This window comes from Vidua chalybeata, chromosome 13, assembly GCF_026979565.1.
Source record: "Vidua chalybeata isolate OUT-0048 chromosome 13, bVidCha1 merged haplotype, whole genome shotgun sequence".
NCBI lineage: Eukaryota > Metazoa > Chordata > Aves > Passeriformes > Viduidae > Vidua > Vidua chalybeata.
The window spans coordinates 7,148,752-7,206,054 of NC_071542.1; the positions used below are offsets into that span (position 1 = coordinate 7,148,752).

At 36.6% G+C, this 57,303-nt stretch overlaps 1 protein-coding gene across 3 annotated transcripts; it reads right to left on the reverse strand.

The window, feature by feature from the left end:
- Positions 1 to 8,366: 8,366 nt before the first annotated feature.
- CGNL1 (cingulin like 1) lies at positions 8,367 to 50,052 on the reverse strand. 3 transcript variants are annotated; one of them, XM_053955082.1, is made up of 19 exons: positions 49,978 to 50,052; positions 47,563 to 49,162; positions 46,954 to 47,048; positions 45,937 to 46,030; positions 44,925 to 45,026; positions 44,389 to 44,537; positions 43,759 to 43,894; positions 41,776 to 41,988; positions 26,602 to 26,808; positions 26,205 to 26,309; positions 22,811 to 22,963; positions 22,011 to 22,181; positions 20,734 to 20,895; positions 19,843 to 19,932; positions 14,120 to 14,203; positions 12,868 to 12,992; positions 12,200 to 12,308; positions 11,167 to 11,330; positions 8,367 to 10,597 (listed from the first exon to the last, which is right to left on the reverse strand). In XM_053955082.1, the coding sequence occupies exons 2-19, from the start codon at positions 49,141 to 49,143 to the stop codon at positions 10,456 to 10,458; spliced, it is 3,882 nt and encodes a 1,293-aa protein (XP_053811057.1). In that variant the 5' UTR covers positions 49,144 to 49,162; positions 49,978 to 50,052; the 3' UTR covers positions 8,367 to 10,455. The 3 variants fall into 3 exon arrangements, with proteins under 3 accessions (XP_053811057.1, XP_053811056.1, XP_053811058.1); XM_053955081.1 differs by having other exon boundaries at positions 8,367 to 10,600; XM_053955083.1 differs by lacking the exon at positions 8,367 to 10,597 and having other exon boundaries at positions 11,245 to 11,396.
- Between the last annotated feature and the right edge of the window lie 7,251 nt (positions 50,053 to 57,303).

The window sequence follows — 57,303 nt, forward strand, 5'->3', positions numbered from 1 at the left end:
TGAGGAATGTACATATTTCAGGGAGTGGGAGCATTAAGACAGGAAAGCACTATATGTGTAAAAGAAGTCACGAGTGACTTTGTTTAGTTTAAAAGGGGAAGATGAGGGATTTAATTTTGTTTCTCCACAGGAAAGGAAACATGGAAGTGTAAGAGGGCAAAACCAATATTCTGCTTCAGCACTATCTTCTGATAGAAGACCAGAATAGCAAGTGGTTGACTTCAGCCCTGTTTCAGGGCAGAGGATGATGGAAACCAGGCATTTGTCTAGAACATCTGTACAGATGCTACAGAAGTTCTCAGCTGTTTGGCTTCTCCCTTGTTTCAGGTCTGGTTTAAGACCTCCATGTTCCCTCATATCAGAATGATGTACATGGGAATTTAGTAGTCCTTAATGGACTCTCACAGCCCATTGCCTGTTCACACACATAGCTGGGACAGGGAGCGGGCCATAAAAGTAAAGTTGTTTAGTGTAAGTGAAAGATCTTCTGTTTGTTCTATTATTTATTTCCTTTCTACATACTAAAAAGAAGCTTATTAGAAGTCATAGAAAAAGAAAATAAGGTGGAAGAGGAGGAAGGGGAGGTATTTTAACCATAAAATATCAGGTCATACTGACTTGTGAAATCAGGAGACCTTCATCAGGAAACTTGGGTCCCTCCAGCTATAGAAGTATTCTAACAGACATCTCTGTATCTACAGTATGATGAAATTTTCTAATCCTGTCACCAAGAACTGTCTCACTTCCTCTGTGTATAAGTCATCATAATAATAGAAAAAATTAAGGTAATAATCAATACAGAAGATAATGTTGGGTCTAACTGGACTAAAGTTATTAGGAGGGAACGTAGGAAGGACTAAATAATTAAGGCACTTAATAATAGCTGAGCCAGCATGACTTCCCCTCTAACATTGGTTCTAGGAAGGAAATGGATTTACACACCTCACCACTTATATATTTGGTCACACACTGTATCTGTGAATCTGCATGGCCACTCCTCAGATTTCCCGTGTGTCATCCTTCAGGATGCTGCAGCCCAGAAAGAGATAAAAACTTCTGTCATTAGCATTAACTTGAAAATTGCATTTCCCTGAACAATTAGCTGCTATTCTTTTTCTCATAACCTCACTATGCTTAGGCATTTTGCTGCAGTTCTGGCCTACCCAGGTTACTACTTTGAGAAGTTTATTACAGGGTAATAGAGCACCATTCCCACCTCAGGAAATCTTTGAGAGGAGTTACTGAAGGACTGAACAGCTTCCTGTGTGGCTGGACTGACTAACACATGGAATTCTATTAAGCCTCCTTGAGTTGGCCTAATAGGGCACATTTTCCTATATTTCTTGCTGGGGCAGATTTGTATCACCTTGCAGGGGTAAACAGAAATGGCATATCAAGTGGTGTGTTTGAATTCTTCTCTGTTGCAACTTTGCATGGAAAGCAAATAGTATAGGGCTGCTGTATTTATTTCAAAATGCAGCTTCTGCAGGGGGTATTCTTTTCCCATTAGCTTTGTCTAAGAACCACTCACAAAACTTTTTAAAATTCACACATGCACAGTCACATGCATGAAAGTTGGGATGTAAGCAGAGAAAACAGATGTAAGAGGGGTATGGATAGCAATGAGTGCTTAGAACAGCCCTGTCTGAAACACCAATTCTCCCTGGTACAGAATGAGAACAGAAAGACACCAAAAATCATGACAAGAAAATTGCCCTACTTGTGCTCTCATTTTTTACTAGCATCTGCCTGATAATAACTGAGAAGTAAATGGAGATGCTCTGGATATTAATGTGGGTTAATAGAATTAAAGTAGCACAAAGGAAGCATCTTATTGCCCTTTATAATTAACCTGGAGATCCATTGCTGCCACAGGTCACAGAGTAAAGAAGCCCTGAAGGAAGAGGTTGACACACACATGGTTGTGGGTGGGTTTACAGGCTCAGGTTTAGGTCAGGCAGAATGGTGAGCTGGTTGCCATGAAATCAGCCTGAGTTATCAGCCAGATTTACCTGAGAGAGACTGACAGTAGTCTCTGACACAATTGACATGGGGGGAAGGAAAGGAGGGGAACTGCCTTCCCATGGGACCCTGGGAACTGGAGCTGTTGAAAACAGGATGTTAGACCATCAGTCTGCCCCTGGAAATTTCTATAATCCTACCTTTTAGAGAAACATTTACCCAATGATTAATATAATAACACAAGATCCAATCCTCCTCCTTCTACAATACATAGCCAAATTCCCAGTAATTTCTACTTCTGTAGAACAGAGGTTACAATATATTAATAGCATGCACTGGATACATTGAAAACACCTGATGGTTGTTCATTTTCTAGCTTGTTTTTAGTAAACCTTTTGGAGGAGTAACGAACACTGTCAAAATATTAATCCACTGTCCTTTGACAGTGAACTTTTGCTAAAGTATTAGAATGAAAAGTATACAAAAATATTCTGACAGCAGACAGGTTAGCAAGGTCTTATTGAGACATTTTGGTACATTTCCTACTTCTCTTATGACTGGAGTTACAGAGTCTCTATGAATTTTGAGGTTTTCCTCTGTTAATACACACATTTAGTATTTTGCTGGATTAACAAGAGAGGAGAACACAGACAAAAAGATCCTATATAATTTAACATTGGACAAAAAATGTTAAAGTGCCCTCCCTCCATAATTGTATTCCTGCTGAACATTTCTGTAGATTTCTCAATAGAATATTGTTTTCCTCTCCTTGGCTTATGCAAAGGACAGTGCCCAACGTGGGCGTAAATTGCAAAGGAAGATGAGTATAACTAGAACACTTTATGCATCCTACCCATACAAACAAATCTTCCTGTTTAATAAACTGCCTTTTCTGCATAAATCTGCTGTAACCATAAGCAGGATTTCATCATCATTTGGAATAATTTCAGATTGAAGATGATTTTCTGACAACAAAGGAAGCAATTACTTGAAACATATTTGGCTGAAGTTTTGACCCTGATAGGAGCCTCACATAAACTCATCTCTAGGCTGGATGTCTGCAGTGCAGGAAAGGCACACAAGCACATGTACAGATGGTAAGGTTAGATTGATCTTTGTCTGGCATAACTCCAGCCATCACATTTTCATGAATAATGGGTGTTCTTACCAGCTGTGAACTTCTGGTTTTTGATAAATTATCACCATCAATACCAGTGTGTCTAATCATGCTGTATATTTTCAAAAAAACACCAATTTTTATTATCCTTGCTCTATTCTGGAGATTGTCACCTTGTTACAGTGTCACTGAACAGTCAAGACAAGATATTCTGAGCTTTCTCTGTTCTTCATAAATTAATTTCTTCAGACTCAAAACTACTCAATTTTCTGTCTTCTTACAGAGTTATACAACAGTATCTGAGTACTTACAGCACCAACATTTTTATAGGAAAGCACCATCCTCCTTCTCACATCAGTCACTTCATGCACTTTAACACCTTGAATGCTACTTTGACTGTGGTTCTACACTGAAAAGGATTTTTGTGGAGCAGCATGTCAGTTTCGGAACAGATTACTTCCTGAAGGGAAACCTCGCTGTTCTGTCTTGTATTTCGATAGAGAACTGATTTCCATGGAGGAGGCACCGAAGATGCACCGAACCACTGACGGCCAAGGAGCCGGAGCCGCCTCGCTCTGCTGCCCCCTGCGGGCCGCGCTCCCCCGAGACCTGCTGGAGTTCATCCGAGACTCCAGTTCCCAAGTTCGAGATTTCCTAACGTTTTCCGTCGAAAAACAGTATTTTTTTTCTCAAAAAAAACCCAGAAATGCCAAGCTCTGCTAAGCACAGAATAGTTTCAGAGGAGCAGCAAAGTTAATTGGGTGTTAATGTCCCATTTTGCCTCTACATTACTTCTATTTCATAAAAAATAGTAAAGGTGCAAAGAAAATTTACACTGACAAGATAAAGTGCCAATCAAAGTTAAAACATGCTGCTTGTATCTGACTCTATCTCCACTCAGCTCATCCTCAAAGCGTCCTCCCAGGGCTCACAGCTGGCAGCTGGGCATACTCACAACTGCGGTAAGAGGCACAGTTCCTCTGTGCCTGGTTGATATTTTTATATACTTGAAAAGAAAAGCTAAAATGACAAGACTTTACAAAAGTTTGTGGAATCAAAGCTCAATTACCTGATATCTAGTGGTCTAGGCTTGGCAGGCATAGGAAGTGCAGGACTATTTAATCACTCACTGTGGAAACCTATTCAATACAAGAATTACCCTGGGCACTGGTGCTGACACCCCACAGAACAGAGCTGAGCCGACTGCACCACCAACTGAGTTTCCTGGTATCCAGTTTCCTCCCTCCACCTGCACTGCCCTTCAGCTGCAGCTGCTAATGTCATTTAATGGCACATTGGCATGGATGGATGCTGCAGTTAAGACACAGCCTCCTGAGCCTTGGGTAATCCAGCTTTGAGCTGTAAGCACCTGCATTCCCTGGGAAAGCATTGTGAGGCTTTACACTAAGAGCCACCAGGTGAATACAAACTCACCAAGAGGTGAGGTAAGCAGATATTGCACAAGTGAAAAAGCTCCTTATTGTGCTCAAATAAAGCTGAAAGACAGGTGTTTAATGTCATGGCCACAGTGCATCCTGACATTTCCTGTGCTACCACTCTGGCAATGTCACCACAGCAGACTGCAGATACTGCCTGCCTCTCACTGCACTTGTGGACACACGGTCAGCAAAAAGTGAAGTAAAATAAAATCCCAGGCATACAGCAGAGATTTCACCCACAAGAAAGAGAAGAACCAGCAGACACTTGGAGAGTACAACCAGGACAGGGGTGTTGTTTTCTTCTTTCCTATCCTCTGACCAAAATACCCCAAAACTCTAAACTTGCCAAAAAAACGCAGAATGTCCCAACAGCCACCTATCAAACAGCCACACCTTTCTGTCAGCACCTGGGAATCTGTAATTGCTGTGAATAAGCTAATGTTAACTCTGTTTCCCAGACATCTGGTGGTCAGGTCTCTTCACCTCCTTTCTGGCCGGATGCATCTAAGCCACGCATTGGGTCTTCCAAGAGAGTCTGCACTTGTCACTGATGAAGAAGAACCACAACTGGGAAGGGCAAGTGAGACCATCAGCCAGGTACCGTGTTAGAAAGCACAGCAGCACAGCCTGGTAGTCCTGACACACTTACCTGTACCTTTATAAGGCTGCTGTGTTGTAAGCAGCTGGCCCAGCAGGGTCTCTAAACAGAACCTGTTTCATTTAGAAAACTGAATTTCCACGTTTGTGAGCATTTTGAGTTGGTTTGTTATATCAACACAGACCATAGTTTTCCGTTGTGACTCAGTAATGCTTAAGAAGTTCACATTTGGGAGGGACATTCTGATCTAAATTACAAATTTGATCTTATCTCTAAAATAGCTGGACACCATACACAATATGTACTGAAACAGCAAGGCACAGTGGGCTGTGTATAAAGTACACATAGCCTAATTCAGGAAGCTTCCTTTCTTTGGTTGGCTGATTTTACTGCTTTTACATAGTTTTATTGGACTCACTTTAGTATTTTTTCCTTTCCACTTTTCATAGCCATTCTACCTGTTTCACAATAAACCATTTTCTTCTTTGAAGAAAACCAGATTTGAAACTCCCCATAAAGCAAGTAAATCTATACTTAAGGCTGTTGTTCAGCAGAAAAGAAACTCCATAGAGCCTGCTGGTTACTGGGGAGCCAGACCTTCAATTTCAGATGTGTGCCAGGATCCCTAAGAGTGAAGGGAAAGTCAAAATCAAATTAATCAGAACTGGATCCCGAACTGAATCTTTCCTGCTATCTGTATTTTTTCCTTACTTCCCATTATGCCTTTTGGTAGGGTCCATCCTAGCCAGCCTGCATACAACCAAGATGAAAGGAGTACTTGAAACTAGTGAAAATAGCTTTGTAACCTAACACATGAAACATTGTTCAGAAAGCCCATTCTGCTGAAAAGTAGAAGTACACAGAAGGCAAAGCAAAACTCAGGTTACCTGTAATGAGTTCTTCCTCTGCATTCACATAGAAGTGTTCCTACAGTTTTCCTACCGACAATTTGGAGAGCTTAAACTCTCATCCTCCACCTGTGCTCTGAATTTAAGTAAATTTTTTTATTGCCTGCTCTTCTGCTAATGGCATGAAGCTTCAGGATCTAAATAAAGCAGTAAATTGTTATTAAAAATGGAAAAAAGATCAAATGTTCCATCTTACATAAAACAGTCCCTGCTGACCTCATGTAAGGGTCACTGGTACCAACCATTAAAGGGCTGTCATGCTGCTCCTGAGGTAGGTGAGGCAAACTGACTACTGCGCTTGGCCTTGTCTGCTGAACTTCACTCCGCTTCTTCTTAAGTCTTTCCTTTCTTACATGTTAAAAGAAAAAGCTGTAATGCAAAAATATCTTTCTATTACTTCTATACCTTTTTCTCAATAGCCCAGTGCTCCTGAGTAAAGTTTTGAGATGCTAGTGAAATTTACCTCAGTATAACGTAGTAGGGTCAGGGGGTTAAACACGTGATCTAGTCAGAACCTTATGTAAAAAAAGAAATTAAATGCGTATGAAACCCTGGAAATTTCTAAAGAATGTTGCTCTTTCAGCAAAGTCTTTGAACATTTTGCAATGTTACTTGAGAAGTGCAGTTGGTAGAAATTAAGCAGCTGAAATGTGTAGCTCTACTCACAGGATACGAAGCTCCAGTAAGCTAAAAGAATCAACATTTAATTACTAAAATATGCTGTGTGATCCAGAAAAGGCTTAAAAGCTGAAGCTATTGCACTATGTAGCTCACTCAGCAAAGCACACAGCTGGTCTGTAAAACATTAGGAAAACACATGGCTTCTGGAACACTTTAGAAAATAATTTATGAATCAAAACAGATTATTTAATCAGGAAAAGGGAAGAACTAAGTTAACAAGAAAGAGGATAAATCAGAGGAATACACAGATTAATCAACAAGTTACAGTCTCATCACCAAGAGTTGTGGGGGGAAAACGTGCCTGGTGATTGAACAGTAAAAAGCACAGTGATGAATTGAAGTATTTACATAGTACAGGAGTTTCCTTAAATAAAGTGCAGTGCAGGGAAACAGGTACAGGAGACAGCAAGAAGATACCAACTTTTCCTTTTTATTTCTTCAGGCACTAACAAAAGATATGATGTCTGAAAGATCTTAATGCTCTTATGAAAAGGGATGTCTTCCAAACCCAAGGGCATTAAAATGCATTATTGTGATGAGTATCTTTAATTTCTTACTTAGTGAGTGAGGAGTCTATGGAGGACAGGAGGATTTTCTTCACTTGTTCAACATTTACATATTTTGCACCTTATAGAAGCTGCCATGTCAAGATCTTGGAGCACTTGCCAAATGTTGGTGATTTAAAACATAAAAAACCTCTTGTAGAAGAAATTTGTCTTCTCCTATCTACAATAACAGACTCAGAAAACCAAGGCCATTAATCCCAGAAAGGACAAAAAGTTAACCTTTCACTATAGATTACTTACACTGAGAGACAAGCATCCACTATAAAAGTCATCGGTTCAGGCTTATAGAAAACATGATTTAGCTCGAGTCTGTTTAAGAGATACTGTAGTACTGTGGAAGAAAACTGAAGTTCTCTACAGCTCAGAATTCAAGCCATGTCTTTGTAATACACTAGAAACTCTCATGTTTATACAAACTTCTAGGCACTAAATGTCTTGTAACTGTGTTTCTTTACATATACCCCCCTCTTGCTTCCTTTTATGGGTCAAGAACATCTTCTGAAATTCATTTAAAAATAGGTTACATGAAAAAAACAGGAAAATTTTTCTAAACTAAACATTGACTGAAGATGAGCTTTGGTGAGAGCAAACAGCAGGTGGAGTGAACAAATAAGATGACTGTAAACTATTATAAATTTTGTTTGTGGCAATGAAGATGATTTTACTATCGCCATAGTTAACAAGTATTGAGAAACAGAGCTACCAACTGCTTGGTGAATGAATTGAAATATCCTTTTCAGTGTCTTAACACTTTCAGTCATATTATTTGAGAACGCTAAAGAGGAAATGCCACTGGCAAGTCCAAGTGAACAAACTAAAGACAAGTTCTTTTTCTGAAAAAGAGGAGGTTTACTAAGAATTGCTGCCAGTAGGAGTCTGCAACAATATTGTCTTCCTCCTTCTAAGATCAAATGATGAGTTACATCTGCCACCTGCTTTACAAGTTACAAAGAAAGTAGCTATCCAAAGAGAAGAAAATGCAGAAATTGCTTACAGCATCAATATTTCCCAGGTAATTATTTTCTTGTTATGTTTTAAACATGTCTTCTATATGAAATTCAATTATCATATCAAGGTATATGCACAAAGTAGAACTGAGAGCACTGACTGTTTATTTTAAGTGAATTTTTCTCTTACAGTTTAGTGTAACTGGAGGTAGATGCAATATTAATTGATTTTTTTTTCCAGTGGTTTGAAATAAGTCATCTATATTACAGGATAGAGTACTGGGGATTGGAATCAGTTGCTTGACGTTAAGTCTACATAAACATGCACATGACACAACAAATAAATCACAGCAGTTTCTATGATGATTGTCAGTACAGTGTTGCACAGGTCTTCTTGGATGAAAGGCTGTTCCTGTGATGTCAAAATAGTAATGCAAATACTGCAAAATATTCCATGTGTATGGTACTGGAAAAGATACAAGATTCAAATACAAAGTATTACAACTTTGCCATTCCTATTATTTCCTGTATAACTCAAATGATCAAAAGCAAGTTGAAGGGAATTACATGGCAAAGAGTCTGTGATCTGCTATACAGGAATACATTTCTGACCTCGCAGGCAAGAGTTTCATTTCATGTAACTGTATGAAAATGGATACTGCCATTGTCAGGACTTTTGCCTTAACCACATCTGCCAGCCTCACTGTCAGAGCTGTTAAATTTGTTTTCTGCAGCAGATTCCTTTGTGGGAATAATGGAAGCTCCCAGCAACTTCAGTTCAAAGTATTTTTTACAGTTCCATGATTACTTGATCAAATCAATGAACAAGTGCTTGCTAACTTGTAACTGAGGACAAATACTGATAAATAGACAGGACCTAACTATGGTTTATTAACAAAATTTTGTAGTAATGCCCTTTCCTTAGAATTCTAGATTTGCAAAGGAGCAAAACCAGTCTAGTGAAATATACATGGCAAAAAATATTTTTAGCAACAAAATAGAAAATGTTTTTAAAATAAAATCTTCAATGCTCTTTCTTTTAAATTTCTCATTATGTTTGTTGAATAGATGGATAACCCAAAATACAGATACAGATACTTCTGTAAACTGAAATACCAATATGTATCTGCAGATATGACCATGTACTGCAATATATCACTAGGAGATGGTCAAGAAGAACTTAGAAAGAAAAATCAGATTACATGCTTTCTGTTTCCTTGGCGCAATTTCTTGCCAGCAGCATAAAATTTTTGTATCAATTAACAGATTTAAGCATGTACTTAATTCAAAGACCACAAGTAATTTTACTGGAACAAGTGGGACTCTTTAGAAACTTGCAAGGTAAGACTGTCCCAATGTCCTCAAATCAGCAGGCCTATAACATTCTGGCTGTGGCAGAACTGAATTCCTTTCAGGAAATGAAAGATACCAAGTAATGACTGACATCCTTCTCAACCTTCCCTACTAAGAACAGAAAGCTTCCCAAATGAAGTTTACAAGGAAGTTTAAGCCAAGCCTCTCTCATGCAGATGTGATGGTCCTTTTAAAGTCAACAGGCAGGATTAACACTTGACCTCTAATATACAGAACACATACAATAAAACTTACACTGGTTTTTAAATCTACTTCCTGGCCCAGGAACTATGAATCTGCTCTGTAATGCATGAAATGTATTCATTTTCATTTGTTTTTCTCTTAGTGAAAACCCAAACATAGTATTCAATATAAACTTAAAAGATTTTACATATCAAACTGATTTATATAGTATTTGAAACTTTACAAAATAGTACTAAAGTAGTCAATAAAAAGATCAAATTTAAAATATTTACATTCTATACATAATTTCCCCTTACTTACAATTATTAAATAATCTTCCATAGTTTCCTTAAATTGAGGGAAAAGCTTTTAATAACTAAAAACTAATTTTGAATTAATATCAGATGGCTTTTTACTTGAACAGAATTTTAGCAAAATCCCATTTCCAATGTGAAACATTATTCCCACGTTTTCAGTAGCAGTTTATAGATATATATATAGTTTTATAGGTGCTTTATAATGCAGTCCTGTTTTCTATAATAAACAGTGGCGATCTAAATAAGAAAATGGCACAATATGGATGGAAACATTATATTCCCAACTTTTAAATCCCTTTATGTCATTTGGCTTCTAGAATATCCAGTTTCTTGATAATTTATGTTATTCTTCCAGTACTTTCAAGGAATTGCATCCATACTTATTTAAATTTTTGTGTCATCGTCTTTTGAGAAATTATTTCCTGAAGGTACTTCACAGAGACTATCAGCATCCGTGCTGAAATCATCATCGTCGTCGTCGTCATCATCAGAATCAGCCAACATTTTACTTGGTGACTTCTTCAGTCTACTAAAACAAAAATAAACATATTTGCTATTAAAACAGCACATCTACACACAGCACACTTACAGAAAGCTTTAAGCATTGACAGGCAGGATTTACATTTTTGAAGGATGTCAAAGTGCTGCGGTAGAGGTTATCGTAGACTACATCTCATGTGAAGGAAACATGCACAAGATTGAGCAATCACATTTTCAAGCACCTCTAACTAAAGTGCCAGAGAGAGGAAACTGTAAACTTTGCACACTGGGATGTTCACAGATGGCCAAGGAAAACTAACACAGGATGACTGTACCTCTCAGCCATTAGGAAATTTTTACTGCTACAAATGGTAAGAGTGTCAAGTCCCACAACTTTTTTCCATTTTATATTCCCTGCCTCAATGACTTCATTCAGTAGGGAGATCTTGGAAAGAAGGCTGGGACACCTAGAGAGCTTCACAGGTCTGTGTCAAACTGTGTGTGTTGATGACAAACTTGTAGAGGAAGCCCTCAGTTTATGGACTACAGGAGCAAGTGGTCAAATGTGTGAGAAGCGGTGTAATACAGAACTGAAGGTCTGACAACCCATCCTACCTTAATTCTTTTTTTGCAGTGTTAAGTTGTCCTTGCAATTGTTCATTTATGTCTAGTTGCTCTTCAAGTTCTCTCTGAAGTTTCTTTTTAGCATTTTCCAGTCTGTCTATTTCTTCTTCAGCTTCTTCAACTTGACGTTTCATTGCTTTCAAACGCAAACTCAACTGCAATATTTACATGTCATCTGATTAGAGGACTATTTTAACAAAGGAATTTTATTCTTCCAGCATCTATGAGAGGGAGAATAAAGACAAAACTTTGCCAGTGTAGTGACACTGTAATCCTCTGCTTCAGAAATATCTGAATATTTTCTTTGACTTAAAGAAAAATAATGCGATACTGTTTTTTTTACAAAGAAAAACCAGCAGCAAGCAAAGAGAGCTTTGGTAGAATAAGACAGTATTACATGATAGCAAGAGCTGGTTATCAATTACGACAGAGTAGAGTTATAAGTTAAGCAACTTTAACAGACAGATACTATAAAATACATTTCAAAAACCCAGAGAATTGTTTAAGATCATTCCTGTAATGGATGTCTGCAATTTGAAATGCACTGTTCATTCTCCAGGCAGAATATTAACTGTTGGCTCACGTGCTGAAACAAACCATGTTTTAATCAACAAAGACCTCAGTAATGGTAGAGCACATTGCTATTGAAACATCAGTGTTTAGACTTACAGCCTATATTTAACAGTAAAGAGTTTTTTTCTTTAAACAAAATTTTATGGTGGCAAAACAGAATATATTACTTGTTGGTATATTTATAGGATCAATTACTGTCTGTTATTTGCTTTATTTCTTAAATTAGCATTGCTTCTGTAACTTTCTTTTCATAATTTTCAAAATTAATAACAATTTAGTACTAGACAAAAGCACATGATGCAATGGCAGCTGCAAATATCACTAAATGGGAGTTCATAAACAACAGAGTAATCAGTAATCAGTAACCCCTATTCGTCTTGTATCTTTTAAATATGATGGTTTATGCCAGTAGGATTAATATCAGATATCTGCATATTAGTCTTTCCCCTACCTGGTCCTTCTGATCAGTCAATGACAGATGTTCATCATCTACTTGCAACATTAACTCCTTCACTTTTCTCTCAAGTCTGCGGTTACTTAGTTGGAAATTGACTCTATCCCTGGTAAAAAAAAAACAAACCAAGAAAAGACAGGTTTGTAAAAAAGGAACTGAAATGCTCCCAATCCTGATAATTTAATTCCTTAACAATCTTGTAAGAATTAAATAAACACTTGGGCTCCCTGCTTGGATTTACTGATTCCATGCAACATATTGAGAAATTTGTTCCTAACCAGAAATGACTAAGGAGAATTTCTTCTGACACCATAGCAACATTTAGCAACAAAAGTATACTCCTCCAAGTTTAAACAAAAAAAGCAAACATGAAAGTGGATGTTACAGTACAGTTAATATTTCTAAGCCTGTTCCTGATATTAGACTTCTATAAAATAAGGAGCTATGGAACAATGTTAGCACTGTGCCCAGTTTTAAATTTTAAGACAAACTTCTACTGTGCTTGCAGTAAAAAAGAACATTTGCAATACTTTTATGAAACAGTAACCATTTTAATTTGGTAAAAAAAAAAAACAGGTTAATTGTAATAGAGATTTAATATCAGCAAGAGGCTATAATAACAAGCATAAATGTGCATGTTTTGATCTTAGCATTACTGGTTTTACCTCTCTTCATTTGCAAGTCGTTCTTCCAGCTCTGTGATCCTTGCCTCCATCTGAGCAACAAGTCCCTCCTTACTGGACCGGTAAGAACCCTCCAGGTGAAGGATTCGGCTCTTCAAGACCTTGTTCTGTGGTTGGAACACACTTGGTTAATACACACTTATTCAGATTAACAAATATCACCTTAACACCAAATTCATGTCTCCAGGAAAACATGTATCAGTATGTACAGTGATCAGTACAGTATTAAGTGAACATGGAAAGTCACTGAGATTTTACAGTTTACTACAAACAAATTTTCTACTACTGTGGCTTATTGAAAAGAATTTACTGTTCAGCTTCAGTTCAAGTTTTAGGATTAAATGGACACTTAAACCTCAGATAGTTGCAAGCCCCTTCCACCAGTACTTTTTAATGTGCCAATTTTTTTTTCAAATACTCTGTCAGATCTGTCTTATGCTCCACCCAATTATTTTGTAAAATTCTGTGTTCTTGCCCTGTAAATCACTGGCATATGGCTAGAACAAGCAGACAAAGAAATTATTAACATCCAGTAACGTTTTACTTTATCAAAGCTATTACTGGGGTGTCCCCCTGCCTTCCTTAACTCTCCAATGCTATTCCTACTACAAAAATAGCTTGAAAAGATTTGTAAAAGGAGACTTTTTTCTAAGATTTACACTTACATTTTTCTGAGGCTAGGTAATATAGGTTTTTAATGGGGACCTAGTCAAAAAGTTGACAGAAAAAAACCCCCAACAAATAGAGTTACATGATGAACAGAAAAATAAGCTCTTTGTTACAGAAATTCAAAGCATGATCTCAGGTCTCAAACACAGAAAAAAGGACTATGACAGGAAGATCAGAACTAAAGCATAAGAATGTGCATAGTATATACCAGTAGGTGGCATTCTTTTTTCTCAAACAATTAAGATGCGATCAATGTCACATAATTGAAGGCACCCAATTAGGTGTGTTGTTCTCTAAATTCCCATTACAATTTGTTTTATGTTCTTGAGTTTTTAAATAATACTATGACTTGTTGAGGTATCTTTCCCCTGGATCTCGCCTAAGGGCTATGATAAGTAATCTTGCTTTCAAAGACCACTGAACTGCAGAAGAATTGTTTACTACTACAGAAGAAAACACTCAACTAAAACCACAATTACTTTAAATTATGTCTTCAGCAGTGTTCCTGAAGGACTCTTCAGCCTTGGCTCCTCTGAAAATGTAATTTACAACCAGAAATAATTACCTGTCTTTCCAATGAAATTTTGTCACACTCCAAGTCTTGCTTTATAGCTCTTTCCTGAAGCAGCTCTGTCCTCATTTGTTCAATCTATTAGAGAAAGAAGACAGAAATTTTAACAAGATACTTAAATTTTATTTATCTATATTATACTATGTGTATGTATATATATAAACTACATACACCTATGCAATAAGCAATGTGTCTTTTCTCAGAACTCAAGACATATGCATGATTTCAGATGAGCTTTACAAATACAATCTTGGAAAAAATTTCTGCTTCAGGAAGCCCATGTTATTCCCAGTACTCATTCTAGGCATTTCACACCCACACTGGATATTGTTGATGTTTACCATATACATTCTGTAGCAAGGAAATCAACTCTAAGCTTTTGTATAAGAGGCACATCATGTGGCAGGACACTGAGTTCTGGAACATCACATCCATCTTCAAACATCTTTTCCAGTTGTTTTCCTCATATTTAAGTCTGAACCTCTGAAACAGTACCTAACTTCTAAGCTGCTGACTAGTCTATGTAAAGTCTCTCTTTATTAAACACAAACTGGTACCTGCAGACAAGAGCCCAGAACTCAGTGAAACACTCCACAGAGAATTGCAGTTTTCTGTATGTATGGGAGTAGTAAAAGCTCTTTTCAACAGACTCTGCTGCATGATGGATACAAACATTGCTCCCCTCCTTCAGTCAATTTTATGTCTGTTGTACTGGAAGGGCACCAACTTCTAGATTTGGAGAGGGAGTGGGCTTTGCTTGTTTTGTTGAAAGACAACTTTTTCTACAGTGTCTGTTAATATTTCTGTTCCATATTCAGCAACAACAAGGAAGATATATTCTGCATGTGTAAAGATGTTAAAAAGCTACCTAATCAATATAGACTCAAGATAAGAATGCAAAATTAGTTTGTTTTACCTCACGATTGGACTTGATTGGAAAAAAAATTGAGCTCAAAGAAAAACTCCAAACTGCCTAGCAGTTGCTACTGAAACTTTGGTGCTAAAGAACAAAATTTGTAGGGCTTTTGAAATACTTATCTTGCTTCCAATCTTTCTGAGACTCCCTGCAAATCTCTAAAAATGCTTTTACAGGCACAGTGAATGTTACCACAGCATTTGTGGTTTACACTACGCAGGGTTTTTTGTGATAGGTATCATCTGGGGAACACAGTGAATATCTGTATCAATTACTGTCCCTGCAAAAAAAAGACTGATAAAGTTCAGTGGCCACAGCATTCTTCCCTGCTTTGCATCAGTTAGATATGAACTTGCATGAATACACCATCCCAGTTAAGCAACTCTCAGTTACAGATTTATCTCAGTAAAGGACTTTCAAAAGTCATTGGGAATTCTTGCATATAAAAATCCAAAAGCAATGTTAAGAATGTGAAGATTAAACAAGTACAGCAGATGAAAACTTGCCCTAGGCCTTATTTTTTTAACCACATCATAATATTAAAAGATACATTTTTAGTTAATTGTGGTTAAAGGAAATAATTTGCACTGTTTCTGGAGCTTGGAAATTGACTTATGAATACAAATAATGGCAGCAACCCATGCAATTGCATATGTTATGTCACAGGATGGGGACAGAAGAGTAGAAGGCATTCCTGAAAACTAAGGTCATAACAGCTCCTAGAATACCAATGGCAGCACATGGCTGTGTTCTCAACAGCTGGGTAATTTCTTAAAAGCTCTCATTGTCACATGGGAGCCTACTAATAACAATGTTTTATACGTTATATAGTAAAATATTATATAGTAAAGTATTACTTTATAGACACAAATTAGAATCACATGTGTACAATAGCTGTATTTATTAATGAAATACATTTTAAAAGTCATAATGTGAGGGATTACATAGACTTTATTTTCCTGTAATTGCTTTAGCAAGACGGACACAGGAAAAAATACAGCTAAATTTGTGGTAAAATGAATGACTAATTAAAAATGTAGCTGTTAACTGAAGAAAGGGGTTTTGTTTTATGTAGGAGCTTGCTTAATGGACCACTCTGAGATTCCACTGTGCTCTTACTGTGCTCAGAGGCTGTAACAAATTTGTGCAGCCTTCCCAAGATTCAAACTAAGGAATTATTTAGAGGACAATTATTATATTTCCAAGATGACTGCTACTGTTGTTGGACACCTCTTGGTAAAAGCAAATTCACAGAAAGGTAGTGGGAGAGAGAAAAGTATCTGTATCTGACTGGGATTCAGTAAGCTACATGCAAATACATACAAGAGCTTGTTAAAAGAAAAGGGCAGCAGATAGAATTCTTGCTGGAGGAGACATAAACTGTTTTATCTTGTGGTTTTCAACAGTAAGCGCAAAATTAACATGCACAAAGGAGAAAAGCAGTTATCTGCCAAAATGTGCTTGAAGTTCCACTTATTTCACAGCAGTAAGATGCACCAGTTTCATGGCCATCCTCTGTGTATGTACCATGTGGGACTTCATGTTCCATATTCTACCCTTCCTATGTCCAATATATTGTAACTGTGTTAAAAGAATAAACTATTTATGCAGCTTAAGGCAACACTTATCACAGCTGGGTTTGAAGAATGCTAACAAGAAAGAATTGAGAAAAGCAACTGTATCAGATTTTACAAAGTTTTATCATTTTGTGCTAGCTTTAGGGTTAAAAGCAGCTGTTGAGTTCATTACAGTGAAAGCAATTTGATTTCTAATAATAATTTAGATGCCATCAGTATTGTTCATCATCTCACAGGTTTACAGCCTATGTTTCTTGTTAATGCCTAAGTAGTGTGTGTGTATACGTATATATATATATATATATATATGCATTAGACAATTTCCAAGTATGTGACCAAAAAACCCAATGATTAATCAAGAAGAAAGCTAAAGCTAAAAAATCCATTTGATGCTTCAAAATTGAAAAACAACCTTCATATCCAGATTTTCATTTCTTTGCTACCCACAGCCAGTGCCAGCTAAAGAGCAGGTACACAGCTCTCCACAGGGAACACTCTACCAAAAGGAAGCAGATTATGCAGGTCAGTGCAATTTTATCCTTAATCTATTTATTCTAAAATTGTCATGAAAACTAGTAAGTCCATTTTTCATACTTATTGGAAACAACTCTAAAGTCAATAGACTCTTGCTTGCATTTTCACAGAACACAAGAATTGATGATTTTTTTATGTTTGTGAAGTCAATATGGTAAGAGATACTCCATTTCACTTGTTCACAGGAAAAAAATCACTTATTAAAATATAATTTTGGTTGTCCCTGCCCAGGGGACTCTTTAGACTCAAAGAGCAGCTGAGTGCTCCAGCTTTCCATTTGTGTCTATGTTAGTGTGGTTTGAGCATTTTGGTCTTTCTAGAGTTACTAATACATTATCATTTAAAAACTAATAGGATTTGACCCACTTTTCCCTAACATTTTTTTCTGTTTCCACTCTGCTGTGGTATTTCTTAGAACAAGGCAAAAGGAGATGAGAACAGTGTGTCATGCAGCCATTCAGATTCAAAAGGGTGTTTAAATTAAAAAAGAATAACATTTCATGGCAAGTGAAATGTGAACTATTATTCTTGCCAATGTTTATTCAAACATTCAGCGTTATATAAAATAGAACCAGTTGTTTAAATTTGTTTTTACTAGAAATTTCAGTATTATAGTTCATAATCGGTATATTAAAATAACATATTTATAATAATAGTTTTAAAAACGTAGAGGAATATAGATATTACCAAAATAAATCCATTATAATTTCTCATGTCATTATAAATGCTTAGCAGACCCTGAAATACTCTTTAGTAATTTGACTACTTAGTCATTCTGGCATAAAATCAAAACAAAGCAACCTTTATAACTCATGTGTGAAATGAGAAATTCCAGACCTCAAAATAAACATTTTTTTTTACCCATTATGTAACATTTTAGTCACCAAACAGTATTTTAGGTTGCCATTCAGTTAGCAAATTAACTTCCATGGCAGTTATGACTAAAGTACTTTTATCCCAGGTTTACTACACAGGCACAGACTCCAGTATTAGAGGCTTCCTGATTTAACAACAGCATGACCCCATATTATTATAGGTCCTTTATATTCTATTTCACCCATTGACTCACAGTCTGAACAATAGCAATGGAACAATAGCAGAAAGTCTTTATTACAATCAAATAGAATCTCAGTAGCCTGAGTTCAAACAAAGAAGTAATGGTGCCTTGGTGCTTCAAGGATGCATGAGAGAAAGCTGAGCTCTACCTCACTTTAAACTTTCCAGCTGCTTCAGTGGAACACACAATTTCATTGAAAAGACACAGAAACTAAGATTTTACTTTCTGTTCTCCCTCTGAAGCTACAGCTATTCAAAAGAATGTCAGTAGGTTTTTTTTTTTGGGTTTTTTGGGGTTTTTTTTTTCCTGGAGAAAGAGAAATGAGAACAGAACAGATTATTGTGGGTACCCCAATGCTAATTGTCCCCTGAGCTTCTAGGAAATTACTATGAGCTGTAGTACTTCATGTAGAGTTACAGCAGCAGATGTGCTGTAAAGAGTTATGCAGTTTCACATCTTTCAGAAAGCAAAAATAAGGCTAAGAACATTATCTAGGCCATGATATTCCAAGACAGCCACATCACTGTATTTCTTTCCATGAACTATTACAACATTTGCATGATCCTGACTACTCAGCTATGGTTGTCTGGCCACTTTTACAGTAATTAGGCCCTACACTCTACTTTACTAGTTTATTTTAAATCTTTGTTATAGGACATATAATTTCTTATGTCAGTTCCTTCAGAAATCTTAAATAACATTATTAAGGCCTCTGTCTTCAAACCAATGAACTCCTAATTGTTCTAAGACTTGGTAATTTCCAACTCGATGGTCTCACTTCCGATACAGTCACTCCAATTCCCCCCACCTGCACATTCATGGGCTTTAGTGAAGACAGAGGTAAAATGTTCCTTAATTTGACAGGGCATACTTGGATTACTTTTTATCTTGACTGAGGCCTCATCCTACAGTCTCCACAACTTCTTCCCTCTTCTTATACAGACAAAAACCTTTTTGTTACTTGTTTGAGTTACTGTGATAGGTCTCACTTAGCTTGGCAAGTATTACTTTATCTTTACATTTTCTGCCCCATGAGACACAACCTCACTAATAAATACTTCTTCCCCTCTTTTTGGGCTACCAACTTATTTTACACTTCTGGAACAAAAGACTGATGTTTTTATGTGGAAAATACTTTCCAGTTGTCTTGCCTTTGATATATCTTAATCAGTTTTTATCCTTGTAATAAAAATAAAGCTTCCTCTCTGTTGAAACTGGCTAGCATTCTTGGTTCAGCCAATTTCACTAAATAATCCCACAATTTCCTAAAGCTCCTCCCCTTCCTTCTTTGAAATTAAGAGTCTATTGTGCTGAATTACTTTTCAGTATGATTGAAATTGTGATCTTTCAATATAAGAGACTCTTCACAACAGGCTTACTGGTCTTCAGTCTTTATATATCCTGTGTCTGTTTTCCAGTTAGAGTAACAGGAAAAAAATGGTTTGTGATGATGTGGAGGGAGCATATTTCATCATGTTTGTGAACCTTGGGTTTTTTGGATTTACATGCTCGCTCAAGTATAGCATATAAATCATATTGCTAATCATTATTTAGTTGATCAATATTGATTGTGATCCTAATAACACTTTTTCATAGAATCATTAAGCAAAAGCTGGAAAATTTGTTCAAGTACCTGTTCTCTGCACCTGCTGATCCTCTCAGACAACAAATCCGAATTATTCTTTTCTTCATCAAGCTCAAGTTCCAGGTGAGACAACTTGTCCTAAGTGAAACAAAGAAAAGCAACCTCAACATACTACATTCCATCCTCTTCAGATTGCTATCAGGGCATTCCTCATTAAACTTCAAGAACTCAAAGTGTCTGACAGACTAAGCTTGGAAACTGAAATGCCTCTTAAAACACACAGCAGAAGAGATGGCAGGTAGATAAGCCTTTAGAGTGAATTTGTTTGACAGAAGTAATATAAATATTTTGTTTCCTTTTTTTTAATCACTCTCAACAATTTTAAGAATATAAGATAAATTCTATAATGTTTCTAGAGACTTTTTTTTAGTATCTGCATTACATTATACATTTGGAAGACAAATTTCTTTTTATCTGAATACAATGACATAGAGACGTTTATGAAAGTCAAATGATAGCCTAGTTGAACTGAACAGTTATGAACCCTGTAACAAGTTAGAGTCACAATGTTACTCAGACTCCTGAAATAAGCTGATATCAAAGGCTAAACAAAACTTACACTTCTAAATACTTTTGAAGTTCTGAATGATGGGCCTAGAAATGAAAATCATGCAAATTTGTATGACAAGCTCTAGACAAAATTAATTAAAAAGAAGTTAATTTAAAGTATGAGAGAAAATTCTAATTTAGAACATATCATGTTACAACAGATATACTAACAAATTACCTTTAAAATAGATCACATTAATTCCTGCAGTAATACTACAAGGATTTTCAAAAACATGAAGCTATTTTGATTCCTTCCAAGCAGAACCCATGTGAAACAAAATTATTTTCATCTCTTCTAAAAAGTAACAAACCCTTAAGAATGTCTTTTACCTCCATTAGTTTGATTTGTCTTGCCCGATCATCTTTTAAGTGGTTTTTGGCTTCCAGTTCATACTCCAAGCTTTTCACAGTCTGTTCCAGTAACTGAGTTTTTGTTATTGCCTCATCCTGGGCTCTCTGGTGGTCCCTCAGGTTTTCTTCCATCAGACGCATCTGAAGCAATAAGATCATGGGAATACACTTGACACTGTACTTCCTATAAACAAGGGATGGCAGCAAAGGGGGCTCCCTGCAAACACGACAGATCTGGAAGCATGACAGAATTCCACCGAGTTACTGGCTTTTCACAGTAATTTTTGCTTTATCCACCAGATGGCACCAAGAAAATAAACTTGGATTATGACCTTTAATGAGATAACTGCAAACACAGTGTGCTTACACTGTGTAAACATACACTTGCATATTTGATGTATGTATTAGTGTAGGTATCTACATACAACTTCATTCAACTCAAGAGCTATGTTCTCAAAATCAGTGTTTTGTCTTTCATTTTTCATCATGAGTGATCATCCAAAGGCTCTCTGTCCCTGAATGGAATAAATATAGAAGGAAGACACAACAATATACAGGAAGTACTCTTTCTTCTATTGTTGTTCTTTTAAATTTAATTTAAAACAAGTTTTCTAAGGGGAGAGGGCAATATAAGAGTTCTAAACTGGAAAAATCCTACTACTAAAATATTCCATACAGAGAAAACATCTGTGACCAATGTGTTCTCATAGTTTTTCCAACTGGAGAGCAGGTATATGCAGATTTTTAAAAGACTTGATTGTCTTTATGGAAAAATTTACATACTATGAGGCAGACACTCAAGACTGGTTGGTTCTTGGTTGCACAGGAACCTTTGTCATTTAAAGCTGCACCTTGGCTCATATGAAAGAAGAAGAGAATGTATGTTTGTATGTCTCCTTGTTTTTCCTAAATAACTGGTGGTATCAAAAATATTTCGAAATTCTCAATTCCTTCAGTAGCAGGCATTAAAGAGCAGCAGATCATCAACAGAATCCTTGTCATTTCATTTAAGGTGCATTCATTTGACAAACACTGCATTTATGTGTCCTAAACAGGAACTACCATTTCCCCAGCAGAAATAACATGCTGATCACCACCATGGAAAATCAAACTCAAAAGCATGCTGAGACCAGCCTCTCATGATGCACCTTAGAGTACACAAAAGCATGATAGCAAACATGCATTATCTTGAAAACTACCTGCACTGAATTCTACATCAAAATTGAGACTTTCTCACTGAACTTATGAGTCATTACCTCATCTTGCATTCTTATGTTCATCAGGCGTGATTTTTCTACCTCAATGTTTTTCTCCTTTAATTGCCTCTGCAGATCTACAAATTCCCTGCGATTTTTCTCCTTGTATTCATCAAGCTGGCTCTGAAGCTCCAGAGTTGATGTTTTTGAGATCTCCACCATTTCAGACATCTGGGCAAAAAGTACATATATAAAAGGTTCTGTTGTGCTTAATAAAACAAATGGGTTTTTTTCCTCCTGCTTCAGTATTCAGCTCAGTATTTTCAAACAGAAAATTTATCAAACATTCCCAAATAAATTAATTTCTGTGCAGAAGTGGGAAAACACAAAACAGTAAAGTTAACTTCTAATAGCATGTGTGGCAAGACTATTCTCTTTTTGTCTGTCAGCAGTTCTTCCAGCTGAGTGACACAGTGAACTGCAGAGTTACACTTCAGTATGTCAGTATTAGCTGTAGAGTTTACACACAGATAGCACGATAAATCTGCTGCAGAAATTTTGAGAATCAGCTGTAAAACTCTGAAATATCGCTGTACTGTACATGAGAACTGAACTCAGATCTGGGATCTGGTTTGTACAGAACTGGTTTACAATACCATTTTGCAATAGTGGGGTTCCAATCATTGTTCCAGCCCTGAAAGCTTTTAATAAGAGCCTCTAGGTTAAAGAAACTAATACTAAACTTTTCATTTTACTTTTTTTTCACATTTAAAAAGATACAATTCTTTACAGTTTGCCCGTTCATTTACTTCTATCTGGTAAATATAGATCCCTGCAGCCTCTTGGGCGTGAACTCGTACCTCCTCCTGTAACTTCTCAACAGTCTTGTTCAGTTGCAATCGTTCATTCTCCATTTCATTCTTTATCTGCTTTAACTGCTCCTTCTGCTGAGTTTCATCTTTTAATTGCTGACTTAACTGCTGTCGTTCCTGCGAAATGCAACGGATGTTCTCCTGCAGTAGATGAAAAAGCATGTATCATGAAATGTAGACCGTATTTTCTAATGCCTTAAAGGTATGTTACTTATCACAGTAATACCAGCAGCTGGTGTAAAATTACGACAAATTTCAGGTTTGACAGTTTGCTAGCTAGTATAGGACAAACACTGATATATCATGCTAGAAATAACTGAATGTCCATTTATACCTCTTTTCTTAACTCAAGTATTAAAACCATGATGCAATGGGAATGTTGCTACCAACTATCCAAAGGCTGCAGTTTTCTCAGTGTCTGCCTGTTCAGTCACTACACTGAATGTCAGTATTTGAAATCTGGATGCCCTATATGACAGCTTCAGTGCTCAATTTAAGTATAATCTCTAATTTGAGTGCCCTCCATGTACAAAAATCCTTGAGCACTTCTCAGTGGAATTGGCTGGCCTGTCACAATGTAACTGCAAGTCAGGCAAACAGTCTGTCAGTTGCCAATTTAAAGTCAATCTTTAGTGGCAATTAATTACTTTGTGAAGAAGCTAAAGTGTCATATGAAAAGAGAACAAAATGGGGGAAATGAAAAGAAGTAATTTGTTTTCATACTAACCTAAAAGATTATTCTGATATTTCTCTATTTTTTCCAAACAATACTAGTTGAATGTTCTTTATAAAATCAGTAGCTCATCTCAGCTGATAACTGAAAATTAAGAATGTATTTCAATTTATAATGCTCTGCAATGCTAATTCTAGATGCCAGCCATTATCTACCACAATGAAAAGATAAACTTCCTGTTTTTCCGCCCATTGAAAGGACCCCATGTTCTGATTGCTTAATTTAAAAAGCACAGATTACTTGATGCTGCCATCCATAATGTTGGTATAATTATTAGTTTTTAAGATATCAAAGTACCATATATGCTATGGTTAAAGGGCATAATAATTAGGTCATTTCCCCTTCTCAATGGTACAAAAATCTTGAAATTTATTTCATTTCCTGAAACACTGCTCTACACAGAAGTGGCTACCCTAAAACAAAGGTTAGAACACAACACGAAATGCTACAAAAATACTCCTCACTTCTGCATCCATAAACAAAATTTCAATACAGAGGATTATTTTAGATGAAAGCACTAAGGCAAACTGTCTATTACAATTAAGTGCATACCAGCTTTATCTTTTCTGACTAGAAATCCAGAATGGAGGAGGAATAGACTTGGCTGTTTCCAGTAACTGTTAGAGTTCTATTGGTATTGTCATTGTCTTTCTTATACTAGATACCATTACAAGTAATTTGTGTTATGTAAAAAAGCAAGATGGGACAGTCAGGAATTGCATTTCCACTGAGATAGACATTATTATTAGATAGACATTATTACTGTGCCAGAGTTTGTCGTCTAAACTGTCAATGGTAACACAAGGCCAAATTAACCCACTGCACAACATTATTCATTAGAACAACTCTAAAGACAGAAAGGCTGAATTGTTCTAAACAAAGGGCCTGCTGATTACATCCTGAGGTCTGTTAGTGCTCATATCTGGTGGACAAGAGTGTAGAATCAGAAAGAGGATTAAATTTAGTGTGCCAGAACTTAGACATAAATTGTGAATAAAATGTCAAGACAAACTCTGCTGTCACCTTCCCTAGAATTCTTTCATTTGGAGACCCTGCTTGGAGGCAGCATTATTTGGCACGATGCCCTGAAGGATGCATAAACAGAAAAAAAAAGAACACATTTTTCAAGCATCTTGACCCAAAGCTAATCAAGATGCAGGAGATGTGTATGGTGCATTGATCCATGTTACACAGCAAGGTCAAGTCAGCCTGTGACAGAAGGGAGTTCTTAGGGGAGTGTGCTAAATGCAAGCCAGTGATGAGCAATGCGCCCCTACAGTGATTGTGCAGACTATCAGTGATACAGACAAGCAAACAAGGAGAATCAGTGAGGGAGATCAGGTAAACAGATTTAAAATGAAAAAAAAATTTAAAAAATAAGACAACCAAAAATCAAGCCTGACCAAAAGCCTCAGAGGAAACATTCATGAAGTTACGAGAAACATCAGCTTAAAAACATCATTTTGTGGAAACAAAACTCACCCATATTGTTCAAACCTTATATTTTTGAAGCACATTCAATTTTAAATATATAGAAGTATCTTCTTGCTATCGTTATTTTTTCTTTTTACCAAAATTAACTGAATCATGAGAACATGCTGGTTAACACAGTCTTTCCTTGGCTTTTAATTCACTTAGAGACAAGTTTCATTTTCAGATTTTCAGAACAGAAATGTAAAATTTATGTTGAAGACAACAGGGGAAAACATCCATTCAATTGAAAAAGTGGCACTAGCAATTTACATGTACCTCACTTTTGAGTCTGACTTGTTTGATAGAATCCCTTGAAACTTTAGCTTCTAGAGGCCAAACTGAGAGAATTCTAAACTGATACTGTTGAAATCAATCCTTCTTTGGTTCATGTAAAAGATGAATCACAGAGAAGAAAAACTAGGTTTGTAGCTTTTGCAGACACAAAATATGAGGTAAATAAGAATAGTTTCAAGATGTCTACACATTCCACTCATTAATAAATAGATCTGAATCACCCAGTCTTGACTCATACACAACACTGCCCACATCTCTCTCCACTGCTCTGAAGCCGATGCATTCTCTACATTTAATTTCTGGGCTAATCTGAAAGAAAGCAGAACCTTTTCCTGGACACTGGGCAGACTAAGGAGCAAGGTGGAAAGAGGACTTCATTCAGAATTGAAAAGGCTGCAAATCCTAGTGATACATGTTAAACGTCTCTGGTTTTGTGATTAAATATTCCAGTTCCATACAACATTTGCAAATAAGGCAAGCTCATAAAAACAGAGAAGCAAACGTCCTGATATTTGTCCATTAACAATATCTTTGTTTATATTCAAGTACAGCTTTTTATTCTTTTACATGTAAATACCTTCATGAGTTGCATGATCACTGAAAATAATAGATTTGTGCAACCTTAGGCAGTTTATTTGGCAATTCTCTTCCCCAAAATTTTGCTAGATCCATGGAACTAGGAAAAAAAAAACTTAAGCAAGAAAACAATTTTAATTTGTTGATGCTATGGTTTCATTACACATTTGAACACTGAAGTGAGTTCTAAACTTTACAACAAAGTGTAGTTCAAAAAGAATGAGATGTAACTCTACAGAAAGCAATAGTGATTCAGGTAAACAGAAAATTTAAAATTTAAATTACCCAAATTTTTCTTGTTCTTACCTGCATATCTTCCAGCTGGCTTTCCAAAGTTGCTTTGAATGCTAACAATTCTTTTCCCTCCATTTCAGCATGTTTCAAAGCTTCTTCTAATTGTTGCTTCTCTTTCTGCAATGATGCAATTTGATACATTCAGAAACAGTGGCCAGGCCTTTAATCTGACAAAGTAAACTGAGCTGTTAAGTCTTTTCACTCTGGCCTGTAACTGATTTCCCCAGTCCCAAGGTGTGACTTGGTTTTACTCTGGTTTTCAATGGGAAAATCTTTCCTACACGTATCAGCACCCTGATTCCTGACAATTTGGTTTGCCTTACCCTTTCCTATGGCATTGTCCGTCCTCCTCTTGGTCAGTACATTGCAAAGAGGAAGACTACTTAAGGGGCTTGTTTTCTTAACTTACCTCATATGTCTTTAATTTTTCCTTCACTGAATTTTCTTCTCCTTTCATATTATCAATTTGTTTGTGCAGCTCCTCAATCTTCCTCTCTAGCTCAGTAAGTGTTCTCTTCAATTGTTTATTTTCCTCAATCAGCTCTCTGACTTGATTTTCTACACTATTTCGCTCCTCTTGTGCAGCATTTTTTTCACTTGCAAGGACAGCAGCATTCTAGTGAAAACAAATTATGTCATGTTAAGAAAAAAAAAAAAAAAGAATTTATGCTGTTTTCCAACAGGAGTTCCGTAAGGCATCACAGAAAATACAGCTAGGATATAACATTAAAATATCAACAGACACTTTAATATTTAGCATTTTTTCTCCTTGGGCATATGAACACATAAAGTAATACATGACACCTAAATAGTCTCATGCTTGTCATCTCATATTTTCACCTTAACATCTTCCTCTTTATTATCCTAAAATATTTCATTACCAAATCCATTGTTAGGTAATTTCAAATAAACTATAACATTTAACAGATAGAAAAAGCCATATGGACCTTTAAGGAAGAACATATTTATGAAGAGTGTCTTCCACAGCAACACAAAATTTAGGCACATCACTGATGATTCCAAGCAACACACATGCAACACACTGGTGGGGCTGCAGAGTAAATGACAGATAATATAAAGAGATCTTTACACTAAATAAACAGTGGTGATTCAACTTGTATTGAATACTGAGTTCAATTTGTATTCAAAAATATACACTTCCTTTTTCAGAAACTCAAATCGATACATAGCACAAACACAAATTATAATAATGAACAAAGAATCACAACTTGTGGCACTGGATTTTTGATTTTTTTTTTTTTTGCAGGGCAGCTGGCTGCAGCGTGTTACTTTTCAGAGCTAAACATCACCTTACCCCTTACCCTCTAAAACACCCTACCATTTACTGTGGAAACCATGAGTGGAAGTATCTGTCCATATTGTTATACTATCTATACTCTTGTAACACAGACCAGGTATGCACTCATAAACACTGAATTCTGTGAAGAGCAAAAAGGATTTAATCTTTGCTCTTCACTGACTTCTCATTCAGCATCCCCTCCAAAGAACACAGAAGAACCCAGGATATAAAGGGTGGTTCTTGTTTCTGGGCATTCAGGGGCTGATACAAAACAATACTATACAAAGATCTGGTTCCCAAGTGCAGCCCCACTGTCTTCTACATCAAGACCTTAAACAACAGCAAGAACATCAGAGCAAACACAGGAATCAGTCTAGGCCAGGATTCTCTCTCATGGCCATGGCTGATGCTTAAACAACAGCAGGAATATCAGAACAAACATAGGAATCAATGTAGACCAGGATTCTCTCTCATGTCCATGGTTGATGCTTACAGGCAAAAAGAGGAAAAAAAACTATGAGGCAAGCCTTTCATCATTATACACTCCCAGCTCTCACTGGTTTTCTTCCATGAATGTATCATCCATTAATTTCTCTAATCCTTCTCAAATCCATTTATACCGTTGGCCTCTACATTATCTGATAACAATAAGTAATTACACATTCACTACTGAAGCATAACATTTTTTGCATGTGAAATTGTGTTTATCTGGGTGAAAACAAAAGAAATCCTATCAAACTACTCAGAAACTATTTTGTGAAATATTATATGAAAGCATAAAAATTACTTTTCATTTACACTATTTTTGATTGTCTCTCCTTATCTTCCCCTCTCCTTACCCAAAAGGAATAAGCAAAGTTATATAAAAGGGTGTTTACAAAGAGTGCCCTCACTAGACTGTTTTCTATCTAGCAAGCAGCTTTAAAATCATGCAAATTAGATAAAGCAGTAACTCAGAAAACACTCAGACTGTCTACAGGGTCAATGAACTTATTATACAAAAACTGGCAGCATAAGCAGGCTGACAAGTTCTGGTCTTTTGAAAATCCTGAAAAAACTTGTTCTTCTAAATACATGACTAGTTAAAAGCTCTGAAATAAATCTCTGTCGATGCTTTAAGACTTCACATACTGCAATTTCAATAGCATTTATATATTACTTTAATTTTTGCTTTCTGCATGCAGCAAAGTTTTACTAATTAGCAAGCACTCCACCACTGGCTCCTTTTAGTCTCATTTCTCCTTTCTGGAGCTGAGTGAAAGCAGCTGAGGCACGCTGGGGAGTTGAGGGAAAGGAATGTTGATTTGTCTGTTCTTTTTCATCCAACTGCCTACATGGGGCTGCACAGTAAGAGAGGAGTGCAGTAGACCCACTCAGACCTGGAGATTGCTCTACATCAACTATGGTTTGCTCTACTTTCCCAACACAGGCAGCAGTATCTACTTAAAAGTAAATGCACACATGCACAAAAGCAAACAACCCAACAACCACCCCCAGAATCCATATACATAAATAAACACAGAAGTAATATCTATCTATATATATTATTTAACCTAAGAGGTTCAAAATTTAGTTCAGATTACAATGAACTAGTGTTCAGTGCCATCATATCTAGAGATCTGCTCCAGCCTGTTTTTTGTAGTATGTACCTTAGGATACAGACCCTAACATTAAACTAAAATATTATTTGCTCTCCTTTTTCAATATATATTTCAGTAAATTAGCAAATTACATGTAAAATGTAGAGAAGTGTAAAGAAGCCAGTGTTGTCTTTATTAACCTAATTTAAAATCTTGGAAATAAATTGGATATATAAATAAACCTTGCTAAAGTTCCAGCTGACTGAGTGACCAGCACTTAGCCAGCAGATCTTCACAGGTCTCTAATGACCTTGGCATCATTACAAAGGTTATACCTGCCAAAGCAAATTCTCTAACATGTTAAGGACAAAATTCCTTTCTTTGACACACACATACTTTTATGGTAGAAAACTCTCTTGGTATATATGGAGAGCTGCACTGTATTGTAGTTGGAGAGTGAATGCTTTTCTTACTTAAAATCTGGGGAGACTACAAGGAATTTTCTTCACAACGTGGGGTTTCACTGTACACATTGTTTCAACATCTTTTCAACTTGTTTCAGACAAGACTGAAAAGAAACACAGGAGTATCTATCTTATCAATTTACTTTACACAACTGTACTGCACACATAAGGCATGGAAGATCATCCTGAGGATATTGTTCAGGAGGATACTAGACAAAACAATCCAAAAGTATCTTCAATTTGATAATGAAGTTTAAACAAAGTCAAGCCGTACAAATACAGTTTAGATGTTTCTTGTATAAGAAAAAGCACACATAGCATCATTTCTCCAAGAGTCAAATTACACAGCTGGGTTTAGACAGTAAAAAGCTTATATTCATTTTTCCCTAGAGTACTGAGGATTTCATGCAGAGCTTCTTCACTGGCACAAATGAAGTTTCTGGATTATAAGAGCTTTTGGCAACGTGTGCCATATCCTATAGCAGATTACCACAGAAAGTTAAGGTATCAAAAGTCTCCACATGTCTTGCCTTGTATTCTCCACTGTTAGTCCTCTCCAGCACCCCACATTACATTCTACCTCCCCTCTAGGCCTGCTGTTGGGAAGACACGTGAACATGACAGCAAAAAGCCTAGGGATCACTGGAGACCATACACAAAGCATACAAGCACTGAAATGCAGTTCTGACAGAGCTTGTAGCAACACCATTAGGGGAGAACCTGGTGGAGAGGGATCCTTGTCCATATATTGAACACTTACATAAGGTTCAGGCCAGCAGCTATCACACCATACACGGCCACTGCTGACGCACAAAAGGATTGCTGTGTCCTTTGCCAGTGGAGCCCCTGCACACAGGCAGCGTGCTCCTGCAGTCCCACAAGCCAGCAGGCAGAGCACTCATGTACACACCACAGGTACAATTTAACATTGTCATTAGGGATGGCTCTCTGCATAGAATTTCCCTAACAAAACATGGAAGCAAAAGATATGAAAACCACTGCATTGAAATGACAGTGAAATTACTATGTATGTTGCTAAAGTCTGGATATTGCTGTGCTTCATAGGCTAAAACTGACAGTGGCAACAATAAGGACAGTTTAAACTGTCCAACAGTATTTGCCCAAAAGATAGTGGGGTTCTCTGGGGTTCTGCCTACATGAGCAGGGACACATGTTTTCACTGAAAATTCAGGGACTGGTTTACATATTCAAGAAAGGAGTTGAAGGCTGTTTGCAAAAGCATTCAATTAATGGGTAGACAGATGAGGATGAAAGAAGAAGAAAAACTGAACACTGAAGGGGCAGTAAGTACAAATGAGGAAAAAGCCAGACAGGGAGAGATTGTGCTGTGGATCCATTTTCCCCAGTCCACATGTGACTTGTTTGTAATGGTGCTGCACATAAACAGTGTGAGTTAACTAATGGTCCTCAAGGCTTAATGACACAACATCAGTTAATGACTTCTGTTGGTGCCCATTCATAAATCCTTTACATTTATTTATTTGGGAATGTTGGAAAAGTTCTGGCAATTATTTTAACTAAGTTTATATAATTTAACCCATGGTAACAGAACTAGGTGAAGGTCACAAAGTAATGATTTAAGTTGAATATAAAACATTAACAGACATGGTTAATATAAGAACTTTAGTTCAAAGAATTGTGGATCAGTCTCTTCAGAAAGTTTAAAGGAGATTATGCACATAAACATACAGAGCACAGAACAGACAAAACTGGCTAAACAAGATTCTTGCCAACAAAATCTGGAATGAAATACTGTATATTCAGACATATTCGCCAAACAAAGAAAAAGAAAAAACCAAAACACCTCTGCAAAATCTCAAGCCCCTCAAAGAATGGGGGGGAGGGGGGGGGGGGAAGGTGGCAATTTTATCAAAAATTAAAGTGGGCTCTTTTGGATCTTAAAATTAACATATGTGAATTCCAATTTTGCATTTCTTCCCTATGATATAGAAAACGTTTATTTCTTTTCAGTCTCACTAGTTGTGGCAGCACGTTTTAAAGTGTAAGTAAGAAGTAAACCAACTTCTTGCTGTTACTATTTATTACATTGTATTACAGAATTATATTTATGTAAGTAAATACCCTAAGCATTTTGTTTATTATGCTTATTTACTTGCATTTGTTTTGTCTTTCCTTTCAATCTGCCTGTCCTTGCTGTGTCTTCCAGGGCATTCAGTGCCTTCTAGTCCCTACATCTGTACTGTTTTACATTCAGATATGCATCTCCTCAATCTCTGAAGGAACAGAGATTTTATAACCACATAATTTGAACACTTCTTAACCACACTCATATCACCTTCTTATTTATTACCTGTGAATCCATTGAATATTTTATTTTCTCACTTTCTTTATTTTATTTTCACTTTCTCAAATTTGATCATGTTTAAACTCCTGATTAAGACTATGTAAGCCTTATCAGCAACATTAAGCTACAGAGATTAGGGAAAAGGAGCTGGAAATGGGGTGCAAATTTCTGGAAGAAGCTGAGAATAAAGAAAAAGAAGCTTGTCTAGAAGAAAGAAAACACAGTTGTACAGAAGCTCCCACAATACAAAGTCCTCTGTGACTGACTGAAGATAAGCTTCTGCATTCTGATGTTGTCATTGTGCCACAGTACACATGCAGTGAATTTACTTGTTCGTCCAGCACTGGACTCAAACCAAATAAAACAAGTTATCAAATCCTAGAAGAAAGATTCACTGAAAAAAATCCATTTCTGACCACAAAAATAGATCATACATGGCAGAATATAATCCATGGTGTTCAATAACCATTGATTTTTAATAGTTCTCACATATTTCAATACTAAAGCTTAAAAGATTAATCATACTGCTTGAGAATTTTAGAGTTTACAGCAGAAATGCACTCATTTATAAATGAGTGGCAATAAAGAGAAAGGACAGTTTCACAGCTAAGGTACCCAAAAACCAGCCCTAGAGAATCTGGAGTCTGTTGCTGTCTCTGCGAAAGACCTCCCGAGGCAAGTCATTCAGCCAAATCTTTCCAGAGGATCACTAACTACATGCTCCTTAACTTCCCTGGTGTTTGAGACACTGGGGTTTGGCTTCCAGAGATCTGAGTGCACAGTTGCAACTAAAGTCAGCAAAAATTGTACCCTGAATATATCAAAGACTTTATAATGACTAACAATGTTAACTTAGGTACTTGTGTTTGGACATGCGCAACTGAAGGATCCTCTCAACACCAATCTCTCTACCTCTTACTTTCCTGTATTTAATACAGGGAATAGCATTACTTAGAAGATGACAGGGAAAAGGAATGTTCAGAAAAAAAAAGAATTAAAAGTCTGTGAAAAAAAATGTCTATAATTCTTTCTCCAGAAGATTTTTAATAGTATGTACAAGCTCCATTTAATTCCTAACAGATGAGAAGAAAATGAGCACACATGTATTTACATACATATATATGTGTGTGTATTGTTTGATTTGGCACATACACCTGATCTATAAAGTTTTACCTAACATAGGTCTGCTTATCTGAGCCACACAGTCACAGCTGCTGGAGTTTATATGCATGTGGCATTTGGTTTTCAGCTCTAGGCCTATGAAACACAGAAGGGAACAGCAGCAGTAAAATACATTTCCCTCACCTTTCATCCTGCTCCTTTCAGGCATTTTGCCTAACAAGAAATTAATCTAATAAAGCTTGGGTTTGTGCCTTGTGTATAGTTATATATGTGTCCAGAAGTATTTTTAAACATATTAAATTTAGTCAAGACCAAGTTAAAATAAAGCAATAAATATTGTTCCAACTCCTTTGTTGCAGAAATCTCAGTAAAGCAAGTATGTTTATACAGCATTCTACTCTGATCTTTGTTGCAAGCAGTGAACAGATAGTATAAAAGGCATCAAAATCTTTCCAAACACTCATTATTGTGTAAACCCCAAGAAACTGAACAGGACATCAAGGTCCTTTAGATGCAATGAAATGTTCAGTTTCAACCTGAATACAGAAAAATACAGAAAAAATACTTTTTGGATAGGAATGCAGAAAATATTCTGTGGCTCCACACCTTTTTTTTCTACCACACCCTCAACATTGGCAAAGACATGAGAGAGGTTGTGTAACTGATCATTAAAAAATAGTTTTGGCTGACTTCAGTGTTTTAGCTGGTGAAACTCCCCTTTGCCAGTGACTACACACTATGGGATCCTTATAGTCCTTTTACAAAATAAAGGAAGACTTAAAGTGTGTGGAAGTTAAGTATCATCATTTGCCATGTATTAGAATCCTTACATTTTGGCTAAATCCAATGTTGATCAGGCAAAAGTCAGCAAATTCTTCTAAAAACCTTTACATTTCTTTTCAGAATCCAGTTCAACTGAATATCAGGAACTGCTAGTTCCTGGACTGCTAGTCCAGTTCTGGGCTCCCCAGTCCAGGAAGGACATTGAGGGGCTGGAGCAGGTCCAGAAGGGCAGCAGAGCTGGGGAAGGGTCTAGACCAGAAGTCTGAGGGAGCTGGGGGGCTCAGTCTGGAGAAGAGAAGGCTCAGGGGTGACCTTATCATTCTACAGCTCCCTGACAGGAGAGTGCAGCCGGGTGGGAGTCGGTCCCTTCTCCCAGGGAACAGCGACAGCACAGGAGGACCTGGCCTCAGGCTGTGGCAGGGAAGGTTTAGGTTTGACTTTAAAAAAATTTCTTGTCAGCCATCGTGATTAGACACTGGAACGGGCTGCCCAGGGAGGTGGTGGTTACTGGCCCTGAAGGTGTTTAAGGAAGGACTGGATGTGGCACTTGGTGCCATGGTCCAGCTGACATCATGTTATTCTGTGAAAACTGTTTCAACCAATTAACTGTTTGTTCTTTAACAGCCATACTTGAAGAATAAACCTCCATTCAAAATGAGCTGGAGCACAAACTGGAACTTTTTAATGAAAGTAACAGATTGTCAATTTTTTTTTTAATATTCATAATTGTGCAATCTAAGTAAATGTCAGGATAATCTTCCATAATCTTCTGGAAAAGGGAAATGGTGTTGCTGCTTACTTCATCCTATTCCTGGTGTAGAACACTTCAGGTACCAAGATATTGGCTGTTGAAACCAGCTCTGAAGACTCATGGGCCACCTTTTTAGGTTGATGCTGGACTAATTTAACTTCTTGAACTACATGTAAGAAGTTTCATGTGGCTTCAGGGATTCATATCTACCCAACTCCCTCAGATGATCCAGAGGGGGGTAGCAGTGACAGAGATACCAAATATATTTCTATTTCTCTTTGTATATAAACAAAATAGTTTAAATAAAACTAGACACTGATTTCCTTAAGTAACATGCAGGTGATTTCCAAAGAAAGAAAAAAACCCAAAACCATTCTACCCCCAAAGACTGACACTGTGAGAAAAAAAAAATGAAAACAAACATAGTGAGTCTCCACATAAGGACAAGACTTTAATTGTAATCATTATTAGCTCTTCTGCAAAGGGAGCTTCTGAAATCAGTATTATTCAACTACAATCATCTGGTTTTCAAAGTTCATGAATGCAAATAACAGGTCTTTATTTCTGCTTGTACCTCTGCTTGTAGTTCGGGCATTTTTACCACTGCTTACCTTTAGGCAATTCTTCTAATCCCAGACACTATTTCTTAAACAAGCTGGAAGCCTTGGGATGAATAATAGGATAGCATGGATAATTAAATCTCGTATCTCTACAAAAGGAGTATGAAAATTCCTTACAAATGGAGTGCTAGGATACCAACCCATCCTACCTACTCCCCCAAAAAAAGTAACAACAAAACCAACAAAACTTCTACAAAAAAAGCCTAAATGGCTGCATTTACTGTTTTTCTACCTGACACAGATTATATTAATTCTTCCCATAATCTCAAACTGAGGCCTAGCCAACTTTAACACATGGCTATGCCATTGGAAGCTAACTATTATTAGTTACCTATTAAAAGGGTCAGTGATTTTTTTTTCCCTCTCTTCGCAAGGTACACTGTAACCAGCTTAAATTCTCTGCCGTACTTCAAGAGATTATTCAGTAAGCAAGTGCACAAATTTACAAGACTGGTCTCTTATTTCATTTCAGCTAGAACCACTCTACTAATTCATTAAAAATTCACTGGTGACAGCTTAGAGAAAAGGTTTGTTTTCTTACAAGGTCATTTTCACTGCTTGAAATGGTACCATGTCTTTAATATTACTTCCAAAACTATTTAGGTTTTCATTTATGAGATGTAATGCAAGATTTAAATACCTACATTTGAAGACTGAGAATGCAGCCCTCTTTTACACAGAGCACATTAAACAAAATTTTCCAATTTAGGCATGACCTAACATTTATATAAGTTATAAAATCCAGGGCCAGGAAAGTATTAAGCTCTTAACCAGTACCTGCATCAGTGTCATGTTATCCCCCTGGCTATGTATCATGACATACTCAGACTGGCTTATACTAACAGTCTTTTGAAGGTCAGAAGTTGTTGGATAGACTAGAGTAAAATATTAACTAACTCTGTGTTCACGTTGCTCCCTCCTGTTTAACAGAGTCAAATACTTCCCATACATACACAAACAGGCATATACTGTCACGAGAAAAATCACCTGAATACATAAACTGGCTTCTGCCAACAAGGATTAGAGATTCTCCTGATGGCATTAAAGAAGTAACTGGCTGTACAAGCTCTTGCAAAGCTTCCGAAACAAAGAAAATGAAAAATCACAAACAACCCCCCTTCCTAACCCAGACTTATTGAAATAGTCCTAGCAGAGGAAGGTCCACAATAGTTAAATGACTATTTCAGATAAACAGGATTATTTTTTTATTATCCTATAGATGTGGTCCAATCCAACTCAAACAGAACTTTGTAGGACAATTTTGCTTAGAGGCTTTCTTGACTCTACAGTATAAAACCCACTAGCTGTAGTTTCATGGTACTGACTGCACCCAAACCCACACACATATCCACCAAATAAATGGAGGAGTAAACTCCTCCATTGCATGGAAATGAAGGACTGGAGGAGGTGGAACGTAAAGACAGAGTCACCAACTTACGTATTCAGAGTGCTTTAGAGGCACATTTTATATTCGTGTTGACAACACTAATATTCCATCATTTGTTTGGTACTTCATTAAATGGGTCCTGAAAACATGCATGATGCTATTACCAACTTCCTTTCCACACACAGAACACACAGGTTGGGCAAAACAAATCAAGTCTGTCTTCCAAACTTTTCATATACAGTTCTGAAATAGGTGTTTCCAATAATGATACCTATTGAAGGAGTGTCTGCAGCTTTCCTTCCACTATCACACTTCTGGCTGCTTACCCTCCCTCGCTTTCCCCCACTCCTTCTGTGTTTGTACCACACTGCAAATCAATCAGAATCTTACGAGGCTTTTAGAAGGCTGGTAAAAGAGGCCAGAAAATGAAAGGGGGAGAGAGGTTAGGTCAGGAAAGATGAAACATTGACTTGGACCACTCACTCCACCATTTGACTCTGTACACAGTTTAGATCCATTACCAACCAGCTTCTAGAACTGAAACAAAGAAGTGTTATTTCAACATGACAAAAGCTGCCTCAGGCAGGCAGAGGAAAGAAAATACCCACCAGTGGCATTTCAAATCCTAGATCACCTTCTCTAAATCTTTGTCAATTGTTATGTGTCTTGCTTGAGGTGAACATACCAGCCTCAGACACAGCATTCAGGATGCAGATTCAGATGAATTACGGATGTATGGATAAGAGCTCATAATGATGTTTCCATGCCCAAGTAATTCTTATTATATCATTTGTTTCTTTTACTGCTATCAAGACCGTGAGTTTTTAGCATGATTCATTATAGCCCTAAGATTTCACTTCAGCATGAAACAAGGCATTGGGGTTTTTTCAGATATACATATATAATTTTATAGTTACATACATTAAATCACTTAAAGTACCAAAGTGGTTTTGCAATGCTCTACACTTGTATCTTCACTTTTCCCTGAGTAACTTGGCTAACCACTGTTCACTGTACAGTATTATTCCAAAACAGGTTCTCAGAATAGACTAGATTTAGTTATGTTTTCCAAGACATTTATACAAAAAAGGCATACAGAGTATATCTCAGTATGATTTCGAATGCTCAAGCCAGTTTTCAAGTTTCTGCTCTACATGGGAGATTTTTATTAGCTTTGAGGAAGACACATTATCAGGTTAAGTAGAAAAAGATTCAATAGTTACTTTTCATTTCAAATGTCTTTATAGTTTGTGCTAGATTCACCTAAATTAACAAGATGGGGAAAAACCAAAACCAAAGCTTCTTCTTGATGCTGTTGAGCAGGATGGGAACGAAGAACTCCAGATCAGAGGGCTAAGAAAATGTTTATTTCAAATGTACCGCTCTATATATAGAGAACATTGAGAAGACTAATTTCATTGGTCTTAGAGTAAAAACATCCCACACCATTGGTGGGCAGTGAATGACGCACAGTGGCAGGACATATCTATAAACAATGTGAATAACAAGATAGATTAGAGAATTATTTACATTCTTTCCCAACTGTTTCCCAGGCTCTCACCTGGTTAGAAAACCTTTCTCTTTCTCTCTGACTGAGCTGAGAATACCCACATCTTCTCATGTACAATACCAGAGATTTATTTTTTTCTTATCTTAAAAGAGGACCATTTTAGTTCATAACATGTGCAGAAGGTAATCACTGCCTTTTGCTGTTCCTACATTTGCTCTGGTAAAATTCCTTCTTCTCTTTAATTATAATGTAATCATATGTAACACATACATGTGTTAATGGTAACGTGATCACCAGCTTCATTGCATTCTTAAACGCGTTGATAAATTAATCAGCTCTAAACTCTGAGTGTCTGTATTACCATTCTGAGAACAAGGTCAGACATATGACCTGCCAAATAAATCAGTCAAGGTCAGGCTTAGATAAGCCTCTTCCTAACATGATGATTACAGCTTTTTCTGAACAACATCATTTGTTCAGCCAGCTTCTATAAATACAGATGGAAATTTGAAATGCTGTGCAACTAAATGTGAAGTTTGCAACTGCCCTCCTGAGCTGCTATAATTTTAGTGAAATTAGAATCGTATTAATTGAAGTGTGCTACCACCTTTTACCTGCAGCATTACATTCCAAAAGCTATTTCCAAATTTTATTGAAACTGTGGCACTTCATCTACAGTGACAGAGCACTCATGGTTAAAATAGTACAATCCTGCACTGTTGTGTTGTAGAGCCAGATTAAATAATGGAATTTTTTCTACGACATTAAAACTGTGAGTACAGTTCATATTAATCTCCGCTCTAGCACTTGCAGTCGTGGAGAAATATATTGTTAATCAGAAAGACATTAATTTTTAATTTATTATTAAAATAAAGGCAATTGTTATCCCACAGAGGTATGTCTTGGAAGAACAAAACTTTTCCTATTGTTAAATGGAAATAGTCTGGTCTCGGTCTCAACAAACAAGCAATGAAGTCAAGAATAGTCACAGCCATCTCAAGACCACCACAAGCAAAAGACATAACACAAAAATAAGTTAAAAAGGTAATCTGTAACAAAGAAAAACAGTATCTTAATATTTGTGACTTTATTTCAAATTCTCTATTTAAAAAAACAGAAACCAGATGACAAAAATTAAAACCCAACAAAAAAAACCCAAACTAGCACCATGTTAGTGAGCATGAGAACAGAATCATGATGACAAACAACCCCGCTCTGTTCTTCTATCAGATAACCTTGAATATGTTTCTAACATTATTTGCAAACAGATCTATGTGGCATTCTAATCACACAGACTAAATGCACGTCACATTATTTGCCAGCTTATCTGATGCCTCCAGCAGATGAAAATTCTGTTGATTTAATACTGGCATAAAAACTACTTCCTTTCTCCATGCTAAAACTTCCTTAACAGCCGATATATCATAAAACACCTTTATTCATTGTACCAATCTGGATGATTTAGAAGCAACATTAAGTACAAACTACTCCTGTACATAAAGGTCCTGATACAACCTGATCCATCAAACATCCGTATCCACATTTTTTATCCATATTTTAACCACTATTACAGCATTTACACTCCTGTTTTGCTCATCAAATACTACAGAATGGCCTTTCCTACTAATCTTTTATGTAGGTTTCTTGTGTCCTGCCATCAGGTATTTTCCAGCTTGCAGTAATATATGAAAAAAAAAATTAACAGGCCAAGTATCTTCAACTGTATATGTCTCCTGGGTATTTCAAATTAATTATAAACCAAATAATTAACAATATATATAAGAACACAGCAGATCAGTCAGAAAACTTTCTGCAGAAAATGGTTATACTTTCCTGATAAATGATATATCAAACTTGACAACAAATCTCAGCTAATAGGCATAAAGATAATGCTGTGCTTCAAGAAATCATTGAGTACAAATACTAGCAAGATTAAAAAAAAATTTTAAAAATTAAAATTCCAATTAAACATGTTAAAAGTTTTACTTCAAATAAAAATTTCTACTCAAAAGGGAAGAGAACTGGTACTTAGACCAACATTAAACAAATAAATTTCACTTTTGTACATCTTATTAAATTTGCCATTAGATAGACTATGCCATGCAAGTAAATAAATGCTATTTATAAATATCTCTAAGCCACAGCAACCCTGTCATAAAGCCATTTCCCAGGCTGTGTTATTGTTATGCCAAACAGACTACTCTTTCATTTCTTGTCAGTTGTAATTACAGCTCCATAATTGAAATACAGTAAATTACCATGCACTAACTTTGAAAAGATGGTTCATTGAGGTTGAGCTGTCACTACGATTACTGTGTAATAAAAAATGATAATTTAAATGTTCTACTTTTCTCTCAAAGAAAAAAACTAATTCAGTTAATACAGCTCAGACAAGTCAAATATCTTCATGATGACGTAAAACAAAGAGAAACAACACATTTAAGCAAAGCTGAACAACCTCAAGTACAAGTCCTAGGCTGCATAAACAAACTAGCATTTATAAAATTTTCTAACCTCTGAAGAGAATTGCACATTTAAAACAAACCTTTAAAAGGATAATCTTTTGTCAGAATTCAATCATACAATACCTATCCAGTATCTTCCAGACGAGCTCCTACTTTGCTCATAGAGTATATAAAGCTTTGGAAACTTATTTCCAGCTTCAAGCTTAATTTTCCTTCAGTTCTGTGTTATGTTTTAGGTCACAAGCAGCAGGATAACTACAACCAACCTAAGACCAGTGTAGGTAACAGACATGAATTAGCATGGATATCTCTAAGCATAAAACTGGGCCTACAGTTCTGACATATTGGTCAAGCCTGGTTTGCCTGCAGAAATCTTCTCAAACATTTGAGAAATAAAATGAGGGAATACAGAAAAGACACAAAAAGCTGTCACTGTAAAAAGAATGCTCAAAACTTTAAGAGAACTGTCCTCATACAAAAAAATCTTTCAATATGTTCCTACCTGCTGTCTCAATAAAGAAAATTTCACAAAGGACATCTTTTGGAAAACAATAATAAATACACATGTTTTAAACCTGTTCCTATTCTCCCTCTCACAAAGACTTCCTGCAGATGCTGGAAGAGGCAATTCCTTCAGTTCTGTTTTCTTCCTGTCTGATTCAAAACACCCAAACCCCTGCTGTTTTCTTGTGCTCACATTCCTTTGACCATTCAGTAAACAAGCTTTAAGTTCAATAAATGAAAAGGACACAAAATAAAACACAAAACCCCACACTGATATTGAGAATTTGAATGGGCAAGGTGGAACAATGCAGCCAGGGAACAGGATATGACACGAGAAGCTGAATGTAGGAACAGTGGCCTGCAAAGAACTAAAAGAACTACAGAGAACTGCTAGAAATTATTTCAGCAGTATGACTGGCAAAGCACACCAGTGTTCTTCAAGGGCATCCTCAAGATCTTGGTGACTCTCTTTAACCCAGGACAAGCAAATGGTTCTCTGCACTATACTCTCATCTATTCTCCCTCAAAGTTTGCAATTAAGCAAATGCAGTAAATAAGTGCTTGAAGAAAGGACCACAACTTCAGCTGTGACAAACAATCCAAACATGAGATGTGTATGAAATCAAACTTAATCTCAGCAGCCAAGAATCTCCTGGCCTAAATCTTTGCCTATTTTGCTAAGAAAATAGTCGTATCTGAAAGCATGTGGTACACAGCATCTGAGAGAGGTAGAATCTTCTCCTGTAGAGGTAATTGTTAGCACTTATGTACCTCTGTTGCTTTCTCCAGGCTCTGTCGCAGATCCAGCAATTCCTTATCATGTTGCTCTTTAAGTTTATCCATCTCTGTGTCATGGCTGGACACCTCTTCTTTAAGTGCTCCTTTCAAAGCTGTGAGCTCTCTCTCTCTCTTTCTCAAAATCTCTTCTTGTTGATCTTTTGCTATCAATACTTCTTGCAGATCCTGCTTCATTTGCATCAGCTCCTAAAGCCCAAAATTAAACACAGCTGTGTGTCAAATAGCCCCTGTGGATGTTCTGTTTATGTCTCACAGAAAGAAAGCACTTAAGCTCCCCAAGGACAACTTTGTTTCATATGACTGACATATTTTTTACAGCTTTTATTGTAAGCTGAAAATTTGTTCAACCCTAATACTATTAGAAGTATAACATATAGCTGTTGTTTTATATAATAGGTCAACATAACTGATGCTGCAAAACTATCAAAAGATTTTCATGGTGTATGTTATGCCATCTGCAAATAATGCAGGAGTCACTCCTACGTTGTGCTTGCACTAGCAATGAGGTAGATAAGAACAAAGATAAAGCATTTTCCCCTAGGTGCAAGAGAAACAAACTCAGTGATAATTCTTTGCCTTCATTTCTGCTGGAAAGAATAAATAACGTTGCTTCTTCAAGTGCTGAAGACAAAACAAGTGCTTCCCAACCAAGTCCATGTCTTCACACCCTTCCTCCTCCCACCAGGGTAACCCTGGAAGTCATTTCCCCTCTACAAATCTGTGAGAAGGAACTGGAGAGTCAGTGAATCTGAAGACTAAAGATGCATACAAAAACACAGAATAACAGAAACAATCAAAAATCTATCACTTCAAGAACTCTCTAATTTGGTATTTCTCCAACTGTGAATAATTGTACTTTCAAAGAGAATGCAGGCTTCCCCTCCTCTGAAGGAGGATCAGGACATCTAAACCACTCCTGACACACATCACCTACTCTGCCATTAAAAGCCTACAGTGGAAGGGATCCTACCACCATCCCAGACAGCATCTTCCTCTGTTTAATGATCAGTATTAACAGAAACTTTTTCTAACACTTTCTTTGAACTTCTGAAGCTAAGTCTCTCATTTCTTACTCTATCTCCACACAACATAGAAAATTTGATCACTATCACCTTTACAGCAACATTCTGTAAGATGTATTTTTGACTCTTCCCTCACTTCTCTATTCAGATTGAAGTTCTTCTTCAAAGGTAATGTTTTTCAGTACTATCATCATCATTTGTGATATTTCCCTACTTACGTTCAACTTTCAATTACAGTGCCTGACATTTAAGACAGTCATTTAAGAGTAATCAAATCTCACACATACAAAACAAGGTAGCTATTCTACTCAGCAGATCTTGCACGCAAACATCTTTAATATTTCTGCACTGATACTCTTACACATCCTTATCAACTAATTTAATAAGCTGTGTTGTCTATTTCATCATAAGTATATTAGTATAACCAGGGCTACAGCCAATTCCTCTTTCATCCCAAGCTGACAGAAACCCTGTAACTCTTTTGCTCCTCTCCAGGCTCATCCCTTCTCTCCCTGGTCCCACCAATAGAAAGTAAACAATTTAGAGACTGCTTTGTTGAGTTCTTTTACATTTTTTAGCTGAATCTCATCTGGCTTTGATAAGATATACATCTTCTTTATAAACTAATCTTCCCTGCTCTGACCCCAATTCCTAATTGCTAAAACTGACTGAGATTATTATCTGATAATAGTAGATAACTCACCTGTCTGTCAACCATTAAGGTATCTGTTCTCCTGCTCCATAAAACAATGGTACTTACACTCTGTATTCCTTTCGGGGTTAATGTTGCTATAACGTGGTTTCTTAGGACCCCTAATAATGCTACATTGTTCTGGATTAATAGCAGAGAAAAAGCAAAGGCATGTATTTCTGAATCTTAGTCTCCTCTTTTCATGCAGTCTTTCTGATCCCCCTCTGATACTTTGTAACTAACCTCAATCAGAATCTCTTTCTCCCCTTCATCGGTGTGTTTTGCGTTATCCAGTTCATCATGCATCTCAGAGAGCTGATCTTGAAGATCTCTGATCTCAGTCTGGTGTTTTTCCTGCTCCATCTTCACTTGAAAAAGCCTCATCAGTAAAAATCAGATAGGATTTTTTAATTTGTAGAAATACTAACTTGTTCATTCAAGTACTAAAAAGATACACACTCACATGTTGCCACAAGAGAATGGAATAAAATGAGGCAGAAAAATTAAATGTCAGAGGGGTAAAAATGAGAAATCTTCTAACTAGGTATTTAAGAGGGAAGCTGTATTTTATGTCAGATCTGATACTCTAGACATTGAACTGTTTCCACATTTCAAAGACTTGAATTATATATTTTGACTGTGAAATATTAAAAGCAATTTGCACTAAAAAGATGATTATTATTTCAGCAATCTTTCTCTTCCTTACAGATTTTCTAAAGACATGACTATTTAAAATGGTAGAAACATTTCCTACAGTAACAAATGTCACTTGTCTGGTTCCTTCAACATATTCTGGAGACACAGGTACTTTTAATCTAAAAGGTTTAAGAAAAGGTACACATTTCAAGAATAACTTTGCTAGAATTAACTCACTCCTCCAGGTTTTGCCTGAGTTCCTTCTCGTTTTCTTCCAGCTGCTTTTTTAAGGCTTCTTTTTCACATATACTTTGATCAAGCTGCAACTGAAGATCTTTCAGACTTGCTCGTGTAGCATCTCTCTCTTCTTTGGAATTTTGCTGATTCTGAATTTTGTACACCAAAAGTTAAGCAAAATAACAGACAGCAGCTCCATGATTAATACCGTTTGTCTCTCAGTCTATGTCTATCTCACTGCAATCAACAGATTAACATTTACCTCAGATTTACATTTACAGATACCTAAGAAGTGCATTGTGCATGTGCTTAACACTTTTATTCACTACTCCAAACTCCTTCTCAAATACTAAGAATGGATTTGTTACAAAGGGTAACAATGACCTTAAATAAAAAGCCTTCTCAAAAAGCACAGGTATATACCTGGATTAAGAAGAATATGAAGCAAAAGGGATTCAGCTGGAGGATCAGTTGTCACTTATTTTAAAAAGTGTATTTGAAATAATCAGAAGCTTTATAACAATAAAGTGCTGTACCCTAATTTCCAGATCCAGTTTTTTCTCTAACTCTTCCACTTTCCTTTCAAGTTCTGCTTTTTGTTCCACCAATGCTTTTACTTCAGCCGAAGAATCCAAAACCTACAATTAAATAGAGACATTTATTCCCACAAAGCCAAGATGTTCTTTGAGAATAGTTTCTTATTTTTTTAATCTAAAACAAAGCTACAAGCAAGACTAACAAAGCATAGCATCAACTGCCTGAGCTCACCAGGGATTTTTTCACATGGGTCAGGCCAAGCTAAGATTTTCAAAGGAACCATGATTTGGTTTTCATAAAACTTGGTAATTGCTCAAGGCATGTTGACAATAAAACAGAAAATATACAAGCATAAAGAAAAATTCAAATTAGGAACATATGACTCAAATCATGTGTACTTTGGGCCAATTTTACTGAGATATCACTAATTATGCAAAATGGACATCAAAGGAAAGCATGCCCATATGTTAAGACAGGTTTTCAGATACATTTTTTAGTTAATTTCTTAGGATGTATTTTGCAAATAAATAATGCTGTGATTAATAACAAAAGCTACATGAGTCTCTCATGCTATGTCTGCCTCACTGCAATCAAAAGATTAACATTTATCTCTGCAGATAAATTTTATCTTTACCCAAGGAATTTTATATGAATATGCCTAACATTTTTCTTCATTGCTCGAAACTCCTTCTCAAATACTAAGGGATTTCTTAAAAATGTCAACTGAGCTTTGAGCAACTACACTTAAAATATTCTGAAAAAGCACATGCATATCTAGATTAAGAAGAATATGAGGAAATAAAAAATCATTTTTATTAATTATACCCCAGGATAAAATAATAGACAATAAGCATTTAATCCTTCTCATGCCATCAAAATTAAGCTATATTCCTGAGGGACTACATGAATAGCCTAGTAAAAGTCACTAAGGGGATTCAGATTATTAAGGCCCTTAAGGTCTGAATACTGCACCACTTTAAAACAAGCCAAAGCAAATTAAAAATTCTTTACCTGTGTCTTTCCAGCAGCTCTTGACTTTAAAGTCTGAATTTTCTCAAAAACCAAGTTCACTTTCCTCTTTGTTGCATCGTCGTTATCAGGACTTCTAAAACAGACAGTACAAATAATCAATGATATGGTCAAAGTTACTATTTTGTTAACATCAAACCAAATTCAGACTGTCCAAACTAATAATAATCTCCACAAAAAACCCCAAAATAATACAAACAAATCAGAAATTATCTTAACTATGATTTGCTGAAATCTTCAAAAAGAGGAGTTCAAAATTTGTATTCCAAATGTTTTCTAAAAAGCCAACCAAACAAAAAAAAAGACCACTGAACTCTTGAAGTGCAAATCTCTTCTGTAAGATTATGGCTATGGAAAAACAGATAATCAGCATGTGTATTACTCAGACATATTGAAATAAGAAGTAGTTAGTTCTAAGTTTTAGAAGTCCTGACTACTGCATCATAAAATAACCCTTGAACAGGTCCCAGAACCTGCTATATCAGGAATTAAAATAAATTTAAATGCATCATGTATTTTTAATTAATTTAAGCTTCCTTTACATTTCAATAAGTTATCAGTAGAAAATACCAAGAGTTACATATGCACAAAGTATTAAAAGCAAAGAGGGTTTCTGTTAAACTTTAGGAAATAACACTTCATTGTTGTTGTTGTTTAAAAAACCCGAAAGCTTAAAGTTCCATGAGGTACTATTTGAATTCTCCAATAACCTCTATATTTTACAAAGTTTAATTCCAGATGTGTTTAAAAGACAAACCATATTCTGATTCACAAGTTTCAATTTAATCATATCCTGTACAACACCTTATGTAAGTAAGGTAACCTGGGTATTTTGAGATCAGATAATGCCTTAGAGGAGACAGCTGAGATACAGAATTGTGAAAGAGATGTTTCATCTAATTATAGCTTTCACTTTACTGTTTCACATTTCAAATGTAATAGAAGACAAATATTGAGAAAATGTAGTCTCTTATCCAAAAGTTAAGTATGTTTACTGACCCTTCCTTAAGGTAATTGTAAAGAATCTGCTTAGCAGTCTCTTCATTTGTTTGCTGTGCAAGATCTTGTTGGCCCTTTAGGAGATCAGGAGTTGCCTAAAATATAAAGAAAAAAGTCAAAAGATAAAAATCCTGTGAGAGTTGTAAATAGAAACAGTATAATTGGAATTCCCCATTCTATCCTATTAATGAAAACTTTTATGTGCTATGGACCTGAAGTTCTGAAAAATCCACTGGAGTTTTGCCTTACTGCAATAAGAAACCATACTCCACACCAAAAGAAAACAACTTGATTTTGCATACATATCTTTTCACATTCTACATTTGTGCATTTATGCTTAAGAATCTTTATAACATCATTTATGAGAATCTGTTTGGCCTCACCATCTTCCTTTGCCCATACAAAAATCAGTTGTTTTACAAATCAGGTTTTCTATACTTACAACAACAACAAAAAATTATATTTACATTTCTCCAGAACAATCCCATTTGGAAGTATTGTATGATGGGAATTTGTTCTAATGAAGACCAGAAATATACAAAATTAACAATATGGCAGCTTCATATGCTAGAGTGCAAAGGACAGCTTAAAGAATGAATTCAAAATTACCTGTATATTAGGGACGGATGAACATGTTTTTACAGAAATCTTCTTGGCTCCTGATTCGGGAGTAATTGTAATTCGGTTTGGCAACAACAAAGTAGAAGTTACTGTTTTAACTTCCTCTCTCTTACTCTGTCCTGGGAGTGTAGCTGATCTAGCCATCAAGCTGTCTGTATCTGTTTCATTCTGTTTATGGTGTTGCAAAGAGCTGAAACTGCTGCTCTGAGTGTCTTTATTGGGCATTTGCAGTTTTCCAATACTCCGAGCAGACATCTTCGTCTCTTTGGAAGGTGACTTTTGATCTCTGGATAACTGCTTGTGAAGGCAAACTTTAGATGGTCTCAGCAAGTGCTCAGTTGACTTACCCAAGCTTTTACTGAATTCACTTAAATAATCTGAGTTGACATCAAGTCCTAATGACAAGGCACTATCAACGCTTCTTGATCTTTTACGATCATCCGGATGAATTCTGTTCCGTTTTCCTGACCTGCCTCTTCTGTGAGCATCAACTTTCTTATCAAACTTTTCAATTAGCTGATCTACTGCTGGAAGTGAACCAGTGTCAATATCACGACCAGTTCCCGGCAAGAATGGAATGTATCTCCTGTTTTCATGGCGGTTAACATTGTCCGCATAGATGGCGTACTCTTGGTCATCCAGTAAAAATCTGTATAAGGAATTTGCAGAAGTGGGAGTAGCTGATGAGGACGAGGATCTTCGGGAGTCATTCAATACTGGCCCACTGGAATCTTGCCTGCGGAAGGGAAGAACATCTGGTCGAGGTTTCTTTGTCTCAGGATAAGCAGTGGGACTAACACAGGGGGATCCTCCTGCAGGTGAAAATGACTCTGAAACACACGCATCACCTGGGCTGATCGTGCTACTGGGACAATCCTGCAGCTGCTTATTTGGATCTTCTACTGACCTGTTCAGATGTATTTTTTTTGAATTTGCTTTGGTTGACTCTGCAAGGTACGGATTTGTTTTCTGTAGGGACACTACTTTAGATGAGGAAATCCAAGGCTTTGCTTCAGTTTTTTCATCTGCAAAAGACTTAGATTTATTGCATACAGAAGACTGGTAATTATCCAAGTTCAAGTTATTTTTTTCAGGATCATAAGGCTGCAAAAGTTCAGGATGTCTCTGAAAATTCAACAAATTTGAGCATTTCATTGTGTCGTCTTTAAAATCTGGCATTCCACTCTCCTTTTCATTCACATTGGTTATCTGCAGTTTTTTAGGCATAGAGGGTTGCATGTGCTGTGTTCCAGCAAATTTTGTATGTTCAGTGATTTTGTCCTCCAACTTAGAAGCAGTACTGGAGTCCATGGCTGGCTTGTTTACTGTCTGAGGAATGACCTGCTGTTCTTTTCCAGGAGGAGGAGGATTTTCTGGCAAACATCCTTCCGTATTGTTGAGTACTATGTAAGGATGTCCATCGATTCCTTGGACTCTAATGCTGACACCATAAGACCCCATCCTAGAATTTTGTGCATTTTTAGTTTTTTGAGTCTCTTCACTTGCAAGTTCAAGAGTGACTTCATAGTCCTGCTGCATGTGCTTAAAACCAGCAAAATATGGCTCCATGTCTATCAGAGGATTATATCTGAACAGGAGAAAAATGACAAAATTCTCATTAACTAAGTTAGATTATTTAATTAATTACTTTTTTCTACCATTCAATGTGATGATGAAAACTAATGGCAATAAGGCGGGGAAATCAATATCAGCTCTATCAAGCCCAAAGTAAATACACTATGATACAAACGTCAGACTGACACATTCTGATCAATGTAATGTCACTTTATGAATGTTACCTTCACAGAGTTTGTGCTCATTGCTTTGCAATCAAATTCCTTTAAATATAAGCAACTCTGGTACAAATTTTTGAATCAAAGCATGACTTCTGGGTATTTCACTATATTTACTGAAGACTGTACCCTTCACAAACCAGTGATCATTTTAAAGCTAGCATTTAGTACCAGCCATATTAACATTTAAACTTAAGCCCAGGAGAGCAAAACACAACCAGGCAGTTTAAGGTTTTATGCGTTTCAGGTAACTAAAGCACTGCAAGGAAGATCAACATCCTCACTCCTTTGAGTTGTGGTTTTTATGTACTTGGGTTTCAACATTTGTTTCTAATGACATCTGAAAATAAAATTTTTAATTTATTATCTCATTGTCACCCCTAAGAATAAACTTTTCTACAGATGAATTTAACAATCTCCCAAATGCAAGCTTGTTCCAAAAATCAGTTGCTATTTTAAAACAAGATACTTTGCTGAGCAACAAAAATGGAAAAACACTGCTAGTATTTCCAAGGCTGACAGTGCCTTTTTCAGATCCAATAGGAATGCTAACTCCAGCCTATATGTGCCAAAACTGTTTCAATCTAGAAAACAATAAATTCAACCCTACCTGTGTTTTTATGTTAAATGCCATTCTTTCTTTCTCTAACAGCTGGTTTTGCAGGCAGATTTACTTTAGTCTGTTGCAGATTATGAACCAACTGTCTAAAGGCAGAGGCAGTGCAGTGACAGTACGAGTGTGTCTATAAAAGAATGGAACACAAGACTGTGAGTCTGATACAAAACCTGGAGGGAACAAACTTTTGAACTGAGCTGGGAAGTTGAGTCATCACTGCAGCCTGACAAACCCAAGATCACTGAGCGATGGTAATCAGCAAGAGGAAACCAAAACAACAGGATGTCTCATGGAAAAACAACCCTCTACAGCCAGTTTCATTCTCCTGTCTATCTCAGCATGAACCACCTCCCTCAGATATTCTAGTCAAGAGCAGAGTTCTCATTTTTTCCTGACAGCGAATGAAAAAGTTTGACCCAATATTCATAGTACACTAATTTCCATCCAATTCTTCCTCCTAGCAGGAAAGCTCCCCTCAAAAACCTCTTCCTCTCTAAAAACCAACTCCAGCTCCTCCTCAGCAGCAGGCTTATAAATTGAAGTTTCACATGGCATATTCACATGTGAGCATTTGAGAGAAACCTCTGATTTACACACAGTTGGTAGCAGTCACATGTAGTGGATGAGTATGTGAACATCTTCACAAAAAGCTCTCCACTCAGCAATCCCAGCCAGATTAGAAATGCCACTAAGAGAAACTAAGGAGTATATGAAACTTTACGCTACACCTGCAAGCTGTATTAGCAGACCTACAAAAAGAGTACAGTTTATCTGAATTTCTCAACAATGGCAACAACTAAAAAATATAAAAAGGAGTCAATAAAAATAAACCTAAAAGCTAAAAATTAAAAAGGACTTACATCAATCAGCATAAGGAACAGATAAGCAATATATTACAATACAATTACAATATGTCTGTTTGGCGGTGACTTCAAAAGCACTGCTTTCAAACTTGTTGCAAAGTTGCTAAAAATATTAAATAACCAGGAAAAAAACACAAACAACCCCCATCCCCTCAAAAATAACCACAGAACACCAACTCCCCTACTATAGAGGGGAAACAATATTTAGGTTAATAATCTACCTTAAATTAATATGTTTAATTTGTCTCTAAAACCATAAAGAAGTATGTGTATTTGCCTTCTTCACATGCATTGTCCTAATAAAACTCTTAATTTTACTGTACAAAAGGATAAAACCTTGTAGAAATAAGAGCTAAACAAACTATTTTTTAAATAACATTTTATCTTTCTGGAACTGTGAAAAAAAGATTACATTTATAAATTCCCATGACATCAACAAGAAAACAAGACAGATGACCTTACTATTCAAATATTTGAAGGTTTTACATAGAATTTCTATTTTATAGGATGTCAAGCTGCTTGGGTAATACTCACATGAACTACATAATATCAAATAGTTGTTTTACAATACACAATAAAGTGGTTTTGCAATTTTGTAAGCATTTTTTAAATTAAAGAAAAAACATTACTGGCTTTCATCACACACAGCCTTTCTGAGGAAATCCTGAAACTATGTTAATTGATTAATTACAGTTACAGTCATTCTCCTGCACACACATTGTACAGTCACATCTCAGGCTCTGGCAGGGTTACAGCAACAGAGGAGGATAAGAGGACTGAAGCTGTTCCTCTCCCATCTGTCTGCTCCACTCCTCTGACAGATGTCACCATGTCAAAAATGAGAACATCTGAAAACTCTGCTGGCTCAGTACACACCTCAGCCATGAAAAACTGCAGATTGGCATTCTCGGGTAAATGAAATCAGCCTTGTGCTCCATGCTGTGACCGACTGAAATCCTGACATCCGATCCAGTGCAGGAGCTGACAGCTGGGGGCCCTGACAGCTACAACTGCCCGGTTTTAATCTTCTGTAAGGCTGCTGAAGCCCTCAAATGTTATGACAAAACAGTCTGTTTACTCTTCAGCTTATGAAAAGATGTTAGATATTTAAATGGCAGCTGGGAAGGCAATTTCCCTGTTTGTGTGGCTCTTTGTTACATACTCATAGTTAAAAAAATAAAGCTTTTTTTTTTTTACATTAGAGAGTGATATAAATCCTAATTCCAGGTTTTCTACCAAAGTAATTCCTTAATGTCTTGCTAGTAATTTTATTTGCTAACTCAGAGTTTAAAAATACAATTTTCAGAAAACAGAAGCAATGACTCTATTAAAGTTTTAACGAGGTAAACGACTGTCATTCTATTATAAAACCAGTTCCTATCTCCTATCTTGAAGCATCATTACAACATCACAAACAAATTAATCAGGACATAAGAAAAAACTAGTTCAATGAATTATTTTCTTTTGAAAATACTCTACTTGCTAAAACCAATAATATAGTCTAGGACACACAATAATCAGCATCTTGCTATCAGGTCAGCAAGTGAGGTACCACGGAATGATGGGATCACCTATTTTGTCAGCAACATGGCCTTGGACTGCTTGAGGTGAGCAGAAAATTTCCAACTGAATTTGTGTTTTAACTTCATCGTCAGGGACAGCAATCTTTAAAAACTTCTGTGAACAAATAAACAAAACTGGCACTCAAAGCTACTCAAGCCTTTCAGTTTTGAGATTTCTTCCTAAAGTAAGACTTCATAAAGGTGTTTGAACACTCATTTTAAATACTGACTTCAGTGGGTATGAGTCCCACATTTTATCATTACTCAGAAATGGTTCCATATTTCCGAACAATGTCTTTTTGCCAAAACTAGAAACTATGGTATTTTTTGTTTATAAAGAGAAGTTTTCAGCAGAGGTTTTCAGACCTGAAAATCCAATACTCTGCATGTTTTTCTGTAGCACTTTGTTGTTCAGTGGTGATATGATACTCTACAAAAGAACACTGAAGGTTTAACAAGTCAAAAACTTTTTTTTAATTCCTTAAAAACTTTTCCTTTCACAGCTACTTTATAGCTAGCTAACAGGAGCTATGTGAGACCTGCTCACAATAAAGAAAACCTCTGTCATGTGGAATCCTGGCTGCTCTCCCTGAAAACACGGGCAGAAAAGAGTGCCTTTGAGAAACATACTCCTGTGCCAGACATGTCTCTTCCCTTCTTAACATTACAGCATCACAAAGGCATGGAACTGTCTCCACCACCCATTTCAGTTCTTCTTTAGCCAAATCTACAAGGCAGATTTATTCAGAAAAATTGCTTCTCCAATCCTATTAAATGCCAAACTCTGCATGAGAAGCTTGCTCTCCTGTATCCTGCCCACACACCCTCATTACAAAGCACATCCCACCTTGTGCTCCAGGCTGTGAGCCAAGCAGCTGCCCTGGACAGACAGTCCAGGCAGAGGTGGTGACCAGCGTGGGGGACACACTGTCCCACCAATGGATATGTTCCCTGGCCTCCTAAAGGAGCCACACATCCTTCAAAGGTATTGCTGCACATTACCCATCTGCTCCCTTTGCATACATACAGGGAAAATGGAGGAATAAAAGAGATCTGACTTGTTTTATGGCACTAGGACTCCTCCCTGGCTCCCTTAATGTCAGAAAACCAGGAACTCCTCCAATATCACAATCTTGAGTCTCCTAAGACTGGATTACCTGAAGATTTTTCATTAAAGGAAGATGTGAGCATACCCTGTTATGTCCTCTTTGGAGGAGAGAACTTTGAGAATTCTGAAAATTTTAAACTATTTCAGGCTAAATTACAAATTATATTTGGTTCCATGTAATTTATTTCCAAATTTTTATTACCATAGGAAAAAAAAATCCTCATGGCCCACATTATTTAATCTGTGTCTTTTTTCAAAAAGTGGGATGTAACAATTTATGAATGTTTACTTCAGATATTTCACAGGCACAGCAAAATGTCAGGAAGGAACTATAAAATTTGTTCTCTAGCCTTACATAACACTGAGCTTGCTCTCCAAGCTAAATAATGGATTCTCTGTGCAGCTGACTATTCAGAAAGTATCAGCAACATCACACAAAGTGGCTGTTAGGTCAATAATAAATGACAGTGTTATGGAAAAAGGACAGGAAATAACTTTACGAGAGAACAGGAAGGAAAACTTACATACTGCAAGGGTAAAGAAAAGGAAGCAGACAGGATAATTCATGGAAAGACCAAAACTGTAATGTTTTTACACTTGATGGAAAATATTCTCACAAACATGCCCTGCAAGTATGAGGGGAAACTTCATCATTGTCAATCCTACCTACAATTTGCTTCTGCCAAAGAAAAATGGGCCTGGGTTGCTGTCCCTTTTAGTCCATGTGGAAGATCGCTCCGGAGTAGGATACATTTATTTGATCTACTGCTTACAGAGAGCAGAAGGGAGAAAAGTGCAATTTTATAATTCTAGATATGGGGCTGTAAAAAGACAGTAAAACTCATATAAGAGCAAACCGAAAATATCCAGCAATAGAAAACATCTGAAAAAATTCTGCCATTTTTCCAAGAGATTCCTTATTCCCATTTAAGATTTTTTTTTCCTACTTGAGGTTTTTTGTCTATAAAAATTATATTTATAGTACATGTGGCAGTTACTCCTCTCAGTTATTAGAAAGAAAATTATGATAGTTACAGTATACAATGAAACTGTCACCTTTTGTTTTTCCCCAGCACTGTCTGTAAACTGCCACTCCCTATCTAGTGGTCAAAATTTAAAACTTTCAAAAGGTTTATAACAAAGGATTTTATACACTATATCATGTGAGGGAAAAAAAAAAACTACTCAGATTTATTTTATTATTGCTGTTGGCATTTCTGATGTCAGCATCAAAGACCTACCTAAAATTTCTACCAATTAAATAAAAAACAAACCACTGAGTTTTCAAATATTCATTCTCTTTTCAACCAGCCCAAAAGCTTCATGTCCCATCTCTTCTTCCTACTTGTTGGAAGGAAAGATACTGTGACAAATCCTATACTTGAAAACAATCAGGAGTTCCTGTGAACCTAAGCCACACAGCATGTATTTTTCAAAACTCTACATACCAGCGTTAGACTGCAAGGACTTATGCTTGGTATCACAGACACAAGACCAAAGCAAGGCATCTCTTCAGCATCCAAGACAGGGCTGACCTATCACTGTAGGCAGAATTAGCCTTACATATTTCATAAAAAGCTAGCAAATTATATTCTTCCAAAACCACTGCATCTAAATGCACTTAGCACTACATGCCCTGCACCACCTTAGCTCCAGTTCCCCATGCACGTGCATTAGTGACTGGTGCAGTGCAAAGAGGAGAGGAGCAGCTTAGAGCTGCTGCATCCACTGTGCTTCCAGGGCTGTGGATCCAACCCTGCACTGCTCCTGCAGGGAGACTGCCAGTCCAAGCTGTGCACAGTGCCATGGAGAAAAGCAAACACTGGAGGAGCACCCACCCACACAGCCAGTGGGCCATGCAGGCCTCCCTCTGAGAGCAGGAATTCCAGCCCCCACACCAGAAGCCAGGTAGGTCTGTGCCTTCCCTAAACATGAGATGTTTTTTTTTCTCCTTTAACCAAGCTGGGATTAAGTATGGGAATCATATAGCTTTGAGTGTACAATGAAACATGAAGTCCAGCCAGGAACACTGACTCAGAGAAATATCTTTTTATAGGAAGTATTTCAACATTTCTGAATTAATTGCTTTCATTTCTATTCTGTGGAAAAAAAAAAAAACAAAAAACAAAACCACTCTCTCTTCTGATTTCAGATGGCAGCCTGTAGATGACAAGTTAGAACTTCCTACAGGATGAAAATTCCAAATAATAATTTTCTTCCATAGCTGTTAGTAAAAGCCAACAGCCATGCTTCAGTTAGTATGCATTACAGATACTATCTTATTAATTTCTCCCCAAAATGAAGTAGAGAAAAGTGGATGATCTTTGGGTTTGCTGCCTTAGAAAGGAGAATTTCAGTTTCAGTTCTGCCCAAGTATTAAACCTTATTCAGAAAGCCAACAAAACAGAATATTAGTAGCCACCTTTTCAAGGAGAGGAAGAAGCTGTATTTAATAAAGACTGTCAGTAGAAGGAACAATTAAAAGCAGTTAGAGAAAAAGATACTGTTCACTTGCTTACAACTGGGTTCATACTCCCTCTGGCTGAAAAACGTTGCGTGTGAGGAAGTCTCAGTGTTTGAAATGTAAAACATCTTGTTAGTCCTATGAAAGTATGTGACAGATCAGCCAAATGCTTGAGCGGTGTGACAACTAGCAGGTTTTGTTGGCTTATTTGGTGGTTGGTTGTTTTTTTTTTTTTTTTCCAAATGAAAATCTGCTTCAATGGCTGTAAGTCAACAACAACAACATATTTTGGCAGATACTCAGGTCTCAAAAATTTTCAGAGTTTTATTGAAAACAAGGACATAATACATATATCCAATTTTCTTTGTCTGCTATGTATGAATTCATGTAGTCATAATTTTTCAGGATTTATCCCCAGAGGAAACAACACATGACTTGCTAACTTCCTGAGTGCAAAGTAAAGTCTTAATTTTGTTTATGATGAAAATGCTAAGAAACCTCCAAATTTCTCATGTAATATTCTAAACTATTACCACTGCATTATATACTTTGTATCATTAAGAGCTCTCTTTTTCTTTACTGAAGTAATGTTTCCAGATTTTGCCAAATCATAAACAAAAGGGAATCGGAAACAAAATCAAACACATTCAAAGTATACTAAAACAGAAGTCAACATGTATCTGAAATACAGTTCCAAGAAATAAATTCATGTGATCTGTAGTGAGTAGTCCCAGGCCCTGCAGACTGTTTCAGTAGTACAGTCACTGGAGGGAGATGGGGAGCTGCACTTGTTCATTCATGGTTCCTGTGGTACAAACACCTGCCTGAGTGTATTTGTGCCACGCTACTCTTTCATCTCCCATACAGGCTCAGATAAAGCTCCTGAACAAGCTGGGTTTTGCCACTAACAGGATCCAGTTACTGGGGTTATCTAGTGAGTATCTGACAGTACTGCACTACAATTAAGACTTACAATCTTCAAATACAAAAAGCAAACAACAAAATCTTATAAATATTTATTTCAGAATTGACTATATACACACAATACTCAATATTCCCTCACTTTTCCTAAAAACTTGCAAAAAAGGTTAAAAACAAGAAAAAAGTAATAAAGTCACTAAAAAGGAAATGTTATTTTATGTATACTCTTCTACTTTATCTTATTCTTGATGTTCATATCTTTAGGTATTGACAGAAAACATGGCTGAGGACATGAGGATACTCTAAAAGAGGTTTGTGATTTCAAACACAATAGCTGGTTTGCATCCAAACATCTGACATGAATACATTTATTCCACAAGAGATTCTGTGTTGTTTCATTAC

What these genes read in the sequence shown, in the direction of transcription:
- CGNL1 (XM_053955081.1), bottom strand. Translation starts at nt 49,143, where the DNA reads ATGGAGCCATATTTTGCTGGTTTTAAGCACATGCAGCAGGACTATGAA. An exon ending in GCCTGGAGAAAGCAACAGAG is followed by an intron (nt 26,809 to 41,775) that starts GTACATAAGTGC and finishes TGTTTTCACTAG; the next exon opens with AATGCTGCTGTCCTTGCAAG. An exon ending in GCCAGCTGGAAGATATGCAG is followed by an intron (nt 22,964 to 26,204) that starts GTAAGAACAAGA and finishes CATCTACTGCAG; the next exon opens with GAGAACATCCGTTGCATTTC.